Below are 72,089 nucleotides of genomic sequence, written 5' to 3' on the forward strand. Positions count from 1 at the left end.
AAGATCCACAATAAAATCAGTAGAAATGTGTTCCCAAGGACGTGCTGGCAAAGGTCCTTGTTGAAGGAGACCCAAAGGGCGATGCGTAGAGGGCTTACTGGAGGCGCAAATAGGACATGCAGCTACATAAGCCTTTACATCCTTGGCTAAAGTGGGCCACCAGAAATACCTTGATACCAAATTGGTCGTGGCTCCTTGCCCCTTGTGGCCAGCAGAAGGTAGATCGTGACACCAAGACATTGCTTGAATTTGAAGCTCTTTAGACGGAAGGAACAGGGTGTCCTTGTAGAAATACACTGTTCCTCTTTTCTCCAATGAAGACAGGCGGTCGTTGGGTATCTGGGTAGAACTAGTTGTATGTTCAACCTCTTGTAGAAATGAATTGACAGCCCCTAATATCCTTTTCCCCGAAAGAATCTCTTCAGGTTTGTGTCCGTCTACTGGGCATTCTTCTCCTAGGCTCCGGGATAAGGCATCAGCCAACACGTTCTCCTTCCCTGGAAGATACGTGATGTCAAAGTCAAATTGGGAGAAGAAATAGGCCCACCGGGCATGTCTGGAATTGCGACACTCCATTTGTTGGAGTACCTTAAGGTTCCTATGATCCGTTCTCACCAGAAATGGAGGGGCAGCTCCCTGTAACAGACGTCTCCACTCAACACAAGCCTGGCAGATGGCCAACAATTCCCGTTCCAACACCGAGTAGTTTCTTTCACTAGGGGTGAGAGTACGGGAGTAGTACGCCACCGGGTGTTCGATACCATCCTTACCAGACTGTAATAAGGTTGCTCCTATGGCACCTCCAGAGGCGGCCGTTTCAACCACAAAAGGAAGGGACTGATTGGGTTGAATGAGGATGGGCGCAGTAGTGAAGGCTTCTTTGAGTACCTGGAAAGCTTGTTCTGCCTTCGAGTCCCATACAAATTCCTGACCCTTCTTTAGTAGATTGGTAATGGGTAGCACGATCTCTGAAAAATTTGGGATAAAGCGTCTGTAAAAATTCGAGAGACCCAAGAACCTCTGTATATTTTTAGGACTGCTGGGAGTGGGCCATAGAAGTACCGCCTTTACCTTCTCGGGATCCATCTGGACACCTTCTTTGGAGAGAATAAAGCCTAGGTAGGGAACAGACGAGGATTCGAAGATGCACTTTTCTGGCTTTAACAATAGATGATTCTCTTGTAGTCTTCTTAACACCTGCTCAACGTGTCTGTGGTGTTCGGCCGGAGAAGAAGAGAAGACAAGAATGTCGTCAAGATAGACTACTACAAAAGAATAAAGCAGGTCTGAGAATATCTTGTCCACAAACCGTTGGAAAACCGCTGGGGCGTTTACCAGTCCGAAGGGCATCACTCGATATTCAAAGTGTCCCAGAGGAGTTCTGAAGGCGGTTTTCCACTCATCTCCCTCTTTGATTCTCAACAAATGATAGGCACCTCGAAGGTCGAGTTTAGTGAAAATGTTTGCCCCTTCAACTGCTTTCAGTACTTCCTTTATAAGAGGCATGGGATATCTGTCTCTTATAGTCATATAGTTCAAACCTCGGTAATCAATACACGGTCTCAATTCGGAGGTCCCTTTCTTGGGTACAAAGAACATAGATGCTCTGGCAGAAGAGCGTGACTCTCTGATGAGACCGTTCTGAAGGTTTGCGTCCAGATATTCCTTAAGGGCCCTTCTTTCTGGGAGAGACATGGGATACATTCGGTCGAAAGGAACGGAAGCACCTGGTTTTAACTCAATGGAGCAGTCTTCAGGCCGATGAGGAGGTAAAGAGCGTGGTAATTTGTCTTCAAAAAGTTCAGCGTATTGTTGGTAGCAGAGCGGCACCATCTGCACCACTGAGGCAGACTTCGGAGTAGGGATTCGCTTACCAGGTACCGGATTGGTCTGGAGAAGGCAGGAAGAAGTACAGAAAGATGATGAAAAGCATATAGTGTTGGCTGACCAGTCTATAGTAGGATTATGCTTACGTAGCCATGGTATACCCAGTATTATTGGGAAGTGTGCGGCTCTTATCACATCGAAAACAATCTGTTCTTGGTGTTGAAAAAGAAGCATAGTAGCGGGCATGGTTTCTTGTACAATGGGCCCAGAGGAGAGTGGAGTTCCATCCACTCCTTCTACGGGTAAGGAACAGCTCTTTTGTAGAAAAGGCACCCCCTGATCTTGAGCCCACTGGACATCGATGAAATTACCCGCAGCACCACAGTCCAACATAGCCAAGACCTCAACGGTGGGATTGGGTTCGAAAGTGAGATAAATGGTGAACACCAACAATCTGTTATCATCTTCTATAGCCTTCTGACAAGCAATGTTGCAGGGATTGATCGTCTCTGCCCGGTCCTTATTCCTGCTCAAGACCGAGGAGAAGCGTTTCCCGAACGTCTTGGAGGTACTTCGGGGCAGTTCCGGAGCAAATGCTTAGAAGATCCACAGTACATGCAGAGACCCAGATCTCTACGTCTCTTTGTCTCCTCTGGAGTCAGGGGGCCTCTAGTAGTTCCGATCTGCATCGGTTCTTCAGTCTGGCTCCGATTAGGAAGAGGAACTGGAGTAGAACTGGCAGAAGGAAGGTTTCGGAACCTCCTCCTTTCTTGTCTTCGCTCTTGAAGTCGGTATTCCAGCTGAAGAGTCAGAGTCACTAGTTCTTGGAAGGAGGTTGGACGAGCCACTCTGGCTAGCTCGTCTTTGAGATCGTCATGGAGTCCCCGGCGAAAGAGGGTTTGTTGAGCAGAGTCAGGCCATCCTGCATCCTTTGCCAGTCTGATGAAAGCAGAAGCAAAAGTTTGAACATCTTGATTCCCTTGGCGAATGTCCAAGAGGGCTTCATAAGAGGAAAACTGAACCTCAGGCCTGTCGAATCTGGCTCTCATTTGTTGGGTAAACAGGGAATAATCGTTGACTGCTGGATTGGATTGGGATATCAACGGGGTGGCCCAAGCCAAGGCGTTTCCGACGAGATTAGCAACAAGGAAACCAACCTTGGACCTGTCTAGTTCGTAGGCCTTCGGTCTAAAAGTGAAATAGACCATGCAGGCATCCAGGAATTCCTTCAAATGCTTTGGATTGCCATCATATTTTCCAAAAGAGAATGACTGTGGAGGCAAGTCGCCCCGAGTATCATCTCGTACTGCGATCTGTTGTCGTAGACTGACATTTTCGGTTCAGAGATTCTGTACTTCAGTCTGAAGGCCTTGGATTGCAGCTACCATCTCCTGGATCTGTTCTAGGGAGGCCATGTTGACTTGTGGGCGTTGCAAACTGTCAGAATCGGAAACTACCACCCCCGAGAGCTCCTCACCTGACTCCTTAGAGGAATCCTCCTGGGTAGATGTCTTTGGTCTTCTTCTCCCCTCCTTCTTGATCTCCTGCGGGTCTTCGTCCGTCTTGGTGCTCTTCCTTCCCTTTTTGTCCTTCTTGCGCTCGTAGAGATAGGGACGAGCTCCGCTTGAGGCCACCCTGGCAGTGGTAGGAACAAGCTGTCAGGTGGACCCAGGGGAGCCAGTCCCGTAACGCCAGGGAAAAAGGCAGTGATGGCAGAAAAAACCCTGTTAGATGGCGAGTCCTTGCTGGCAGGGAGTGTGTCAGAAGTGGAAGAGTCCGGTGAATGGTATACAGCAATGGTACTTGAATCCAAGTATTACCGGACGAGGTAGACTGATGTCGAAAAGGATTGGAAGAGAGTCCAAGGAAAGCAAAAGCGGAGGCTGCACAAGAGCAGTCAAGAGGGAAGGTAAGGCTATACTGCATGTAAGAGTGAGAGAGGGAGAGAGAGAAGGCTGGTGCAGGAGAGCGAGAGAGAGTGGAGAATGAGAGAGCGAACAGAAGCGGGAGCGAGCAAGGAAGGGAGAGAGAGAGAAATAGTAAGGGAGAGCGAGCGGGAGCAAAAGCGGGTGAACAAGAGTAAGGAATCAATCGCCAGGGAGAGAGTCCAAGGAAAGCAAAAGCGGAGGCTGCACACGAGCAGTCAGGAGGGAAGGTAAGGCTATACTGCAGGTAAGAGTGAGAGAGGGAGAGAGAGAGAGCTGGTTCAGGAGAGCGAGAGAGAGTGGAGAATGAGAGAGCGAACAGAAGCGGGAGCGAGCAAGGAAGGGAGAGAGAGAGAAATAGTAAGGGAGAGCGAGCAGGAGCAAAAGCGGGTGAACAAGAGTAAGGAATCAAGCGTCTGGGAGAGAGAGAGCTCAAGCCAGAGAGAAATCGCGAAGGGGCGCGAAGGATAGCTTTACAGTACGGAACCCCGTACAGAAGGAAAGAGCCGAGAAACAGGGAAAGTCGAAGCGGGCTGAGTACTAGGTAGATAAGTATCAAAGGACCAAGCTCAAGGAGCGGCACTGCAGGCGAAGTTAGCGAAAGGCTGACAATGCGAGTTGCAACGCACAGCGTTGTGGGCGTGGCTACCTTTTAAAGGAAAAGGACCAAAAAGACTAGAACGGTAAGGACCGCAAGATGCCTAAGTAAGCCTCCATCTTTTCCACAGTGTCCAGGGTCGCGTTGTGACAGTTATGCACAAGGTTGTTCTACCCCTTCAGAGTTCAGTTGTGCTAGCACAGCACCGATGACAAATGCCAAGTGTCTGTCTGAATGATAAACTCTTGCCCAAAATCTGGGTTCTTTAGAATTGGGGCCTGGCATAGGCATTCCTTAATGGTCTGAAAGGATGATTGGCAGACAGGTGTCCAGGTGACCTTCTTCGGCAACTTTTTCAATGCCACATTGTTTGCATCCAAACCAGATGACCCCTTTGTCATCTGGTTTGGATGCATTGGTCACTGCCTTTTTCTGCACACAAGTATCCACAAACCTATTGGCTGCCTTTGCAAGCTCCTGAGAAACTGTGATATTCTTGTCCACTAGACACTTGTGTTTCTCCACCTCACATTGTTTAAGGATGCTCTTGCATGCAATCAATTTAAATATGCCCGCAAACGTGTCAACTTTGTTACTGTGACCCAACCACTTCAATATTTCAGGGACTGCTGCATAAACACCTCAAAGGTTTGACTAATGTTTTTGGTGAGCTCTCTAAAGCTTGTGCGGTATTATTGTGGGGGTTTTCAGAACTTCCCGAGGACTGGGCCTTCATCTTGGAATAGCTAGGCCTCTCCTCAGGAGTTAACTGAATAATCACATCAGTTCCAAATGTCGGTTGGCAATTTATAAGGGCTGCATTCCACAACTTATCTTGCACATCCTGGAGGTGGAACGATAGCTCCAGCTTTTTGAACCAGTCGTAAATGTCCTTCCCCTCCTCTCGATGCCCCTTAATAAAAGGAAGGAAATAACCTGTGAGGCCTAGGAAGGATTAACTTGATTTTGAATGGTGGTGATGTCCCAATCCATTCTGGAATTTGGCCAGGAGAGGCTGCTTCTTACCTCCACCTACTTGTTGTCCTAAGTAAGTTACAGTACTCTGCACTATCTGGCACCTGGAAGCCTTGATAGTCAAGCCAGTCTTCTGCATGTCTCGAAGCACATGTTCCAGATGGAATAGATGGTCTTCCCAGATGTGGCTAGGTAGCCACATGTAGGTAGGGAATGCTGAAGTCTATCAGCCCTTTCAGGACCTGGTTCACCATCCCCCGAAAGATGCAGAAGCATTGTTTAGTCCTAAGGGCACAATAATGGACTGAAACTGCCCCTCAGGGGTGGAGAATGTAGAACTCTCCTTTGCTTGATTGGTCAGACCTACCTGCCAGTACCATGCAATGAGGTTGAAGGTACTCATGAACTTGACAGTGCCCAGGGTCGGACTGGGACAAGAAATAGGCCCGGACACCCAAAATAAAGTAGCCCACCCCTCGCCTCAAAAAAGTGGCCCACCCCTTGCGACCCTTGACCTCTGATGACATCACCAGAAGTGATGTCCTTTTACCCCACCCCAAAGTGAAATCCCGGGAAGCGATAAAACATGACCTTTCACCCCTTGAGAAAACACTAACTTACATCAAATAGCATTGTTCCTAAGTACACTACGAAAAATATGGTTATGATTGATATACATTTCATACAAGAATGGATCACCATATGTATCATTAATATCTGTGTGTAGATCCATATTGTCAATTTACTGTGAATGCAAGCAGACATCCAAGGCCAAATGATAAAAATATTGTATAGCACTCACGCTTAAAGTTTTCTTTTTTATAGAAAAATATGCATACAATATCACCAAGCCTGTGTTGGTACTCATTTATCGACCTAAGAAGGATGAAAGGCTGAAATGGCCTTGCTGGGATTCAAACCTGCAGATCACAGGTTCCATGTGATATTTTCGCCGCAAAAATATCGCGATGCAAAAATATCGCCATATTTTTGCGGCGAAAATAACACATGGACCCTGCGGGGGACACCCCAGCAACCCCCGCATCATTTTGTTATGTGCGGGGACACCCCCGCAACCCCCACTCCTCATATTTTCGCCACCAAAAATATCACCTATGGCCGTTCCCGATGACCATATGTACGGCGATATTTTTGGTGGTGAAAATATTACCTGATACCAGATCACACACACATTGCAGCAGCGAGCTCTCAACCCACTGAGCTATCATATCAGCTATAGTAAAACGAGCAATTATTCTGTAGTGGATACCATTAAATTGGTAACTGAGATTTAACAGCAGACCAGTTAAGTTCATCTGCAGGTCTAGTGCAAAGTTGGCTGCATGTCAAGCCTGCATGCATCTACTTTCAGGCTTCAGAGGTTGGCAAAATAGGGAAAGCAGCGCACTCACAGGACATCCCATACTCTGACCACTTGTTACCTCATACATGCAAACAAACATCCTGAACAGCATGCCAGTGAGATGGGTAAAATAGACAAATTGCAACAAAGCATTCATTGTGGCACATTGAGGTCAATGGCCACTTGATGTGCTATGGTCAAATATTTCTACACTGTACAGAAGCTTTTAGGCACAATGATTTTGTCGAGTGACCGAGGACACCGAGATGGAATGTCTTGTGATGATCGTAACAGACAACGGCAGAAAAAAAACATGCTATTACTGCAACTTGCGAAAGGCAAAATACAAAGTCCGAAATGGATGCTTATTCTACTCTAAAATTGGTTGTTTATCACTAATATCACTGATACATATTTATCACTAATACAACAGCACAGAAACTCCAGGGGGAACCGTGTCCCCTGGAGTGGCGGCACGATGACAGCCACCGGCCCGGCCGCAGCCCCGGCCCCTCAACTTTCCATTCTGCAGCAGCATGTGAATGATGCATGCATCATAATTTATGAAGCACACATCATGCATGCAAATAAATCATCAAAGCAAGGTAAAATCTGTTACCCTGCTTTGATGAATTATGCCATTGCAGGTATTTTTTTTCTCCCAAAATATATTGTTTTTGTTCCGGAAAAAGAAATTTCACTTTTTTTTTGTCCAAACCGGCCCAGGCATGGCCAGAAACTGGCCCCCATTCCCCAGGGACGATTTCGGTCTGGCCACGGGCCAAAAGGCCGATGGGCATATCCAACCCTGGAAGTGCCTAACCGGTCAATCAGTTCGTCTGTCCTAGGGGTGGGGTGTGCATCTGTCTTGGTGACAGAGTTGAGCCCCCGGTAATACGTGCAAAAGCGAACCTTGGTTTTCCTGCTACTTACACTTTTAGGGGCCAGTACCACTGGCCTAGCCCAGAGGCAGCAGGAAAACTTGATAACCCAAAGGCCAACATCTAAGAGACTTCCTACATGATGGTGTCTTTGACCTTGTCAGACATTTGGTGAACCCTACCTTTCACCTGTTTACTGTCTGCAGTGTCGATATCATGGGCACACCAATCAATCTTCTCAGGAGTCAGTGAGAGCAGCCCTGCAAACTGATCCAGCAGCTACCGGAAGCCCTGCAATTACTGTTTTTTGAGTTCTGCAGAGATCTGAACTCCATCTAGCGAGTGGGCACAGCATGCAACAATTTGAGCAGAGGATCAGTCTCCTCCACAGTCTCATCATCCGTGACCAGAGCCATCACTAAGCCATCCTAGCTGCAATGGGATGTTAGCCGTTTGAAGTGGAAGACACAATGCATCTGCCTCGGGTCCTTGGTGTCAATGAGGTAGTTAACCTCACTGATCTTTGCCAGTACCACATGGTTCCCAGTCCACTTGTCATGCAAGTCACTGGGATTGATGGGTTCTATAATGCAGGCTATCTGTACTCCGTCCTTGTGGCCTTTTGGTCATCCCAGCCTTCATGAACTCCTGGCTCGCCTTCAGGTTCTGAGTGCTCTGCTTTCTCTACTTGGCTATCTTGGATCGGAGGCTGTGCACATAGTCCATTATGTCATGGGAAGGAGCTCGGGGATTGCTCTCCCATTCTTCCCACACCAGACTTAGTGAACCACTAATAGGATGGCCAAACAGAAGCTCAAAGGGGTTGAACGCAACACCATTCTTTGGCAACTCCTGGTAGGAGAACAGGAGGCATGGCAGGAGAATATCACACTTTCTTCAAGCCACTTATTATGCCCTTGAGGGTCTTGTTGAACTGTTCAACAAGAGCATTGGTTTGTGGGTAGAAGACTGTGGAGAGTTTGTAGGTTACTCCACATTCATCCCACATTGCTATATATAGGCTGATATGATGTTGGATCTCCTGTAAGAAATGACTTTCTTAGGGAATCCCACATTAACTAATATGCCAATGAGGGCCTTCACCACCACAGGGGCTTTGATGCTCCTCAAAGGTAAAGCCTCAGGGTACCGGGTGACGTGATCTACCACAACCAAGAAGAAACGGTTTCCTGAGGAGGTTTGAGGAGCCAAAGGACCCACAATGTCCATAGCTATTTTCCCGAAATGCCACCCAACCATGGGCAGTGGAATTATGGGGACCTTGGTGGCTCCTTGATTTCAGAAAACAAAAAAACACCAGTATTCAACACCTTTACATTGTATACTTGTTCCTCCCGGTCCAGGATGAATAATGCACGATAAACAGTAGGCCCCACTGCTGATCAATGCTGACCAACACCTATTGGTTTCTTAAAAACCAGTCATCCACTTAGTTTTTCTTTCCTCTTTGCACTTTTTCTCTTCCATCAATCTTCCTTTTCTTTTCTTTCCCCTGATACAGCTGCTAGTACTCTACATTCCTCTGAGCTGTCTGTGATTGACTCAACTTTTCCTTTTCACCCTTTTTCTCCAACTTGTAAACCTCCACATCCCTGGCTCTCTCCAGACCTTGTTTCACTTCGCCAGATCTTGCGCAAAGCTGAACCGCAATGGACAAATTCTAATTGCCTTGGCCTTGTCCCGCTCTCAACTTTGCACTCCTCCTTTGATTCTGCTTTACTAACTGCTAAAAAAATCATATTTTTCGCAACTCACACATTCTCTATCCCACCACCCTCTTTGCCTCTATCAGCTTCTTCACAATATTCTGTCTCCTAAAGCGCTGATCCATCTGCTTTCTTGTGTCTCTCTACTGACTTTCTGAACTATTTCACATCTAAAGTAGCAAACCTCCGCTTAGCTTTCATTCCTTCTGTTACCCCTACCTCCTCTCCCTGTCCAGTTCTACCGCTACATTATTTTTCATCATGCTCTCCTCTTGCTGACTCTGATACCTCTGCCCTTTTAGCTTGTGCTCACCCTACTGCTTCACCTTTTGATCCCCTTATTTTCTCTTATCTCTCATGTATATCCTCATCTTCTTCCTTATCCCATCTCTCTTAATAACTCCTCCTTTTCAAATTCTTGCTTTCCCACCCCTTTTAAGCATGCACTTATTCTTCCCATTCTGAGAAAACCTTCTCTTGACTCATCTATTCCTGCTAACTTCTGCCCTATTTCTCTTCTGCCCTTTCTTTCTAAAATTCTTGAGCGGTCTGACGATGCTCAGGTAACCCGCTATCTGAATCTTCATTCTTTCCTCCCCCCTCTTCAGTTTTGCATATCGCCCTTCTCACTCTACAGAGATTGCTCTTCTACACATCTCAAACTCTCTCCTCTCAGCTCGTCATTCTCCTCTATTCTTATTCTTCTTGACTTGTCCGCAGCGTTTGATACTGTTGACCACTCTGTTTTTATTCTTCCCTTTCTACCGTGGGTATTTCAGGACCTGCTCTTGAATGGTTCCATTCTTATCTCTCCCTTCACTCCATCTCCGTTACCTGGGCTGGGCACTCTTTTTCTTCACTCACTCTTTTATATGGTGTCCCTCAAGGTCTGGTACTTGGTCCTCTTCATTTTTCTCTTTATACTACTCCTCTTTATACTCTTATCTCCTCCTTTGATCTTTCTTTTGTCTGTACACCAATGACACCCAGATCTTTTTCTCTTTTTCATCCTTTGATTCGGCCTTCATCTTGGAATAGCTAGGCCTCTCCTCAGGAGTCAACTGAATAATCACATCAGTTCCTTTCATCCTTCAGTGACTTATAAGGACTGCACCTCACAACTTCTTTCCATCTGCTGGAGGCAGAAAGCTACAACTTTTCAAACCAGTCGAATATTCCCTTCCCCTTCTCATAAAGCTGGACTAAGTCCTTGAGGAGGTGGCGCCTAGGCTTTTCTTGGGAGCCAACACTGGAGACGCTTCCTTCCCCACTAGAGTTTGTGCTGGCTTCTCTGAGCATCAAACTCCATTTTGCACACCATCACATAGTCCATTTGTTTCTTTTCCACCAGGGCTTCGACAGACTGCTGTGTTCTGTTAGGGCCACTCTCCTTTCTTCCAGGAGATGGAGTTTATCAGGGTCGGGTAAAATGCAGTTCTCTCGGGCACGGCCGAAGCACGGGAACCCATGGATGAGTGCGACTTGTGTGACCTCTGGGATACCACAGTGCCTGCTGGGTGGAAGGAATGTTGGAAAGCGCTATCATTGTCGCTCTTCTCAATGATTTACACCCACGGTGCATGGGCAGCAGGGCTAGGGGGTCCAGCTCGCCGTGTTTCCCCTGGGAAACCTCCATACCAACCGGATTCTTTGAAAGCTTGGAGGCTGTTTAACAGTTCGGCTGTTCTAACCTTACTGCCATGTGGGAGGCCCCTCTCTCGACAGAGGTCTGGCAAGGCGATTGCGTTCAAGGTCTGCACTGTGCTTATGCTGAGTTCCATTGTAGTAAAAATACCTTTGCAGTGAACTGTGCACTTTTATTTTGGCTGGCTGAGCTGTAGGCATAGCCTATTCAAATTCCACCACTGCCACCAGCATGAAGAATTGGATTCTGCTCCTCAGGAGTACAAGGATGAGTAGGAGAAAAATTGATCACTCAAACTGCAAACATCTACTAACCAAAACCCAACACAATCATAAAGATAAAAACAGGGACAGTAAGAGATATATCTCCTTTGCCTTTTGTGGTAACATGGGCGGAGAGAAGGCTATGCTCTTAAGAGGGGTGTGAAGGTGAACCAGTAGTGACCCAAACAACACAGTAAAATAGTTCATAATAAAAGGAATGCCCAATCAAGGTTCTATACTTTACTTAAACACACCATCTGCAATACAACGAAATAGAAACAATGTACACAAACCCACCCCTGTGAAAGGCCAAGAGGAACCAACAGACTGGGGAAAGTAGCTCTCTGAGTGCGGGTAAAGGGGTGATAGGCAAATACCAACCAAGAAAATATATATCTTAGTTGAAAGAAGGTGCTGAGGTGACCGAACCAGTCGCTATGGTCCCAATGGACCGAGGGGGTAATTTGTGGTCAACAGTACCAGGTTTTGGTACTTGGGTGGGCTGACGGATGTCGAACCTTGTACCAAATGTAGATGTGAGTGGATCGAGAACATTTCGGGCACGTTGGATCGTGTGTGCCCAAGCAGAAAGCTGGCATTGAGTAGGGATGAATGCAGTTGCTCTGTGCCGTCGAAGGGGGGCTCTCAACGAAGCAGGTCATGGCGGTCCCAGGATCTCTTCACAGTTGGGCAGCTAGTGATGTTTGAGAGATAGCAGAGGTGAAGGATGGAAAGTAGAAGATGATGTTGGTGTTATCAGTAATGAGGTGATCTTGAAAGCCGAAACAGGAGACTGGCTTACCCAGGTGCGATAGATGGTCTATAGCATGAAGGGGAGTTGCCCGAGGGGGTGGGGGTTTTGAGGGCTAGAAGATTGCAAATAAATAGCTGGAGCGATAGTACGCAACCCACGTAAGTGCAGTGCTCTGAAAGCAAAGGGAGAAGCAGGATTGGGGGAGGGCGGGATGGTCTACAGCACCAAAGGCAGAGGAGAGAGTGAGTAGGATTAGAATGGAACAGAGAGGTGGGAGTGGTGGCCTGTGGTTAAAAAGCAGGAGACGTGGGTGTGGTGTTTCACTGGAAAGTTTACTCATCACCCAGATTTTAAGGGGTTGCAAAGAGAGTGGTCTTCAAGGTGGCTGAAAATGCGGTTGAAGAGAATTCGCTCAAGGATTTTGGATTAAGGGGCAGAAAAGAACCATTTATCTAGAAGAAGAGTTTGTTGGGGTCAACAGAGGGTTTCTTAAGAATATGTCTGGCAGTGGCGCTTTTATAGCCAGCAGAGAAAAGTCTAGTGTAGTTGGAGTGGTTGAAGCAACTATCAACACATCACACCTTGCGGTGTGATGGCGTTGATAGCTGCAAATCCGTTATTTGTCTGAGTTGCAAGGTGGGTGCTGCCATGTTGTGCTTTAAAGCTGGTTAATGGTGTAGGCAATTAGGCAATTCTGAGATTCAATAGAAAAAGAAATAACAATGCATGCTTTTTTACAGGACTCCTTTGTCTGAGGGGAGGAGGGGTAAACCTTTGCTTTACAATGTGAGGTTACTTTGCCTTGTTGGGAAATCTTTAGACAGTGGCAAGCTAGTTAATGATTTTCTTCGAACAATGGAAGTGTTTTGCTGTCTTCAAATTTAGGCATTTGGTCACAGCCTGTCTGTTCGCCTGTCTATCATTGTAGCTCCCCTGTTCCTAACTCTCTTTTTTATGACATGCACTATTATTTCACCATGAAGGCAATTGCATTTTTAACACATGCCATAGTGCAAACATCATTTGAATAGTTTAGTCAGATAGCCCACAGGTTAAGGACTTGTCTCTGACATGGCGCAAATCTGCCTTCACAAGCCTGAATCCTGGCTGTGCAGACTCAGTGTTTCCGCTATTGCAGCCAATACATTAAGACCCATTAAATTGGGTAATGACAGTTATTTTTACAGTACTTCCAAGTGGGGGGATTCTGCCTTCTTTATAAATAACCGATTATTATTACCATCAAAGGCTATTCAATTAATCCTTGTACCTGAATGCTGAGACTACACAAAAGGGACTATGTTTAGAGGAAAAGGTAATGGAATTGTTGCCTGAAGAGCAATACTTTGAGGAATGCCCTTCAGGCCTGCACCCTGACTCAGCATTCTGTGCAGACTTATTTAGTCTTCAAGGCCGTGGAGCCTGCCTGGAACAGTATTGGATTTCTTGGCATATTTAGTGCTGGCTACAGAGCTTCCCTCTGGAAAGGTGAGACGCTGCATTGCTTGACACGCTGACGATCAATAGAAGCCGTTCCAGTCTTAGCCTTTTATCTCTCACTGAAAAGCTGTTAACGGCTTCCGGGCCAAACACAAGAAAAGCCCATGCCAACCTATAGCCGGGCACTCCTGAAAATAGGTATTCTAGAATTTTAGTAATGAGGCGCTCAGGTGATCTGCTGATGATATACACTGCTGACTAAAAACAGAATTAGACAACCACCAACCCAAGGAGCTTGGGGACCTTTCCATGATACAGTGATACAGATAGTGGCTGGCGATGCTTCCCAGGCAGTGGCTGCTGTTATTTACTGGAAGAGCGTGCATTTTTTCCAGAAATATGTGGGCGTGATCGAGCATAGTGGAACCAAGCACATGAGATTCAGGGGTTATCCCTCAGAGAAAATGCTTTAAATAATGGATTCAAATGGTGCATTATTCAGTACACTGAGAAAAACTGGGTAAAAAAAACCATACCGTTTGGAATCGGTTTGCTAGGGTAACTCATGAAAATGTCCAATAGATGCAAGTCACCAAAAGTGCACAGGGGCAGTTTCCAACCCATTTGCATTTTCATTAAGCCTTTGCCCACAATATATGCCCGTATAAAAAAACATGTTCTTGCTAGCTCCCCATAAATTTCCATGCTGACTTCACCAATATATGCCAGCATTCTCATAAGAGAACATACTCATGTTTGCTTTGCTCTTAATGCCAGTAATGGTACTATAAGAGAAAACATGTCCATGATGACTCTGCTATTATATGCCAGTACCCCTACATGAGAATATAGTCCTGCTGGCTTTGCTAGTACAAATGCCATGCTACAATAAAGCACATGTTCAGACTGACTGCACCAATGTAGGCTAGTGTAGCCATGTAAGAACACTAATCATGTTTGCTTTAGCCTTGATGCCAGTGAAAAATGACATGACACAACAAGAACATATAGCCAGACTGACTGCACCAAAGAAAACCAGTCTAGCCACATAAAAACACGCACACACATTCACTTTCTCATTCACAGAAAGCCATACACCAGACAGTCTCTCATTCACACTCACACACACAAATCTACACATACATGCATTCACAAATACACTCATAGATCAAAAACATTGCTTACCTTCTGCTCTGGTCTGGGCTCTGTTCTTCAAGCCTCACTCCATGACAGCCCTCACAGCCCTTCAACTTCCGTGCATTACAAAACAGGAACCAGGAAGCAGGCAGAGCTTCCCTGTTCATGGATATCCGTGAAAGACTTGGAACAATCCCAGGTGAACGCCCTAATCAGCCTGAATGTGCAGGAAGAGACAAGAGTGTCCCCTATACCCATTCTGACATGTATTTACCCTGCCAGCCTGTATCCCCAATGAGCCATGCAAGGCTATGGAAGCAAAATGCCCCCGTCCTTGCATGGATTTTTGCCCATGCATACTGGGGAACTGAAACTATCCAAGGGAAACCACATTGCTCTTTCACAGTTAAAGCCAGCACGGGAGTGCTCCCTCGCCTGCTTACTGCAGCTGAGGGAGTGCTCAGTATTTTCAGTGAATGGATGTCGGTTATAAATATTTCCAGACCTGAGACCATTATATATGGAGGTGGGACAAGTATTTCACACTATCATTTGGTAAGACCTTGTAAAAATGGGTTTATAAGGGCACGTTTCCATCTGACACTATAAACACCAAAACATGATATATAGAAACTTTGAATTAATCCATAACCACCAAGAAGTCATCCAGGCAACTTCCATTGAACATTTATTTAGACTGAGTCTTTTCTTAAGTGGTGGTTAAACACATCAACCTGGTCTTGCCACCATTGGGATCAGTCAAGCCGGAGCTGATGGGCCACACCGTCTTTGTAGCGCAATGCACGAATTATCACGCAAAGTCCCATCACGTAGACCTGAGCAGGGGTTTCAGGAGGCATTGGGACCCAGGGAAACCAGACTCAACACAACGCAGTTCTTGCAGGTGGTGAGTTCAGGCTGTGAGACCCTGGAAGGTCAGTAGGAGGGTCGCAGAGTGCAGTGAATTAATCATCAAAAGTAATGAAGGCTTGGTGCGAATGGTCCGCAAGCCAGTCGACAGACCCACTTGCTCCGGCACCATTGTGTTCGGGTTTACAAACCATGATCTGAATACCTGGGGTGATGTAGGGAGATCAGCAGGTGCATCCAGAGAGGCAGCATGGCAAAGCCAGGCGGGCTCTAAATTCATAATTGCTTTACGAGTTCCACCTGTCACAGAGAGACAGGGGGCAGTGCAGCAATAACAAGTGCACAATCTAAAAAGGCCCCAGGTGACTCAATTTACTTGATTACAAAACCCTTTGACCCGACCCACACACTATAATAAGAGGGTCACAGATCGAGCACTGATGCTGTTAGAACAGCAGTTTGAAGAGCAACGTGAGCAAGAGGGAAGGAAGAGAAGAAAGGTGCAAGGGAGAGGTTGGAGGTGGAGAAGGGAAGGAGAGAGAAGTAAGGAGCGGGGATAATACAGGAGTAAGAAAGAGGCGAGAGAAGAGAACGCAGGGACTGAAAGGAATCGCACACAAGGTAAGATTCCATCAATTGCACAGAGGGGAACTAGTACATTTACACGCAAGTGCAAATCGGCCTCTACAGACAGTTGTCAAGTGCAAAAAGAATGTGGAAAAAAAGATGGGATCTCCTTTGCACTTTTTTATTTATGTCGTATTACAAATTATGCAAATGCTGCCTGTATGGCAGGCGGTGCTTACAATGGATACCTATGGAATTTGCCTGCTTTTAGCATTTGCAGCAGCATGAAAATATGCTGCTGCAAACGCTGAGCTGCCCGGAGTGGCAGAAACACCAATTATTTTCCAAGGCCCAGCTCCAGCATGAAAATAAATTGAACTATGGCGTAGACTGAAAAATGTTTGTGCATCCTCTACTCTGTAGAGGATGCATAAACATTTTTTACATGCCTTTTCTGCATGTTTTTACACAACCCATAATGCAAAGGACCTCCACATTCTTTGTGTTTGCCAGAAAGGGACAGCAGTTGAGAGAGGGAAGGAGTAATCAAGTCCTGCTGGTGATGAGATATCCATCGCCTGCGGCAGAGGGCCCAGTAATCCCCTGTAACTTGATACCACCCTCGGCTGGGGGCGGCATGACAACAATGTCTGCTGCCTAACAATCCACCCAGGACAGATGGGGGGGAAAAGTAGACTGCCAACTGTGCAACTCTGTACTACTAGCCGAGGAGGGCAACCCTTCATTCAACCCATAAAAGAAGGGCGCCTGAACCCTTTGAATTTCTTAGCACTGTGAGTGTATTTGTGTGAGCCAAGCAAGGCCTAGAATAGGGAACCCGGACTGAGGGTGGAGTTTCTATCTCTCGTGGTTATGTTTCACTTGGGTGTCTGGTCAAAGGATCGAATCCAAAGGGTCGAATGGTCAAAGGATCAACACCAAAGGATCGAAAACCAAAGGATCGAAACATTTTTTTTAATTATATATTTTTTGGGGGTTTTCGTTTAGTGAAAAAAAGTGGTTTTTACCACAAAAACAGGGGATGAGGGGGGACCCCCCCCCAAAAAAATATATATATTTGATCCTTTCGTTTTCGGTCCTTTGTTGTCGATCCTTTGACATTCGACCCTTTGGTTGTCGATCCTTTGACCTACAACCCTTCACTTGATGTGCTGCATGCAGCTACACTGAGACGCATTCCCTGTTTTGTTAGAGGGAATTCCTGTTTGATCGTGCCCGATTTTTCAAAACTCTGTGCTTTAGTTCAAATAAAGTAGAGTGATACCAGATTGCTTTGGTCTCAAGCCTGCCATGGATTCCTTGGCCTTTGCCATCCCACTCATTGAACATAGCTTTTTCGCTCCCCTCCCTTTTACCTGCCACTCCTCCCCCGACCCATAGTTAGAGGACCAGCAGACACTCACTTCAATAATTGCAAAGAGTTTCCAGGAAAAAGAGGAAGAGTTGATCACTCCCTCAAGAATTGCTATCAAGCAAGGAGTCTAAAAAAAGAGCCCAAGACGGGTGCAGCGGTGCCCCACACATTCCATGCAACACCTCTGAGCTAACAATTGATACAGTAGTGCAGCAGGAAGAACTTACTGAAATCTAGTAGTGCCAAGCAATATTTTAAATTAGCACCCAGCGCAGGTTTTTTCAATGAAACAAACACACCGATTGGTGCATTTGCGAGCCTTACCTCATGGCAAGCCCGCTTACGTCCCTGCGCGTCCCTCGGGCTGTCTTCATTATTCTTTTTTTTTCTGTCTGTCAGGCCACCATGGAAGGCGAGAAGGGTCTACATGTAGTCACTTCTCCCCTTCCAAGGCGGCCATTTTCTTTGTTTACTATGGCCACTGCAGAATGAGAAAAGGACAGTATTTTTCAGTCCGCAGAGGCCATTTCTTTTTTTCAGCTGCGAAATGCAACACCTCTCGCAGCCAAAAAAAAAATACATTAGTACCCCTGTCTTACGGGCCAGGTTACTAATGGCAATATGCCCCTCGACTGCGGGCCATTACCGCATAGGTAATGCCCCCAGGGCCTGTAACTATGGGTCCCAGTGTAATTACCTTATGCGGTAATGGCCCGCAGGCTCGGGCATATTGCCAGAATATACTTCAGCTCCCCCTGATTAATCACAACAGTTTGCACCCAGCCTCTCCCTTTGCTTTACTTTTTTTCTTGTCGTCCCTATTCAGATATGGGACTGTTAGACCCCTCTCCCCGTTGTTTGGAATTTCTTGTTGTTAGCCTTTCACATTTTGAGTCGCCTGCCGCCTCGTGGATCATCACTCACTTACCAGCCAAGCATCAGGGAAATTTACCGGGTTTGTGCATGTTATGCAACTTTAATATCCCTAGTTTTCATTGTGCTAATCGGTATCCTTTGATCCCCAAGTACCTTTCACTTCACATTGTCATGAAGTGCAGTATCATAGACATAGGTTTGATTTTAAATGGGTCTTTATTTATAACTTGCCAAAGAAAAGGGTTCAGCTCAAGTACAGAATGGGGCTTCTTCTCCTCAGGTTGATAAAGAGGTAACATAAAAGGGAGGTATGGCTTCTCCTCAGGAGGAAACAGTTGGAGTATAACTCACTCTCTTTAGAAACAGTATCAACATCTGGAATCCCTAGTCTAGCAATCCATATGGGATGGTTTTCTTTTCCCAGGCAGATAGTTTTAACACACTTTTAGCCAGCATTTTTGGCATCACCCCCTTCCTTATTGGCTCCATGTGAGAGGAATGCAAGGGTAGTTCCTGGTTCCTCTCCAGATCGTGGGGTAACCATGGTCAGGAGAACTATTTTCACCCAGGACAATCTTCCCTGCATCTGTCCTCTTTTAATAGGTTAGTTGGGTTGTCTGAGGGAGGGCTATTTGCCTCTGATTTTGGGGCTCTCAGACTACTTCTGAATCTTAACAGCCGGCTACCCTCCTCTGGTATACAGGGCAGGGTAGCCAGGTGGGTCACATGAGTAAACCATCCTCCTTCCAGGGCATGATTTTTCTTTCCTTTTGATGCTATCACCTTCCTCCTGTTCTTCTCACGGCACCGCCTCTGCACTCTGCACTGTGCATCCCCCTCTGGCTCCCTGAACTGGTCTGCCAAGTGTAGGCTACACTGGTGGGAGCATCCCCCTTTGTATCTGCCTCACTGAGTTTTCCCAGTGGCCCTTTCCATCTGCAATCCCTATGCGTATTCTCTTCTTAACCTCCAGGGTCTTCCTTTGTAAACCTTCGGGGGTCTTTGTCTTTCCAATAGTCACAGTATCTCTCTCTCAACAACCTTTGGGTTACCTCTCATCCCAACCTTTGAGGTATTGGTCACTTTAAGCTCTGGGCTAACTCTCTGGCCAACCTTTGGGCTATATCTCACCCCAGTAACTAGGGCATCTCTCTTCCCTGGGGTGTCTCAGTCCCTTTTATCCATGAGGACCGAAGCTTCTACTCGGTGGTTAACCAAGTTGGATCTTCAGTGCTTGGTTGTATCTGGAGGAAGTGTCTGGTGGTCGGCAGGAGCACAGCATTCTTATTCGCACCTTCCTGATGCTGCACAGCAAAGTATTGGCGAATGAAGCTCTTAGTTATTAGAGAGTCTACGCTTGTGAACAAGTTTGTTTGGGTGCCGGGATCAGGAGCTATCACCCAGAGATGGTGTCCTTGAGAAACCTTTTCCTGCAGGGTGAGTTTCTCCATGTGTATTCCTTCCCCTGTTCTTTGCAACTCCAGTAGTGGCCGTAATCCTCTTTAACAGGCCTTGTTGAATTCATGTTGACTGGTATCTAGACTTTCCATCAACAATCTATTCATCTAAGTCATTTCCATCGAATTTTATTCATTGAAAATACTTTCCATAGAAATGCCTTTTCATTGATTAAAATTCAGTGGATATTCGATGGATTTTTTTAAATTTAAGAATTAGGGTTAGGGTTAGTGTAAGGGGTAGGGCAAAGGTTAGATTTAGGGTTAGTGTAAGAAGTTAGATTTAGGGTTAGTGTAAGAGGTAGGGCAGGGGTTAGAGTTGGGTTAGGGGGTGCCTTGGGAGTTGGGGGGGTTGGAGGGGTTTGAGGGGGAACCCTCCCCCAAAAAAACAAAAAGAAATTAAATGTTACATGAAGCTAGCAGGTGCTGAAATACTTTGAAGATTTCAGCACAGCTCGATGCAACGTTTTATTCTGAAAAATAAATGCATCGAAATGCTATCTTTTACATTTAAAAGTACATATCCATTGAAACTTGCCCATTCCTATATTCGATGGACAAGTTTCGATTGATATGTACCTTTACATTTTAAAGATAGCATTTAGATGGATTTACATTTGATGCATTTCCATTGATGGATTTGCTTTTCGATGCATTTCCATCATTGGAAAGACTATAAACCATGTTGACAGTCATGTTTCTGCCATGTTTGGCCTTATAAGCGAGATATGGGTTAGTTTGCTGGGCATTGAGTGAAAGGCCCTTATGTGGGCATACCATCTCCTAGATGGCAGGTCTCATTACATACACCAAAGTGATGGATGGGAAGATTGTAATTAATCCTTCTTCAATTTTCACAGGACGGCTTAGTTCCCATTCCATAATTGTTATCCTATCTGCATAAATGCAGAACGGGGCAAGCTTTTTAAATATCTGGCTTGATGGAGCCACCAGTAGGCACAGTCGGTACCAACCTACTAGGTAACATTCCCTCAGCATGAGAAAACCAGAAACCCAAGATATGCTTCAGCCTTGACCCAAACAGTGTTGGCTAAACCTGAACACTTTGGCTCATATTTTGACAATAACCAATCCCACAATTGTCAGTAAACAATAATATGTGCTGATTATCATCTTTTCAGTTAAAATTCATAGCGCTTTCATGACACTCTGCTAAACACAGATGCAAAAAAGGCCAGACACAGAGTGTGTACACACGGAAGCTGTAATAAATGTGTAGGGAATGTGTATTCAGGATTATAGTGGTCTGTTTGTTATGAAGGGGTATTACAAATGGGTATCTATTCAATCCATAGAATGCCATACTATGGAATTATAAGCATCGAAAAGCATTTCCATCGAAATGCCTTTCCATTGACTATAATTCGATGGTATATTCGAAACTAGGGTTAGGGTTAGGGGTGAGGGTTAGGGTTGGGGCTAGGGCTAGATTAGGGGTTAGATTAGGGTTACGGTTAGGATTGGGGGTTAGGGTTAGATTAAGGGTTAGATTAGGGTTAGGGTTGGTGCTAGGGTTAGATTAAGGGTTAGATTAGGGTTAGGGTTTAGGGTTAGATTAAGGGATAGATTAGGGGTTAGGGTTAAGGTGGGGGTGGGCATGGAGGTTGGGGGAGGTCTGGGGGAACCCCCCCAATATACAAAAAAACATTAAAACGTTACAAGGAGCTGGCTAGTGCCGAAATTTCAATGCTGGACAGCGCCATGTAACGTTTTCACATTACAAAAAATGCATTGAAATGCTATCTTTTACGTATGAAAGTGCATTTCCATTGAAACCAATCCATTTATATTTTCGATGGACTCGTTTCGATGGAAATGCACTTTTACATGTAGAAGATAGCCTGTCGATGCTTTGGGAAACAATGTTTTTTTCGATGGTGTGGCATTTCAATGCTTTTTTTTTCAATGAAATGACTAGGAATCTACAAATGTAATACTGCCTACTGAAACAACAATCCCCACGATCTGGGACAAGAAGCCGCCTGCTGTATTAGAATATTTTCTTTTTATTTAAAATCATATATCATGGAATTACGGTTGGTCCTTCTACTCACAACGATGAGAAATTCACCTCAAAATACAACAAATTAATTCAGACTACATTGACAATTAACAAACTGTGGCCTGCATACTTATCTTTCCCTATCATTTTCATATACCATAAATTATTCAGTTTATTTTACATATTCTCAGTAATATCCATATATAGAAAAGCTGAGATGAATGGCTATTCTAGAAAATGTGCTCAGGCAGTTTACTGTAGGAGCCACATCTGAAGGCTGTTTCTAAAATAGGAAATGGCATTTATACAAAAGAAACATTTGGCAGTTATGATTTCAAGAAAGCAGTTGAAAATATGAATTCAATATTATCTTAGAAGAAATTCTATCAAAACATCATTGTATTGGAAAAAGAATTACATAAAATTCCTGGGGTGTTCGTTTTTCTGGTAGGCTCAGAAAGCTTTATATTTAAAACACAAGGACAAAGAAATTATAATTGATTTGGATTTGTAAGTTTTTAATATATAAATTGCATTAAATTAATCACTTTGAACATCAGGTTTCCAAAACTGAATTTCCTATCAAAATCCCCGGCAAACTATTTTGTATTCTTTGAGAATGATTCTACTTCAGTACATATAATTACCAAAAGGGCAATTTCATACAGGCCTGTTTAATTCCTTTGGGGAATCAGTGAAATCGGATCAAGAAAGCACATATTCCAAGAGGCCCTGCACTTTCTGAAAACGAGCTCAGTAAATTCATTATTTTAATTAGTTTTGTGAGAGAAACACTCCCCTCTTTTCAGACTTCTGTTTCAAAGGGAATCATATTTAAATACACTAAAGCAGCATTTCACGTAAGTTTTGGTTTGTTGAATTAAATCGAATGGATAAGATATGAGGTGTCTTGCATGGCGTTGCACCTCTCTTTGGTTCGCCTCTGTTCACTGGTTGAAATTCGAGAGGTACTAGGAATCCAGCTCACCTGAATCCCCTGATCCCCTTTGGATCCAGATAGGAAGAAGTCTTCTGCTCTGGTCCCCTTGTGGCTCACATGGAAATGAAGTCTGTTTCGGCCAAGTCCTCTTCCCATTCTGCAAGTTATCATATACGCTTCTTCAGACACATTGGGTGTATATTATCAAGCAGTGACATAAATAATCCAGTTCCTTTTTTTCTTATGGAAACCTCACTTTTTTATACCAGGATAAACCCCATCCAAGTTGCATAATTTGACACTACATTTCAGATTAAATGAGTTCTGTGATTGGCTTCCTCCTGCTCACACCCACACCTGCTCTCCTCCTTACTTCCATTGGCTCACTGAATGATGTGTCATAAGAGATATGTGTCAGCTGCACACAAGCCCCACCCCAGGAGTAAGGACTGATACTGAGCTGAAATAATATATTTTTAGTATACGTCATTACATGAACATGTGATATCGTGGGGAAAGTGCATATTCGATACATAAGAATTTTCTGAATGCAGGGATATAATTTGTGTTTCTGTCACATTTTAAATAGGAGATGTATGGATATATACAGGTCATGCACAAAGTTTACATTTGATTATCCTTTTTTGGCTGCATTCCGATCTGTATTCAGTTCTTCAGAGGGAAACACATTACAAAAATGACAACTGATTATCTATTTCCAAATGTCGTTTGTAAAATGCCCATTTTGGTCTATTGCACGTTTTGCTTTGTTTCATATGGGCTGGCTTATCATGATCAGTCAGAGCCATTGGTGCTTAGAAGACCATTTCACTTGACACAAACATGATTTAATAATCTATTCTGCATTACCTACCCAAATGGAACAGGTGCGCCCTCTTTGTGGACTTTATGTGTTCCAAGGGTGAGGATTAATGGACCACTCTGGGCATGTGTTTCTGAAAAAATGCCCTAAACCTGCCATTGAAATGTTAAATTTTCAACTTAATAATTTTCTGGTGATTAGCTTACAAACACAGATCTGTATTTTGGGCTGGATTTCATTTTTATAAAACTTGCATTTTTAAGTACATTTTTTGTGTTTGAAACCAAGAAATATTTTATCTTCAATAAAAACAGCTGTTTGGTTTGGTTTGGTTAATCTAACTGGTAGGTTAACAGTGTTTTTTCAGATTTTGTTTTAGCTCACTAATGTTTTTTAGACAAGCATATGAGTAGGATATCAATGATGCACACTGGGCTTTCTGTCACATTTAAAGGTGAACATGTTACATTTAATTCTCCATAATATTATCACTGATGTCTGGTAGGAAGGTGTTCGTTTTTTCACATAATAATTACATTCAATTTATCACTCTTTTACTGCATGTTTGATACTGCAGAGCATCATTCTTTTGTGGAGTGGGTATTTTAATACCGGAGGTTATAGCATTTTTATTAATAGAACATTCCTTTATCAACAGGTTTGTTGATTACCCAATAGACACATGCATGCTTACAATTGCAATTTCCACAATAGTTTGCATCTTATATCTTCAAATTGTTTGATCAGCAGGTTGACTTCATTAATCATAGACATGTATGTAGACACATGACCAATTTTCTTAGAATTGCAGATCCTACTTTCAGGCATGTATATCTATGTGAGTTCTACTAGCCATTGTATATTGCAATATGCATTTCTAGCTAAACCCCTTTATGGTTTCATTGGGAGGACTGTAGTGCATGACGTCTTATTCCTTCTATATTCACTTGAATGTTATATAGCATATTTCATGGGACTGGAGATAGTAGCGCTTTGGTTAGAACAGGATGAGCATTTACTTTATGAAGGTTTCTTGTTAGTGTTACTATTACACAATATGTGTCACCAGTAATCTCACAATATAAATCCAGGTACGCACACCTACATTACATCTATAATGAATGTTACATATATAATGATTCTCCTTATTGGCACACCTTCACCATCCTTTGCCCTCACTCTCTGGTCGGCCTCTCTTGGCCCCCCTCCTACCACTAACTGCGAGGCTAAGAACCTCAGGGTCATCCCTGACTCCACACTTTCCTTGTCCGCCCACATCTCTGATGTCTCTAAAAAGTCAAACGTCCTACTGCACCTCCTCAGAGGTGCTCTGCCTTTCCTCTCCTTCCCCCAGAAGCTCACTGTCTCCAGAGCTCTGGTTCTCTCTAGATTGGACTATTGTAACAGCCTCTTTCTAAATCTACCTGCCTCTACTCTCCGCTCTCTGCAATTAATCCAGAACAGGACTGCAAAACTTGTCCTTGGCCTCAAGCCCTGGGATCGTATCTTTACAGCTCTGAAATCTCTCCATTGGCTCCCAGTGGTTGCAAGGATTACATTCAAAACCCTCTGCATTGTCCACAAGGCTTTCTGGGGCCTGGGTCCAAAATACCTTCAGCTATCTCTCCGCAAATACCTACCGTCTTGAGCTCTTTGCTCCTCTACCTCTAACTCCCTCAGTGTCAGTCATTTTTCAAAGAAACGAGCTGGGGGTAGATCTCTGTCTTCGGCTGGGGCCTCCCTCTGGAACAGCCTCCCTGCCACTCTAAAACTTGAGGATAACCACCTCTGGTTCCGGAAGCACCTCAAGACCTTCCTCTTAGCTTCTGCCTTCGCTCCCCCTCTCCCCTGCTGATCTGTTCTCTCTTGGCACCGTGCACCTGGCCACGCTCTGTCCTCCGGGCCTAGGTACCTGCTCACCCTGCCACCCTCCCTCACTGCCTCCGGGCCACCCCTTGCACTGGCGTCTCTATCTGTACCCATACAGTCCCCCCCTTTTTCTTCCTGCTCTTATCAGACCTACCCTGTCTGAAGCATTAAACCCAGCACTTGCCACTTGCTGGCTGCACTACCACTGTTGCCTTTATAATGTATTATTATTTATCTGTCTCTCATTTGCTCTGCACTTTCCACTTCTCCCCCCTTCCATCCAACCCCCCCCATGCACTTGCGCGTTCTCAATGTCACTGGGTCTAGTAAGATTGTTGTTTTGTTCTCCCCTGTTCCCCTCCCTTGCCTTGCCGCGCTCTGAAAAACTTGTGTACGAGCGCAATAGAAATAAAATATCAATATCAATAATGTCTTGTGGAAATTAGAATTATCTTCCGTTGTGGGGTACAGATTTCCGTATGTATGGTGTACATTTTTCTGTACAGAACATTGTGCTTGCTTTTAAGGAATGTGGGCTTTTGTCAATGTCGTCCTGCGTTCTGTTATCTTTTGAGAGCAGAAATCCGCTCAGTGCGTTGGACAATTGTGACTTACTTCTGGAAGTCTCTACACATCAAGAAATGTTATTTATTAAGGGATTGCAATGCTTCAATATGTGTCCATTTGCTCATGGTGTGTATGTATTAATTTATATCTATCATCTTTGTGTTTTTATCAAATGATTATATTCTGAAATAAACTTCACCTGACCTGTGTATATTGTGCCTCCATGTGAAGGTTTATTTTTACTATTGTTTGAGGTATTCAGACTGCATATTCTATTATTCAATGTTTTGTTATATTGTTATGCTATTGAGAAATACAAACTGGGACATACATTTTTTAGTGCAATAAAGCGTCATGGATGCTAACGTATTTAATTGTTCACGTTTAAATGAAACTTCATTGTCATTCCGTTTGCATATATTAGCTTCCATTTTGTTAATTATTACTAAATTGCTTGAGGCACTACATGTAGTTATAGGCATAATTAACACATGACTACATGCCCTTCCTCATGTTCACCCCCTCGTGGTGCACACTGTCTTGGGTGTGTCCTCTTTTCCTGATGGTGCCCTTGAATCCTTTCCTATTCTAGTATGTTTTCTGCAATGAGATGCTTGGTGCATGGTGACTGTGATCGATCACCTTCAGCTTCGTGTTAATGAGTTGCTGAGTGAGTAGTGTGAGTGGTTACATTCTAGCTACTATGCCTACCTACCTCAATGGTGAATAACTCTCCTTATAGTGCATGTTACTGTTATTGTGACAATATGTAGGCTTCATCCGGTTTAGCAGGTGTTGTCACTTGAGGTTGGTTGCATTATGGAGTGAGCCCTAGAAGTTTGTTGTTGGTTTTTAGGAACAGTGGTGTGTGGATTCCTGCATGCCTCGGTTAGGCATGTGCTGTGGACCTAGGTGTGCTGAGTGTTGGTGGAATGCAGCGTGCAGTGAAGAATGTGTGTATGTGAAGGTTCTGAGACTGACGGAGGGCAGACAGGATGTGATCATGTGCATGGTGGATGCCTCCTGTAAAGTCCCTTATCTTGCTACCTGCTGTTTCCCATAACAAACATACATGATTGTTTCATATCCCTGTCTCTTGCCTTGTTCCTGGTTTGCTTGTCATCATCCAGTCCAGGACAGTCCATTACACAGAGCTCAGCTGAGAATAGCACCAATGTTGTGATGTGTTCAGTATACTCCATGTTGTGCTGCCCTGTAGAATGAACATCATGCATGTACTATGAAGTAATGGCCCTTCCCCTTATAAGAGGGAACGTGTGTTTAATGTTTGCAATACGCCATAGAACTGGCAGGGACAAACATTACACAGCAATAAACAAAACAACTGATGAGCACAATTATCAGGGATTCCAGAACCTCATTCATTCCAGGTTCCTAGACAACCCACTCCTGCCACCCACCTTCTATCAAGCCCCAACTCAAGATCCAGAACTATGCGCAGTCCACCATACTTGAGAACAGATTTAAACTGCATATGTCGCAGTAACAAAAACAGACCAATAACATGAGGTGATTACCTCACCTCAAAATAAATGTGAAGGCTAAATAGTAAACCTTTACGCATTGAGGCGGGTTTGGCTCTAGCCACAAACTCCGCATGAGCACTACTGCATGAGCTTGTTCAACTCAGAGCCAAACAAAGCCACTGTCCCTCAGTGTCAATTAGCATCAAACCAAGGTACTCTGCCTCACACTCATTAGCAATAGACACGTTATCAGCTTTGAGCGTTGCTGTGATATGACACAGAACCTTCACCCGGATTCCAAGCTACATCACATAAGAATGTGGGCTGAAGGAGATTCCAAGGGTGTCAGTTGTGTTTTAGATGCTGCTTGGTGGGGCTGTGTGGAGTTATTTGCTCACCTATTCATCATGGTACTTATTCTTGAGGGCAATGAGCGTGTTATGCTGAGGGCGACACCGGCAACCTCATCACCACTCTCAGCCTTCCTGCCTGTTTTGCACCGGTTGATTTCAGGCGCTGCTTTTGCCTGCCGCAGTACCTGCCCACGACACCTACTTCTCTGAAGCCTACCTGCAGCAGTAGAGACCATATCCTGGCCCACAAGGCAGTGTCTCACCCGCCACCACTTGTCTGGTCCCACGGTAACAGCGGCGCTACACTCAGAGAGAGCTCCTCCCAGCGTTCACTCTGCCAAGAGCGCTAATGACGGCATGTTCTTGACATGCAGGTCACCGATCCTGAAAGGAACCATACCACAAGCCTTCAGTTACCTGTCAGCAAAAGCACAAAGGGGCACATACCACACCGCGGAAAAAAGCTTAGCACCACTAATGACAGGGTCAGTACAGTATTGTAGCTTTTAATAAGTGTCCTGCAATAAGCAAGTAGTGCCAAGCAGCCTCGCAGTGCACTGAACACAGAGGTTACAGTGTGTGTGCAGCGCAACTAGATACAGTAATAACAACAGCTGCATTGCAAAAAGTAGCCATCTCCACGGGTGCGCAGACATATAAGATTCCTCTGCGAGATCAGACCATAGGACTCACCACTGCATGTCATAATTTCATACTCTCCCCCGGGCCGATGGCTGCTTTGAACAGGGTTCCGCCCTGGATTTCCTGTCTGGCTCAGGCACGCCCCCTTTCTTACGGAAGAAATGAAAGGGCATGTTACACGCACCTGTGGCAATAGGGCTGAGAAATTCCCGAATGCGCTACCCATTGGTAAATCGAGTCCAAACCCGTGACAGCTTTGCATTGCACTTGTTATTTAAATAGTGCCTTTTACCATTATTATAGTCTCAATGCGCTTGTGGTGGGAACGCCCTCGGGAACCGAAGTCCAGAGGGTTGGCGGTTACAGAGTAGGATTAGAATGCGTGCGTGCATTTGGCCAAATAAGGTTTATCAGGGCTGGCCGGCCTCCGGTTGAAAGCAACCCATGAGGTCAGGCATGTGGATGGGTGCTGAGAGGTGTCAGGAGATGGCTTGAGTGCTAGAGACTTGCTATGTGTCCAGCATGCCCAAAATTTATCATAGATCTTCGCTGCACACTGTTGTCAGTGGTGTTGAGGCGTAGTCAGGTGTGAGTAGGTGGAGAATTATGTTACCAGCACAACCAAATTTGTCATAGTCCTTGCTTTATTCTGTTGTGTTTGGGTGGCCATGCCTGCAGCCATTGTCCATCGGAGTGGTGCGCTATACGTACCTAGCAGATTCAGTGGTGATTTAATTCATTCATTTTGCCATTTGTATAGCACCTTTCATAATTATGGTCTCAATGCGCTGTTGGTTCAACGCCATTTGCTGCAGTGAGTTAGTCCAAATTATTGGTGTACCTATTATAGAATGACTCTTATTGCTGTGCGTCATTAGCTCAGGTTCTTTGCATATTGCAGGTACATCTCTCGCAGGAATACTTTTGGGGTTCTACATACTTCCTTGGACATTAAACAGGGTGTCTTAAACCGTGATAATCAATTGATCTTTCCCAGTTCCCCTTTGACATGTTTTACCCCGGGATCCTTCTCAGCTTTCTCTCTGGATATCCAGAAAAAATTCTTGTGTCAAGTCTGCCCTGCCTTTTAGCCCAAATGGAGAGCCTTAAATCATCAGATTTAGCCTTACAGACCCTTGCCAGGCGGCTTTGTGTCAGTTCTTTGCTGGCTAAGTAGATTTGTGCTGTGTTAAGTAACACCAGCATCCTCTTAAAGTGTTTGCATCAATGTGATCATGATCCACAATCCCATATATCCACATCCAGCCTGTAGCCACTGATGTCCTTGATACATTTGGAGCATGGTCTCAGTTCGCTGCTTTCCAAACCTGCTTGCAAACATTTAATTTAATATTGCCGCATTTCCATGCCACATTTTAGGTTTTCCGTGGTTCTTTCGTCATGTCTATCAGGCCTCTTATGTTCTCGGTAAGGCTTATTCTCAAATAATAAACTCCTTGCCCTGTTTTAGGCGACAGTCATTCATAAAGAAGGCTGACAATGTTTTCTTCTTCTGACCCACTATCAAAATGTGGGACTGCAATGGATTCTCTGATAAAGCCCTGTCACTTATCTGCACCAATTACAGTTTTAGAGACCCTTGGTGGGCTTACGATAAGCAGCATATCATCCATGTAGCTTAAAAGTAGCACTTGTTCTCTACCTAAACCAGTGGCGTGATACAAAATGTGGGGACTCCCCCCCCCCCCCCTGCAAGCCCAAAACTTGGTGTGGCTGGTGTGATGGGCCTTTTGTGTATAGATTTAATAGTGAGGGGGCTAAAAGACACCCTTGGTGCACTACTACTGATTCCAGAAAGGCATCTGTGCACTCACCCTCACTAGCAAAATGAACATAGCCTTTTGGCCAACACATATCTGCATAAATAGGTGGAGTAGATGTTTAATAGCACACATCTCCCAAGCATGTCCATAGCTGAACCATGTTTACCCTATCCAAAGCGGTATTCCTCACTTTTCCTGTCTGCTCCTTTGTAGATTTTTTTGGCAGATTTTGTTACCACTTTTTTACCACCAGAGTATAGATGGTAAGTTTGGGCTTCGTATGTAGAAGGGTGGAAGATGGAAGTGGGGGCACTAGGGGGTTCCCCCACTTTTGTGCTAACAAAAGAAAGTGGTAAAACCGACCAAAAGAAATTCGGCCAAGTTGTTTTTGGTGAAAAGAAAGTCGAGGATTCCTCATAGATGCTCATAAGCCATAGGGAGGACTTTAATCAATGGGTGAATGGATCCCAAAGGGACCACTGCAGGTGGATGCAAGTCAGACACTGATTGCAGGAGGATGCAAGTCACAGGCTAAGCCTATGAAGGACAGTGTACCTAGAGGGACTGAGCCTGTAACCAAAAGTGAGGACGGAGGAGGAGAGACCAGAAAAAAAGGGGCAATGTGAGTCCTTGCTGGCAGAACATGTGAGCAAGGGAGGGAGAAGAACTGCTGTAAACTGCAAGGGAGGGAGGAGAACTGCTGTAAGCTGCAAGAGAGGGAGGAGAACTGCTGTAAGCTGCAAGGGAGGGAGGAGAACTGCTGTAAGCTGCAAGAGAGGGAGGAGAACTGCTGTAAGCTGCAAGGGAGGGAGGAGAACTGCTGTAAGCTGCATCTTCTGAGTGCGACTGAGTTGGAGAGGCAATGAGGCTGCAAACTAGGGAAGGAGGAGGAGGCGACTGACAGAGGCATGCAGAGCTGCAGTCAGACAAGGCAGGCTCTCAGATGGAACAGCGCGTTTTGCGACAGAGACGGGAGACACTTTCCGGAATGCTGGACAATGATGTTGAACCAAAAGCAATGGAAGGGAACTGGCAGAGGGAAAGGATCAAGAGACATTTGGGTGACCGGGAGGGAAGGCTGAGGCAAGCAAATTGGTGGCATCGTTAAAAAAGGATGCTTGATAGAAAGCACTGCCTCCTGGAACTTACAGGGATAGAGATACTAGAGGTGCTAAAGAAAATGAACAATAAGGAAATAAGTGTCTATGTCAAGTGCTATATTTAGGGAAACATGGAAGTGAGGTCCTAGAACCCCTGAGAAAATGGCTAAAATGTTGCTTTAACTGAGACGAGATGTAGAGTTCCTGACCATCTGGCACGATTGCTAATAAAGCTGTTGAATCCTATTATTGGGCTCCGTCATTCTAACTCACCAAATATTGTGGCAATAAGACCCGAGGCGGCGGGCCAATACCGCTCCAGGTAATGCCCCCGGGGCCTTGGCGAAGCCCCGGGCGCATTACTGTGGGCGGTATTGGCCCGCCGCCAAGGGTCTTATAGTCATTAGTACCCCTGCCCGTTAGACCGGGGTACTAATGTTTTTTTTTCTGTTTTGAAACGCTGCTACGTTTCGAAACAGAAAAACATTTTTTTTTAAAATGGCCGCCAGGAAAGGGAAAACGTAGTCCGTTTTCCCTTTCCATGGCGGCCATCGGGAGCGGACGCACTGGGAACAGAAGTGTTTCCAGCGTGTTCGCTCCCAAGAAAATAAGAAAAAATAAAGGTAAGTGGGGTTGGGAGGGAGGTGAGGGGATAGTTTGCAGGGCGTGGGGGTGGAGGGAGAAAAAAAACTTGCCTGAGTGCCCTGCGGGGGACGAAGGCAGCCTCTAGCCATGTGGAGGCTTGGAGCGGGGATTGCCCCATTTCGAGCCTCCTCATTGGCTAAGGGGCCGCCAAGCCCCCCCCGCCGGGAACCAAAGGCACGTACAGCATGCATGGGATTCCTGGCCGGGTAATGCCCCGGTGAGAGCCAATCGGAATGCATGTTGCATTCTGGTTGAGCCTCGCTGGGTACTAATGTACATAAGTTAGCGGCGCCACACCAATTGGTGAATTTGCAAGCCTTACCTGATCAGTAATCCCTCTTCTGATGTTCCGTCGCGCGCCTGACTTTGCACAACGCTCTTTCCATGACCCACACGCCACCACTCACCGTGGCAGCCCCGGAGTTCCTTCCCCGACTTGCTGCCATGGAAAGGGTGAAGGGAGTACATGTAATCCCTTCTCTCCTTTCCATGGTGGCCCTTTTCTTTTTTTTCTATGGCCACCATCGAAAGGGAGAAGAGTCCCTTCTCCCTTTCCATGGCAGGCATTTTTGGTTTGTTTACTTTTTCTTTTTTTCAATGGGCGCTGTGGAAAGAGAGAAGGGACTATATATAGTCCCTTCTCCGAGTTATGTGGTGGCCATTACTTTTCTTTTTTTCAGTTGCGAAACATCGATGGAGTCTCGCAACTGAAAGAAACACTATTAGTACTCCAGTCTTACGGGCCAGAGTACTAATAGCAACAAGCCACTCGCAGGAAGGGCATTACTGCTTCAAGTAATGCCAGGGCCTGCTTTAAGGCCTTCGCTTCACTCAGGCCTGTAACTATGAGCCCCGGGGCATTACCTGAAGCGGTAATGCCACCCATGCTTGTGGCTTATTGCATAAATGTTCACCTGCAGAACTCTTACTAGACATCTGAAATACCCAATTTCAGTACAATACCACCTCCTTCTTGACAGACCACTTGGCTCTCTGTGATGGGGCCAGCGAGACATGGAATAATTCTCATGATAAAGCCACCCCTGCAGCCCTATATCACACAGACGGTGACACACTATTTCATAGCCTAACTAAAAAAAAGTGAGTAATGATGAACAAAGCTCCCCATCCACTCCTCCTGATGTTAAACCTACTTCTTTCAAATAATGATCACTCCTGATCTTAACCTCCTCAGGTCACTACCAAGTCTGGTACCTACCATACTCCTGGACTACTGCAAACTTCTAAATATGTCCACTTTCCACCAAAAAGTGAGTAATGATGATCAAAGCTCCCCATCCACTCCTCCTGATGTTAAACCTACTTCTTTCAAATAATGATCACTCCTGATCTTAACCTCCTCAGGTCACTACCAAGTCTGGTACCTTCCATACTCCTGGACTACTGCAAACTTCTAAATATGTCCACTTTCCACCATAGGCATCTGGGCCCCACCCAATCTGAGCACTCCTTATAGTCACCCGACACAATCCACCAACACACTTCTGAGGAAACTCTCTTGACCTAGTATTTTTCTATTCCTTCATTAACTATTCTGCCAAATCCATGTATCCCTCTACCTACGGATAGTCCTTTTTGCACTAGTGATTTTGTTCCCCTATATCTCTCTAATCATTAAATTCAAATTTTACCCTGTTCCCCGTTTCCTTGTCAAGCATAAAGTATTCCGCCCAAGCTGTTCAACCCCACGTAATAGGTCTATTGAGCAGACCTTTCTTGCTTTGATCTGAGCACTTGATTCCCCCTTTGAAAACCACTGTGCCTATCGCCTATCACTCCATCACTCCTTCTCACTCACAGCTCAGGATATCCACTCTAATCCAGATACTTATGTATTTGGAGTGGGATCCGCTGTCTGTCTCTCCTAGCCTAATACAAGGAATTACTTCTTGCCCTGTACCTTGCCAAACCTACATGTAATATTAACCTTATATCCTCTCATCACCCTCACCCTCTATAGCTCTCCACTGCCCCCCAGGGAACGCTGGTCCTGTCTCGACCACACCCATTCTAATACAAAAATGGCTAACACCCTTCCAATCTTAAAGAAAAGCTGCTGACCCCCCTAGAAACCCAATTTACTGTTGGCTAATGGCAATCCTTCCTCTTTACAAAAATGTAGAATGTGTGGTGTTGAATCACATCACTGCCTGCCTCGAGCTCAATGAACTCTGTGCCTCCCCCAATGGGGGTTACACAGACGTCACTCAACCACAACCTCCAACTTCTTCAATCTCGCTGCTGCTTTCAACTTTTCATCATCCTTATCGCTCTCTCTGAGACCTTCTAAGACACTGCCCTTGTCTGGATCACCTCCCTCTCCGACCTCCTCCTTCTGCGTCTTTTGGAACACTGGCGCTGTCTGCCGTTCTCTCTCAGTAGCGATGTATCAAAATTCAATTCTGGGTCCTCTGATCTTCACGTTTTAGACCTCCTTTCTCAGCAACCTCATCTTCTACTGCTGCTTCGCCTACAATTTGTTCACTGAGGACCCTCAAATCTTCTTCTCTTTTCCTTCTTTCACACCTTAAATATCCTCTTGTGTGCCCATCACTCTGTCACTACCTGGCTTTCTATTAAGTCTTCAAAAGCAGAGTTGACTTATTTCAAAACTTGTGATGCCACCCACCTTGTCCCCTCTCACGTGTCCTTTCCCCCTGAATCCACCCTGGTCCCCCTGGCCCCATCCTGTAATAACATCAGGGTCCTTTTGGGCAGCTTTCTCAAACTCAACGTGTTCATTAATGAAAGCTTGCCTGGATTTCAAAGTCCTATAAACCACTAGGAGGGCCGTCTGAACCCGGGCCATATACTGTATTTCTAAATGCCTGACAATACCATAGACCATTCAGTGACCATAAAAACCAGTACAGTTAGGAAGCTAACCCAGGCATCCCAAAGAAAGAAAAGGCAGGAACGGAGAACCCTAACAACCATACAACCCATCTTACAGGATGCCATGCCATATGACTTGAACACAATCACATATCACTTAGGAAAACACTAATGACCATGCTTTTCTTCAACTTGTTCTAACCAGATTCTAGACCATAGCAGACCCCCATAAACAGCACATGTAATCCCCATCACTTGTCTACTAATGTACAAGGCAGGATTAGGCTGTTCATTCAACTCTGCAAAATCATGGTTACCAAACCCTCTGGTTCTATCCGCACACTTCCTCCTTCTTCCCCTCACCCATCTATGTTTTCATTTGGTGCTATGAATTACTTGCCATTCATGCTGGTGCTTCATTAAACACTAAAAACAAAATAAAATAACTCCACAGTCAACAACTCTTTAAATCGCTGCCAAATCCAGCCAATCGATCCACCGAGAAACTTGGAACCACATTTGTCCTCCGTAGGCTGGACTACTGCTCCATCGGCCTGTCACTCTAAGATATGATATGATATGATATGATATGGCATTTGTAACGCGCCTATACACAAGTGTTTCAAGGCGCGACGAGGTAGGGAGGGGGGAAACAAAGGGAGGACAGACAACGATCCTACTAGGCCAGGTGTCATTCAGATTGTGCAAGTGCAGGGGTAGGTGGAAGGGAGAAGTGCAAGGGGAAGGGGAGGGGGGAAGTGCAGTACAAGAAAAGGGCCAGCTGGTGGCAAGTGCTGGCTAAGTGCAGACAAGTGCTGGGAAGGGGGGGCTGTAGGGATACAGAGACAGTCCTGCAGTGCAGGGGTTGCCAGGGAGGCAGTGCAAGTGGACAGTGGCTGGGCCCAGGACCGAGGTCGGTGAGAGTGGCCCAGTTGCAGATTCAGTGCAGTTTCAGTGAAGAATTAGCAGGGGAGAGGGAGAGAGAAAGCAGAAGCAAAGAGGAAGGTTTTGAGGTGCTTCTTTAAGATGCATGCTTTAACACGCACACAGGGTAATGCTGTCGTCAATCACTGAACATTGTAATTGAATTTATTTATGCATAGGTTACAAAATTTAGCGTGGAATACAAATTCCTTCAGCAGAGAAACACGAGTTTTCTTTAGTTGATTTGCATTCATAATAATAACCCATATTCGGGTTCCTTCCTCCATAAACTCAAAGGAAGATTTCTTGTGTCTGCTGTTTGTGGCACCCCTGCTGGCCCAGTGCAAAATTAAATAAATAAATAAGGGGCCTCACCCCAGCATGTAACAACCCTGGTCTTCACCCTGCTAAGTGTACTCCAATTGTTCGCCAGATGTGCGTGGACGTGTAGAAGCACATTACAAAAATGTGGCGATATATTAACAAAACATTCAACAAGCTAACATTTAGAATTTGATAGAACACGCGACAAAAGGGGAAACGAAGCAGGCTGCATAACATCGTGCTTAAAGCAGTAAACATGGATTGGTTTGTCCCGATGTTGTTCTGATTTTACCATTTTTTGTTAACTTTAAGGTCTGACATTTTGCTTCAAGGTCGTGGAAGTACTCAGTGCTTTGACTCAATGCTAAACACAAAGAAAGGTCCCGAGAGGGTTTATCCTGCAGCAAGCCCTGAGCTAACAATGCTGGAATGCGCCTTTGCTTGTTGAGAACGCTGCTGACGTGAGGATGAAAAGATCTGCTGCCGGTGCGTCTTGTCTAATGTCCTGACTAATGCTGAAGCGTCTTCTTTCAAGGACTTCCCACCATTTCCCTGTCCAATTCCTTGCTTGGCCACCGGGCCGGCACAGTCCGGTGCTCGAGGCGACCCTGTCCTCTGGCGCGCTTCAAGGTTGCAGTCTAAATGCGCCATTACCCAGGAGGCGCCAAAGCCACATCGGTTGACCATATCCTGTTTTTGAGTAAAGTACATTAGAGGAATTAACCTTACTGCGTCTGCGTGTCTACGTAATCTAGAAGGAGCTTAATTTACAGTATGACCGGTCCTTTAATTAAGAGGGTAATTAAGTGACAGGATGCTAACAATTTATTGTAACTTAGGTGTTTTTGGACCTTCAAAATGCAATATCCAGAGAGTGTGGGCTATAGCGAATTGGCCAATGCAGACCGTGTAGCATAAGGCTAGTTAGTATGACATGAACAGTGATTGCATGTGCACTGTCAGTGTAGTCCTTATGAGTATGCAGGTGGTAAACCGTATTTTTTTTAAATAACACATACCTTTGAGTTGGGATTAGATGGGATATGCAAGGGCTGGTGTACATGAGAAGTACTCAGTGGAGCGCACACATCCATAGTTACCATATAATGTGCTTTCTATCAGTGGCAGCTGGTGATTCTTTTTTACGAGCAACCGAGCATAGCCAGGGAGCCCCTCCAGCACCCACCCCCACAGGAAGGTTTAGAGGCTCTCCATCAGATCAGAAACAATTTACAGTGCAAACATTGAAACATTTTACATTAAAGATTTTGAGAAAAGAGTGCAAAAAGCCCTACAATTTGTATGGTAACACATGAAAAAATCCCAAAGATTCCAGATGCCCAACAGTACACTGCCTCTGCAAGTTCATGCTTGCGCTGGCTTTGCTCAATAACGCTCAGGGGCAACGCGCTCGCCTTGGAAGCAAGACGACACCGAGCAACACAGGTTCGATCCCGGGTCCGCCCTTAGAAACCTCTGGAAATTAAGTGTGTTATAAATAGCCTATCATATCAAAGTTGCCACTTTGTGAAGACATTTTAATGCTGGCTTTGCCAATATATGTCACTACTGCCACTGAAAATATTGTCACAAAGTCGCGCATTTTAGGCTCATTGGTGGGGCTGGCGTGACCATGGGGCCAGGTGTCACTTTCCCCTCCATGATGTAGGGGTATGCAGTGATAAAATCGTGGCAGAAATGTCACCTGTACAAAAAATCGCTGCAAAAATGCAGTGGTTTGACCCGTTAAAGGTGTACCCCATTTCACCATTTAAAGGAAGCGGGGGTTGCAGGGTTGTCCCCCGCTCTCCTTATATGGTATAATGGGTACGGTGGTTGCGGGGGTGTCTCTGCATCCTTTACATGGATTGCGGCTGCAAAACCACTGCCTTTTTGCCACAATATTTTGTGTCCACAGCCATTTTTGACACAATTTTAACACATGGAACCGATGTAGGACACAGAAGAGGTAAACAGAGCACCCCCCCCCCCCCCCCCAGACTCGCCAGTCCATCACAAGCCTCAAGAATGTAACCATCCATTGAACTACAGGGGAGCCCCGAACCTGAAAGTACAGGACCCCCACAAGGTGCTGGGATGATGGAGCAAAGGACACTTCAGGTAGGTGCGTGGGGCTAAGGGTTTAGCTGAGGCACGCCACATGGTAGGCAGTGAGGTGAGACTGATTTTAGCAGGGAGACAAACGTCTAAGGGTAGACAAGCATCTAATTACCCTCTGGTGATACCGCCTTCTCCCCTCTAGAGAGACCTTGCACGACCTACCCCGCTTAATGATTCTAATGGCCAAAATATATATACAATCGATTCACTAACACAAAGCTGTTTGTCAGCCTTAAAGTACCTTTACAGCCTTTTCAGAGCTGTGTTAATCATGTCTCCAATAACTATGGCAAGGTGAAGGTTCTACGCTATGACTTGGGTCACTAGAACCCAAAAGACATAAACCTGCACAAGACGCTTCGTTCAGGAAACAAGACACAAACCAGTACAATAGTCTTAGGCAGCATCAAATATGGGGTCACACTGCAGTCTAACATGTAACTTTTCACCGTGGTTTCACAAAAGGTGCTGGCAAGCAGATAAGGCCGTGCACGTCCACAACTGCAAGCATGGAGCTCTGGTAGTCCCTGGCAACACAATCTTTTCGGCAGAGCATCAGGAGTTGATGGAATGGTCTACAGTGACAGCGGCGCAAAACTGAAAACCAAGATGGTGGCTGGCCCTGATGAGGGATTAGTCTGTGGCTCTGCCTGTGGCTGTGGGAACCCAATGCCATCAGCTGAGCTAACAGGTTCAAAACACAGGAACCGAACCCCATGCTCAGCTCAGGGAAAGAAGCAGCTGACCATAGTTCTTCCATTATAGGCCCAGTGTGTAAAAACTCCAGCATACCTGAGATGATGTGGGAGTTAGAGTTTGGAACTGGAGCGAGAGAGGTGGTGGTTTGTTGCAAACAGGGTAGTGTTAGAGGAGAGTGAGGAGGCCAAGCAGGAGCATGGAAGGAGTGGAGGAGCAGTAAAAGAAAGATGGCGAAAAAAGGGGAAAGACGATATGTGGGGGCTGTTGGTAAGATAAGATGGTAGAAGAGAAGAAGGTGAAGGAGAAGAATAGAAAGAGAGAAAGAGCAAGGGTGGTGGGAAAGAAGGTGCTGAAGAAGAACAAGGAGGTTGCATGGATTCAAGAGGAGAGGGAGAGCAAGAAAGTAGAGGATGTTAGAGATATGGTTCTGTCGATTAAGGAGGAGGGTAAACAAGAGATAGGAGATGGGAGGAGGTTGTGCAAGTGGTGCTGGAGAAGAGCAAGGTGGAGGAGAAGAACCAGAAGAAAAAAAAGTGAGGTGGAAAGTAGCATGATAAGGGAGATGGTGGAGTACAGCTGTCTGAAGAGGAGAAAGGGGGAAGTAGGAAAGATCAAGCGGTACCTGTTAACGCTGGTTGCAGAGGAAAGATGACCGCTGGTGAAGAGCGCCCAACCTTTGCAGGGCATTGAAGAGGAAAGAGAAGGAAGTAAAATAGTAGAGGAGTGGGGAGAGAGCAAAGGAGATCATCAGAAGGAGAAAGTGCCCAAGCCAAGGGGCATCCAAATGGTAGGGCAACTACCACTCCGATCAGGCATTGTAAAATCCTGGAGGTTTGGCCCATGACCCAGGGTCCCCAAAATCTGAAGGTGGTGGTAGTTATTTTCAAGGAGAGCAATATTGTGAGATGTGTAGCAGTGGATCAACCAGTCATCCAAGCCAAAAGGTAAGCGAAGGAGCACTTAAAAGTCCCAAAGAATCTGAGGGGCTACTCTTGGCCTCCTAGTGGCACAGCCCAAGCGGCAAGAAGGTTAGACCAACAGACTATGGTCCTTAAGCAAGATCGAATTGCTCACCGTTATTTTCTATACTTGTCCCTCATCCTTATTTTAACTTTACTTTAAGTCCTTGGCATATTTTGTTTTTAAAATAAACCCCCTTGAACACAGTATCAGGGTATTCAAGCTATCTGTTGATGCCTCAGCTGTGACTGCATACAATCGTTTTGACTTTGACCAATAATGTCAATATTGTTACTCTAAGAAGACTTTTTCATGCAGGATGTGCTAATATATGCCACTACTGCCACTGTAAGAATATACTGGTGTTGGCATTGGCCAATAATGTTAGTACTGCTATTGTAAGTACTAAGGATAGGCAAAGCTTTTGTTCCAGCTGCCTGATTTTGTAAAGTGTCTGACTTTATAACTACACCTAGTTGCAAAGCTTTTTTTTTTTTGCATTTACACTAACAGGATATTTTTTAGCCACCACCCTTGGATCAGCAAATGAAATTTCCAGCCAATACTTTGTGCTGCGTAAAATAGTTGTACACCTGAATGTGCATGAAATGGCATACAAAAACAATGTTGTACTGAATGAGAACTTAGAAAAATAACCCCATCATTGAAGTCTATTTCTTTGTAAAAAATTAAATTGAGCAGAAAATTAAAAATGCATAAAACGTTTGCAAGGGTCTACTCGCTAATGTAGACTTAGAAGAAAACAAAACATGCAATTCAAGTTAAATCACATATTTGTGTGGCCCAATTAACTAATTAGTCCTAATAAATGTAATTTATAAGAAGCTATTTGTTAATATGAGAATAATTCAAGGATCACACAGCAGACCAATGGAGGCATCTGGTTCTTCCAGTCATGTGAATGTATTCAACAGGAAGTGTTTTACTGCCTGTCCTGCTTGATACCTGCCGCATATGGCATGCTTATCTGTATAATCCTATATAATTATGAAATACTTTATTTCGGTACTAACCTTAAAAAGTCTGTGGGCCTGATTCTCAGAGCGTATTCTTATGGGATTGCGCCATTATTAAACACTTCTGTGAATCAGGCCCTGTGTATATACACACACACACGATGTATACAACAACAGGCACATTATCATTTCACACCAAATAATTCCCTACAAAATCTACCTAAGTCACATCTAATTCACTTGTAAATTGATCAATCATCGTTCACAACCATAGAGTCTTCCATTATTGTTCCGAGAATGTCTGAATCTTTCATTCCACAAAGGCCTTCCAGGGATGTCATTTGGATGTTGCCAGGGGTCGCAGCAGTGACCCCTAGGGCCCACAGTTGCAACCCCTGTGGATTCCGATGCAACCCCAACCTTTTTTTAAAAAAAAAACTAAATGTTTTCTTTTTTTGTTGTTGAAAACAAAAACAGAAAATCCTGGTGTATTGGGGGCCGCTGTGGTGCGGTGGGGTCGCCACACCAGTGTTGGTGGGTCCCCGGCCCAGTCCTCACCCATTAGGGTCAAGGCTGGGCTGGGGAGGCATTCAGTAGGGGTTGGAGCTGACCGTGGTATGTGGCACATGTCACATGCCACGTTCAGCTCCAACCCCTTCTCCCTCTGCTTCCTTGCAGCTCACATACATGAACCAGGAAACTCTCATAGCTTTCTGGTTCCTGTTTGTGAGCAGCACGGAGGAGAAAAGGGTTGCCTGGAAGGATGGGCCGAAGCTGCAAGATAAATGTAAGAAGGCTTTTTAGAAAGAAATATGATGTGTATCTTACATGTGTGAAGTGTGTGTCAGATGTATGTGTGTGAATGGTGGGTGAATGAGAAGTGACGTGATGTGTGTTTTTGAATGTTATGGGGGTGTGGGTGTGTGCATGTGTGGAGAACGCAATGAGTGGATGTAAGAGAAGGTGTGAGTTACTGGTGGGTGAATGAGAAGTGATGTGATGTAATGTGTGTTTTTGAATGTTCTGGGTGGGTGCCTGCCTGTGTAGCGAATGCAGTGAGTGGATGCAAGAGAAGGTGTGAGTGACTGGTGGGTTAATGAGAAGTGATGTGATGTTCGGTTTTGAATGTTGTGGGTGGGTGGGTGTGTGACTTTGTAGAGAATGCAATGATTGGATGTGAGAGAAGGTATGAATGAGTGACTGGTGGGTGAATGAGGATGAATGTGATGGTGTGTTTTTGAATGTTCTGGGTGGGTGTGTGCCTGTGTAGAGAATGCAATGGTTGGAGGTAAGACAATGGTATGAGTGAGTGACTGGTGGGTGAGTTAGTATGAATGTGATGTTGTCTTTTTGAATGTTCTGGGTGGGTGGGTGTGTGCCTGTGTAGAGAATGCAATGATTGGATGTAAGAGAAGGTATGAGTGAGTGACTGGTGGGTGAATGAGTATGAATGTGGTAGTGTGTGTTTGAATGTGGTGAATCCAGTGTGAGTGAAGGTGAGAGGGGATGTATGGGTGAGTGACCGGTGGGTCAAAGGGGATGCCTGTGTGTGTGTGTAAGGCCCTGGTAGACTGGGAATCATTGGAGCATTTTTGCCACATCCTTTATTGACTTTGCATGTTTTACTGGTATTTCGGGCAAAACCAAGTTCATGTGTGTTATTACCTGGCTAGACTGGCATTTTGGTGCAGTCAGTCTAGCCTTTGCTAACTGTGGCATGACATTTATTACTCAGCATCTTTAAAAAAGCAAGCATTATAAGTAGTGTTACCTCGTTAGACTGCTGTTTTGGTATAGCACCCTGTATATTTTTTCCTGTATCATGACATTTTAGAAAATGAGCATCTATGGTGAATCAAGCATGATAAGACAAAGACTGATATGCAAATGGTTATTTCTCCTTCGTGAAAAGTACAGTGAGCAAAATGTGATGAAACCAATAAGAGTCGGAAGCGACTGCTAACGGAAGCTGAATCTCGTTGTTTCCTCTAATCCAACCCAGTCGGAGACAGCAAGAGAGAATGCCATACTGATATATCGAGAGCCTCATCGAAGGTTGGAAAGAGGCGCTGGTAGGCGCAAACGAGGCAGATTTGGACGTCGCATCAGCAAAGCAGTGGTGAAGCAGGCACAGATAATTTGACGGTGCAGATTATGGCCTGTGAGCAGTAAGCCCTGAGCTGTTTGGCAAGCTTGTGCATGGTGGGCATTCTGCTAATAGCTTACACCCTGCCGCCTGTTCAGGGTGTCTAGCGGGGCCAGGCTAGTACGAAAAATTCCTTTTTGGTTTTTGCTCTCAGTTCTCACTTCTTCCATCAGGGACTGTGGGGTTATAACCCTATGACCTGGGTAAGAACTAAGGGCAGTTATACATTACTTATCTGGGCCATGAAAGGAAAGATTAAACCTAGCAAAGCATGTTCCAAACGCTACCATTTTAGGAGCTCTGATCAACACACTCTTCATTCCCAAGCACCGATTACTGAATCTGCTGCAGTGGGGGAAGGCTCATTAGGTGGTAATGTTCTCAAATGGAAGATCACAAAGTTCTTCCCAGTGAGGGTGGGTACACTCTATAGTAAAGTCCTTAGGCCAGATCTCGGGCCCATGGACAAGAGCATCCTGAAAGAAGCAGAGGGTACAATGATCGACCTGGATATCTCAGGCGCAGTCTTATCCCAGGTGAATTGGAGGCGAGTTTGCCACTGATGGAAGTGTGCGAAAGACTGGAAGAGGAAATAAGAATGGCTGAAAGGGTATATGAGCGCCTGAGTATGTCACTTGGCCTGTTTAAAACACAAGAGGTGGAGGTGATTGGAACCTCGACCTCACCATGCACACCATCTGGACCACTCCTTATAGGATCAAGCATCTTCAGCTGGCCAAACTAATGCACCACAGGACTCAGATCCTACAGATGCATAGACATCTTCATTGGCAGCCTTGAACATCGTCCTATAAGCATTTATCAGATTGTATGGCACAATTGCACTAGAACTTAAGGATAACACGATTGCACTAACCCACATCAGTAAACAACTTGGGGAGGGGCACTGCCATCATCCTCATAACGTGTGACAGGACTTAATCAGGGGGGCAATCTTAACCCCCAGGTCCAAACCCCTACTCTGTCTGACATCTTGATTCAGGAATCCACGCACTCATTGATTGCACCTGTGTCCCTGCCAATAGTAACTCAGTGTGAGAACCTCGGCCCACTGCAGGCTTAAGTCTCGGAGGAACTTAAAAAAATCAAAGAATGTAAAGAATCGGAGTCAAGACAACTGGAGAGGGTCCAGAAAATTCCTGAGGTCTATGCTCTGACTCGCCACCAACAAAAAGGGGCCAGATGATCGGCAGAATAAGGTAGATAACAAGACAGAGGATAAGAATAAACTACCGCCAGGACTGGGTAGAAGTAACCGCACCCGTTTGAGGCGAGAAGAGGAGCCGGCTAAAGCCTTTTCTGGGGCCAGTAAGGCAGCCAGAACTCTGGGTCTAGATTTGGGATAAAAGCTTTGTTTCAAATGACTACCCCCAAAACCTGGAAAAAAAAGAAGACACTGTGCAATTACGAAGGGTGTCCGCACTCGCAGCCAGAGTCAATAAGGGCAGAGGGTTGCTCGATACTTCAGGCGCATAATTCACCAAAACCTCTGGCTGCCGAAGCCCTAAGGACTCGGAGGTCACCAACAGAGTGTGATGAGACAAGGAGGGAGAATATAGGTGCCAGGGCTCGTGGAGGCACAGTCCTAAAATTAGTCATTCGGCCCATCAATGTGTAATCTGTCTTCGACGAGGAAAAAAAAATCCATTGAACAGATGCTGCATCTTGACCATACTTGCTTCAATTTCTGCATTAAAATACATCCCAGCAGACATTCAATTTGTCCATCTGTACGATTGCGAGTCACTCAGTAAAAGTGCGGTCTTCTTTCACTCAAGGCTAGTCGAAAATCTTGTAAGTGACTGTCAAGAAGAGCTGTTGATAAATGGGTTTGAGACCTACTATCAGAAAGGGAATGAGGAACCTCACCACTGAGAGAGAAGAAAAGACTGACCATTCACTGCCACTTTGAACAGGACTGACGGAGGCAGACCAAATAGAATAGGGACACAGCAGGATGGTGGTTGTTATCTAGCTCCTTTCCAATCTGCTCAAGAAAATGTCTGGGCTTCTAATAATATCCCCCTCGTTATTTGCAGTTGGAATTCGAGAGGCCACATCTCCTTTTTAAAAACAGACCTTAACGTTCTCTTTAAGGTGGCGGATGTTATTTTTATACAGGAAACCAGGTTAAGGAAGGACCCCTCTTTGGACGGCCATAGGTCTATTGCCAGTATCGCCAAGAAGGGGCAGAAAGGGAGACTGGCAGGAGGGTTACTAGTGGCAGTAGAAATGGAAAAATGTAGGTCCTTATATTTAGTGGAACCGAATACCGAAGGTGTGCTGATCACCAAAGTTATTGATATGTGGCAGGGTCTCAAAAACCGGTCTCTCCTAATCAACATCCATTTTAATCCCAGGTCGAGCGTGTTTGAGAGAGTTAGTAATGAAATTGAAAATGCTCTGCTCGATTGGGACAAAGAGGGCGAAGGAGGGCCCATTGTCTTGGGAGGAGACTTTAATTGCAATTGCTTGGTGACAGCAGGAGACCACTTGGAGTTGGACGAGAGGGCAACGGAAAGTGTCAGTGCTAACAGTTCTAGAAGGGCTAATATAGTGTGGAAGAGTTAACTCTTTCTTTCCAGATGGGATTTTACTCAAACAACTTTAATGGGTGACGGGAAGATAAAGGATATCTCTACCTCGGCCAATGTATTCACCTCTGCAACCATTGATTTTATATTCACAAGAAATACAGATTGCACTAGGCTCCAACATCTAGAGATAGTTCACATCACTTGGAGCGATCACTCCCTCCTTATGCTTATGGTTCTAATGCCCACCTCGGTGGATAAGAAGGAAACTATGGGAGATACAAATATTCTCATGGAGAGAGCAGGGGGAAGATTGACCCAGCGCAGCTCCAATGCTAGTTTGGTAAATAAAAAGTTGGCATCCTGATGCCAGATTACAGAAACTTTGCACCGGTGCAAGTGCAAAGTTTGCACGGTATTAGCACGAGGGCAAAGTTTGCGCTATTTTTAAAAACACTGGCACATGATAGAAAACTATTGCACCTTGAGAAATGTAGTTTGGCATGGTATAAGCACCAGTGCAAAAATTGCCCCAGTGCAAAAAAGATACATTTTTTTTTACCAGGGCAAAGTTTGCCCTAGTGCTAATACCATTCCGTATTAGCACTAGGGCAAACCATGCCTTGTTGCAATAATGCAGTTAAAATGTATGTTTTTGCCTAAGGGCAATTCTTGACCTGATGCTTATACCATTCCAAACTTCCCTTATCATTGTGCAATAGTTTTCTAAAGTGTCCCATTGTTTGTAAAAAAATCGGCCAAACTTTGCCCTAGTGCTAATACCGTGCAAACTTTGCACTTGAACCGGTGCAAAGTTTCTGTAATATGGCCCCTGGTGGGAGGGGCATAGCTTAGAGGACAGGGGGGGCATGTGCTCACCGGTATTGTTCCCGACCCTCCTGGCAAAACTAGGTAAAGTGGCTGAATTGGTCCAGGGACGCCCTCTAAAGTTAATCTTAAAGGTCATCGACACACTTTGATAGGGAGGTGAGTGAAAAGAAGCGACTGCTAACTACAGAAATCAGGCGTGTGAAAGAGCTCAAGGGCCAGAATATGTTACAGGAGGCTATAGCCATAACTGCACTAAAGCAGAAATAAACATCACAAGGCCAGGAAATATATCCACAACTATCAGGCCATACTGTTAAAACTGGTACAAAAAGACACACAGGGAATATGATGGATCCTAAATCAAAAGCACAGACTCCAATCAGTATCACAAACATCAGGGGTGGCAGAGGAAGACTAGGTACATTTTTCCAAGTCAGAGTTTCGTGACGATCCCGCTCAACTAACTCAAGGGAGGGAGAAGGAGGTTCAACTGCACGTGTGGGATGCTACATTTGAGAAGGAGGACCTGGAACTAATCATTATGAATCGTAATAATTCTAGGGCAAGCGGCTCGGATCTTGTGAGAAAATAATCTGCAATTATGGGCTGACATCTTGGGCAATCTATTTTGGCAGAGAGCATCTAAAGGGGCGTGCCCCGATTCCTGGCATAGTTCTATATTCATCCCCATTTTCAAAAACGGTGATAGGGGGTCCCTGGGAAGCTACTGACCTATCTCGCTTTTAGATACCTCCTCTAAGGTGTTTGCAAGAATGGTCCTCAGAGAATTCAGAACATACCGATTACACCCACTACAGATAGGGTTCAGGAGAGGGTTGGGAACCTTCCACAGTGGAATGGCTCTACATGCCTGCCTCTGTGAGGTCAGGGCTGGCACGCAGGCAAATTCGTACGTAGCCAGTTTCGACCTCGCGGCAGCCTTTGATAATGTCGACCTTCGATCAGGGATGTCATTTAGGGGTCAACAGGGGTCGCACCTGCGACCCCTGAGGTCTCCCTTGCTACTCCTGTGGTCTCCCTTGCCAGCAGCATGTGGCTATGTGTTTCTTGAGTGGCTCATTTTCTAATAGTTATAGCTGGTAAGATAGCTCAGTGGGTTGAGCGCTTTCTGCTGCAATGTGCGTGTGCTCTGCTGGTTGCGGATTTGGCATCGGAAGTCAAGGGTCGTTTGAAGTCACTTCTGCTACCCCTGGCATTTTGGTGAAAGGACGTCCCTGCCTCTGATGCCTGTGGAAGAAGCTCTCAAAATGAGGCATGGACCCAGGTGTGCTGCCCATGATTCAGATGATATACTCTGGCAGCAAATCTAAAGTTAGGCTGAATCAGAAGGGAGACTTGCCCAGAGACATTACGGTTTCAAGGGGCGTCAGACAAGAGTGTGTAGTAGCCCCGACTCTTTTCAATTTGTACATGGCTGATTTATGTTAGGAAGCCATGACCTGGGGGAGTTGCACCCAGATGGGGAGAGCTGCAGGTAGGTTGTTTCACCTATGCACACATCATGATCCTGTTGGACCACAGCAGGGCTGCAGAACTGCTTAAATGGGCTTGGGAATTACCTCCAAAAGAACCATCTCACGGTAAATCCAGCTGAGTCCCTAGTAATGACATGCACTAAGCGGAGGAAGCACATCAGTTATACATGGGCCATTAATGTTTCACCGCTAAGGAAAGTGGAATGTCTGCAATACTTAGGATTCCCTGTGTGCTTTAAAAGGAAAAGTAGAACTGAGGAAGGGAGGATGGAGGAAAGGGTAGGGGTCGGCCTGCCATTGGCCAGGAGAGTGAGAGGAACACTATGTGAATTTTCTTTACTCCTGCTCATATAATTCTACCCAGCTAAGAGTTCTGTGGTAGTCTTATATGGGTGTGAGCTAACTACCAGCAGGAATAGGAAGTTCTACGATGTTATGGAAGGAAGGATCCTGAAGAGGGCCCTAGGGCTCCCTAATTTGGTGCCTGCAAGCGTAATCAGATTGGAATTGGAGTTGATTTTGTGGTGGGCTCAACTCATGAAGCGCAGTCTCACTGCACTTTTTAAGATGACACAAGCAGAATCACCTCACATAGGCTACTTCCTGAACCTTACAATGGTGTAAAGTCTGAATCCCTTCCTCTCCAAATTCCAAAAAAGGTGCGAAACATGTATGGCAGAGTTGGAGCCACAGGGTCCGGTCTCTAATGCTATATTAAAGACCCGATAAAAAGATGGGATAAAATAGCAGACATCAGCGATGTTAGCAGATTGAAAAGATATAAGGGCTCTGAAGCGGTGCTCTTACCCACAAATGATCTCAGACAAATTCCCATCTGCTAAGCTCTGACTCTGGTACCTGAAGTTCAGGCTCAACTGCCTTTTGTCGTTGGAAGTAATGGGGCCCAAATGTGGTATCCCCCCAGAGTTAAAGTTTGCAGACTGTGTGGGTGTACAACTGAATCACTCCAAAATTTAGTATTGGACTGTCAAAGCCTATGGGACAGAAGGATTCTCAAGTTGGGGCCCTTTGTTAATTCACCAGCAGAATTCATAGCAGTGGACTTGTGGCAAAGGCTGCAGTCTACGGCCCACCTTTCACTTAAGCTTGCCCTGGTAACATTTCTGATTGTGATTTTTTAAAACATCGATTAAGTTATGATGTTAGCTAAGGCTGAAGCTGAGAAATTGGGAGCGGTTCAACTGGTTTAGGTTTCAACTATTTCGATTGTGGGAGGTAAACGTTTGTGGATTCTGTGCAAAGTGTGACCGGTACGGCAAGGGAATTTGTTAGATCTGGGCAAGTGCATGCATTGAATAGTACTGCTTGCTTGGTTTTGTTTTGTTTCTTTTTTTTGATTCAACTTAATGTGCTCTATTATAATTAAAGGAACATGGTTTTCTTATTTCTTTTTCTCTTTTCTCTTTCTTCTTTTTAATATTGACTTTTACAATGTATACGTCTGTATATGTACTGGAATTCGCCAATGTGAGGCTGTTGCAACCTAATGTAAGAAGTACCACGCATACTGAAAAAGATGTTCTTATTAAAATAAAATAGAATAAAAAAGCGATGGCTGCTGACTCTCAAAGTAGGTAAAAACCACAAAACAAGTTATCATGCCATGTTCTTTCTAGAGAGGGGCGCCTGCTACTTTTTTGTATTTTCGCAAGGAACTTGGGGTTGCTCCCTCTAAGTTACCTGGGAGGACCCAGACATGGACCCCTTGCTCACTGTGCTCAGAGAGGCACAGCTCCACCTCACTGATGAGGCCTGACTAAGCCGAAACACGTGTCTGGGGTTGCTGTTGGCACTCTTGTTGAAAGGAGGTTTGCCAGCCATTTCGGTGCTAGGCCTGCCCTTGTGGGCGGGACAAAGACTGATGTGCAAATGGATTTTCCTCGTTTGTGAAAAGTATAGTGAGCAAAAAGCAATGGCTGTAGACTCTCAAAGTGGTTAAAAACCACAGAACAGGTTATCATGCCATGTTCCTTCTAGAGAGGGGCACCTGCTACCTTTTTTGTATTGCAGCATCATAATTGTTCTTATGCGTCAATTTTAATGGTGAAAGCAGCGGGATTATGTTCTTACACAGGAGTATTGTCATATATTGGGCGAGAAAGTTTTGTGCCCAGCGCCAGTAATCATACTATAAAAAAACCCATCTTAAAGCGAACATGAGTATGGTCTTATATGGGAATACTAGCATGTGTTGGTGGCACCAGCATGGAAATGTATGGGCACATATTGCAGGGACCGGCATGATAATGCATTGGGAAATGTCCTCCACTTTTGGTGACTTGCATCTATTGTACTTTTTCATGATTTACCCTACAACCTACAAAACCGATTGTTTGCCTTTTACCCAAATTGTTGGCCTTTTACCCACATTTTCACAGAAAGTCTGCTGTGCAATGCACCATTTTAACCCATTATTCAAAACATTTTCTCAGGGGAGGGAGAAGAATTCCCCTGATGCCCCCAAACCCAGTTTCGTTAGTTTGGGCTCCCTCGCAACGCTTGGTTGCAATCACATAGTTGTAGCAAATATTTACACCGTCCAAAAAAACAACTCACCAGCCACCACTGACGGCTGGTATATTTGTGGACCAGGCATCGCCCCCTTCTTTCTATGTTATGTTAAACATTTAAGCTTTGATTAAAAAACATATTTACTTCTTTCACTTGCAGTAGTGCATGCCCCTGCAGCATAATCATCAAGGGGTGTGGTGTGCCCTGTGCTTTGTTAAGGGGGATGGGTGGCCCCCACAGGGTGGTTGGCAGGGAAGCCGCTGAATTTTGGGCTAAGCCATTGGGCACCACTGGGTCTGACAAAGGGGTAGTGTGCAGTGCGCACCTTGAAGTCTGCCAGTGAGTCCTCGGATGAGGAGCAACTCGTGGGTGTTCTCAATTTAAAATAAATGCATGGTGCCATGGATTTATGTGTGCAGCAACGATATTACATTAAATGGTGTTTTTTTAAAGTCCTCTGGCACCCAGTCTTACGCTTAGATATTAAAATGTATGGGGGATCTTGGGTATATTGAAAGAACCTTTCTGAGGTATTATACTCCAGCGAAGATAACATTATCAGGTGCACTCCCCTGTGTGCCCGCATACCAGTCTAAATAGGTTTCTTCTATCGTAGAGATAGCTGACTCATAGATACATTTATAACCAGGACATTTTGTTGATACTAAATCCTGGTCAATGATTTAATTTTCAGGCTTTGTTTGTGCAGCCTTTTGCTCCTGGGTAAACAGCAGTGCGTGTCTCCCCGGGTCAGTGCTTTTTTGGCTTGTTTAACACAGCAATGGCACAGAACGCGTACTTCTGTGACCATTTATCTATAGATGTTTCATACACTAGCTGTAGCCTGCGTTCGAGATTTCGGTTACCCTGTTACGTATTATGTATGTTTCACATATAGACCCCATGTTGAACTGGAAAATGACATTCCCCAAATGTGTGATCGTGGACAAATCATGCCTCCCTCTGTGACTATATCTGGCTGAAATGAGAACGCTTGGAAACACGGGTGCTAGACGCATCTGAAAAATCAGAAAGGTTGTTTGCCATCACTTCCCGTGTTGTCACTTGAGGGGGGGGAATTACATCCCTTTCTGTGATGTCATCAGGGGGTCAAGGTTTGCGTGATGTCACTTCTGCTACCCCATACATTCTGGTGAAATGACGTCCCTGAGGCCTTCTTTTTATCTAATAAAGTGCAAGTGCGCTCTCAATCCCCAGATCATTTTACATTCTTGCTAACATATACTATCACAAACAACCCACGTCATCCATGTTCAACAGCAACTGTTCACCACTGTACCATCATCAGCGTGGTAATTTCCTCAGTACCAGCTAAATTCTTGCATCCCCTATACACACTCTCCTATCCTGAAAAATTAAAATGTTTCCATAATCTGTATGGCATAATATTCTTACTGCCTATCTTATTCATACATGGCCCATCCTTCCAAATCTCTTATATATCTGAAGTGTCATATTTAGGTATGATATTAAACCACTTTAAAATCCTACAATGCACCCAAATATACCTTTCTATTTTAAATGTCATAGTGGCCTATGTTAAAATAGCTGTACTCAATCTCGATATTCTAACTCATTACAGTTGTATCAAATATTATTTTAGATATAATAGATATATTATTTCTTGATGTAATTCTGGTCTTTCCTCTATTACTAGAAGATACATTGTCTTGGTTATGCTGACAATAATTTTATTCAAATGTTTATAGTAAACATTTCAGACATTATTTGAGTGTATCGCCTTCTGTCCGATCAGTGATTTTAAATTACGCTAAAAGCTTTTCTTGCCTTATTGGCCAGGGTTGGCTCAGCTAACATCCTTGGTAGTGATGGTGGGGTTGTCTGATGATCTGCAAATGAACCCTGCCATTTCCAAATATCTAATACCTGCCATCCAAAGTACAGAGTTCAAGAGATTTTTCCAGATTTTATTGTGAATTGGACAGAGGAACATATAATGCTGAATATTCTCCAGGGAGTCTGGACAGAACGGACAACTTGGGTCATTAATCGAATTCCATCTATTTAACATGCTTCCTACTAGCAGTGTCCCAAATCTGAATTTCAGATACACTGATCTTGTTTACACAGTGTCGATGATATCAAAAAAAATAACTCATCGAAAGGAACCCAGGGTAACCCAGACATGGACTCCTTGCTCACTGTGCCCTAGAGAATCTCAGCTACACCTCACTGAGGAAGCCCAACAAGGCCAAAACACATGTCTGGGGTTGCTGCTGGTACCCTTGTTCAGAGGAGAATTGCCTAGCTTTTCAGTGCTGGACTGGGTTTGTGGTTCAGACCAGAATGATATGCAAATGGATATTTCTCCTCTGTGAAGCGTGCAGTGAGCTAAAACGTGGTTCTAGACCTTCCTGAGTGGAAGAAATTCCATAGAACAGGTTATTTTAACCATGTTCGTTCTCAGTAGAGGGCCTCCCACATCCTGGCTTAATTTGTTAGCTAAATAGGTTTCAAAATCTCCTGTAGATTTTATAGACAGATGTAAGCATCCATTTGTGCTTGTACAAGCCTTGTTCATGTAAACGCTCCAGCTTGCCATCTTCCAAGAGTCCGTAACCAGATGTTAAGCATCTTTAGTGATCCGATCTGGATTAGACCAAACCTCCTGTAGACCAATTCGCCATTAACTTTTTCTGTTCAACTGAAAGTGTCTATGCTCCCACTGTCAAGTGGGTCTATAAGCTTGTCTTTATGTACCTGTAGCGATGGGGATGTCCAGAGTCGTGTTCAGTAAAACAATGGCCTGCTGCTGATCTTTTTCTCTAAATCTGTATGACCTAATTCCAGGTAAGTTTGTGCATTTGATGTATTTTTGGAATACCTATACCTCTTATAAGGAAAATAATTTTGGAAATAATCAGTTTGTCATTTGATTTGTTGTCCCATAACTCTGCACGATAGATGGCACTTGTTTCTGTCTGTTTGTTATACATACACTTAAGATAAATCTTTTCTCCATTCTTGCCCCAAATTTGGTAACCATTTGTGCAGATCTTACAAGTGCAATGTTACGTTTATCTTTCGGTGCTCTCCATCCCCCCGTGTGATTCAGTCTGAGCCCCAAGTAATCAAACTTATTATCTTCCTCTATCCATACTCTAGATAGCTCTAGATTCAGTTGTTTAATTTTCTTGTTTTCTGGCGGGCAGACCATGGCGCAAGTTTTGGTCACAATGATCCCAAGTCCCTTCTTATTGCTAAGTCTCTGGAAGTTCTCTAATTGTTTCCAAAGCCCCATTGTAGTTTTAGAAATTAAAAGAGCATGGTCAGCATATTGTAAAATGCCTATTTTCTTACCTTTGATTCTCGTGGCTTCCGCCTTCAGATTCCAGATTTTATCCGCTATTTCATTGATTTATAAGAAGATTATTGTGGGGGCCAGGATGCAGATTTAAGGTAATCCCTTTCAACACCTCCCCCTTAGTACCGAATCAAACCCATGCCGTGTTATCGTACAAATGTCTGAAGTTACCCAAGAGATCCAGCGGTAGACCATGGGAGATCAAACATTTCTAGAAGTTTAATCTGGGTACATTATCAAAGCATCTTTCAGGTCTAAGAAGAGGAGATAAATGCAGCATTTGTTCGGCTACAACTATTTTTGTATAATTAAAATTCTCCTGAACACGTGGTCCATGGAGCTAATCACTTTTTGAAACCCTGTTTGCTAGGGGCGCATGACTTTGTTTTCCTCAAATCACGTTTCTAATCTAAGTTGTAGTACTTGACCGTATATTGTATCTGCTGGATCCAGTTGCGAGATGCAGTAGTTTGCTGGATTCAGATTACCACCTTTCTTTTATGGAGGGATTGTCTCAGCCTTGGTACTCAGGTACTTTTTTGGAGTTATTCTCTGTGTTTCATGAAGTAGGGAAATAACTGCTCCAGAATTTGAGGATGTCTTGATAAAACTCAAGTGGAATTCTGTGTAGCCCTGGTGCACGCCCCCTATTTTGGAGTTCAAATGGCTTTAGCTAGTTCATGGATTTGGAAAGGATCTTCCCTATGGTTCGAGCGAAATGATTCTATCCTTGTCCTTGGGCTCGTTATATATAGTACTTAAGTGTTCATAGGACTTCTCATTTGTCACCCAACTCTCTGGGCTGACCCTGGTCTGAGACGTGGAATTGTTTACTATCCTCCAGAACACTTTGGAATCTTTGTTATTACCTGCAAATAAAATTAATTTCCACTTTGTATCTTCCAACATTCGCATTCTGTATTTGGTCGCTGTTCTATAATCTCTTCTTGCTTTACTAAGCACATCTTTATTCCCACTTTATTTATTCTGAGCACTAACATCAAGTGCTTATCAGCTCTTTTACAATCTTTATCATATCCTGTGTCACAGGTACTGACACTCCATTTACAAGTACTTTTCGGAATAGAAAAGTATGGGTATAGTTCTTTACCCATCGCTTCATGCTTCTTGATGATTGAACCAATCTTCTAATTCAGCATTATATTCTCTGCATGCCTGTTATGGGGTAGATACTAGGGACTTTTCATTTCTCCTAGGCTATTCCTTTCCTGTGTTTTGAGTAATTATTTCCATTTCGGTCTTCAACTATTCCCTTCTGTGCACAAACATCTAACCAAACAATGCCGGGGTAATGGTCACTTTCCTCTCTCTCCTCTATGACAAATGTATTCATACATACCTATGTGTTTAAACTGACCAAGATGTAGTCAGGGCTGGACTGGGAACTAAAAGAGGCCCTGGAAATAATTACTGGGGACCAAAAGAGGCCCTGGAAATAAAGTTCAAAGTGGCCCTATATGACACATTTTCAGCAAGCCCAATGCTTTTCCTATGAGAAAATTTGGAAATACCACAGAAAAGAGGCCCAGGGTGCAGAGGCCCACCGGGAAATCTCCAGAGTTCCCTAAAGGCCAGTCCACCCCTGGATGTAGTCAATAAGGGATAAACACTCTCCTCTCCTAAAGGTCTTTTTAGACCTCTGGGTTCCATGAGGTCGAGCAGGAGCTCCCTCGACCACCAGCTGCAGGAGCAGCCCCATGCTGCCTTGAGCCCTGCCTGATGCTAGGTAAGCCAGGAGGCTACAGCTTTTTGCTTTTAGGCATCTCTACCGTACCATGCTGAAAATCGCCTGAATTTATTTTTAATTTAAGGCCCCCCTTCTGTGCAGTTCTCCAAGCACAGAAGCCCTCTCTGCTTAATGGGCACTGAAAACGAAGCCCACACTTTCTAGAATTGCTAATGCAAAAACACAAGGTTTTTGCAATTTAAAGATGGCCGCCACCGCTTCCTTCTACCTATCCTGCTTCTCTGCCAAGCCTCAGAAGCCTGTTGCCCTTTGATTGGTCGCCTGCTGCCTCTTATCCAATCGGGATGCACCGGCAGGCGAAGCCGGCCCCCGACGAAGGCAACAGACAAAGGCTCCTCCTGACTGAGCCTGGTTGTCTTTCCTGGGTTCCATGAGGCGAGCAGGAGCTCCCTCGACCACCAGCTGCAGGAGCAGCCCCATGCTGCCTCGAGCCCTGCCTGATGCTAGGTAAGCCAGGAGGCTACACCTTTTTGCTTTTAGGCATCTCTGCCTCACCATGCTGAAAATCGCCTGAATTTATTTTTAATTTAAGGCCCCCCTTCTGTGCAGTTCTGCCAAGCACAGCAGCCGTCTCTGCTTCATGGGCACTGAAAACGAAGCCCACACCTTCTAGAATTGCTAATGCAAAAACACAAGGTTTTTGCAATTTAAAGATGGCCGCCGCGGCGTACTTCTACCTATTCTGTTTCTCTGCCAAGCCTCAGAAGCCTGCTGCCCTGTGATTGGTCGCCTGCTGCCTCTTATCCAATCGGGGTGCACCTGCAGGCGAAGGCGGCCCCCGACGAAGGCAACAGACAAAGGCTCCTCCTGACTGAGCCTGACCGAGCATTGGCCGTGCTCGCCGTGCTATGGTGCTCGCGTCAACCAGGTGAGATGCTCATCTACTCATACGCCCTCCTGTTAACCTCCCGCCTCCTTACAGCAAGTCAACACATTGTGCGCGTTGCTTGTGGCCTGATCCACACCGCTACAGCACAGCCCCGCTCCCTCAAGTGACTTTCTTCACTGCCAAATAGCACGCAAGCCAACTACATGGCTGCAGGCGCGTCTCCCCTCTAAAAAAAAAACAAAAAAACTCCTCCCTCATCAACCCCATGCATGCACGCAAAACGAAACTGTATCCCGTGCTCCACCAATGCTCGGTACTCCAAAGGTACCATATGCTATCGTGAACAGATCTAAATGACATTTTGCACTTTGGACATGCTAACTTGCCCATCATATGCGCATTGTATGTATAACTCTTCATGCCATGCCTTGCCTCCTCGTCGATGTTGAAGTGTTTTACCTGTTCCATTGTGCCACCTTACCCCAAAAAGTGCATTTAGGTATTCTGTCAGCTTACTTTGTACTCCAAATCTAGGCATTGTGTCAGCTTACTCTAAAAAGTGCATTTAGGTATTGTGTCAGCTTACGCTGTATTCCAAATCTAGGCATTGTGTCAGCTTACTCTAAAAATTGAATGTAGGCATTGTGTCAGCTTACTTTGTACTCCAAATCTAGGCATTGTGTCAGTTTACTCTAAAAATTGAATCTAGGCATTGTGTCAGCTTACTTTGTTCTCCAAATCTAGGCATTGTGTCAGCTTACTCTAAAAAGTGCATTTAGGTATTGTGTCAGCTTACGCTGTACTTCAAATCTAGGCATCGTGTCAGCTCTCTTTAAAAAGCCTTCCGTGTACATCCCAGCCACATATGCAGCATCTGCTGATTGCCATCCTCCACCAACAAAATGTTCCTAACAGGCATCTTCACAATGCTGCTGAGAACTATTCTCTACCTCATTAATTCCTCTTGTCCGCCTAGTTCCACCCTGAGCTTGGCCACCGTAGGCACCACTCCACCACCTTCCGTAGAGTCCCATGCCACAACCATGTCGTTCCAATTCACCCTACCATGCAGCCTCTCAGAAAGAAATACCAGATTACGGTCCAGATTACCTAAACTGTACGAGCCTCGAGCCAGGGACTCTATCCAGTCCAAACTGAATAACCGCTCCACTACCATTAGCACCTGCACCAACCTCACATTGGTAAGACCTAAAACCAGCCCACCTAATACTACACCCAAACACAAAACCTACAACACAGCCACCATCTCAACCCCCACCAAAACCACTGCCGCACTCATAAAAGGCGCCCTTATCAACGCACGTTCTATAATAGCCCACGCTACAGACATAGCAACCTCATCCTAGCAGAAGATCTAGATTTCTTAGCCGTAACCAAGTCCTGGCTCCACGCAGCCACAGGACCAGCCCTCTCACTAGCCATCCTCAACGACTACATCATCCTCCGAGCGGATAGAACACAATCTAGAGGCGGTGGCCTGGCCGTAATTGCCAAAACACACCTCAACATTAGACTTGACTCCTCTACCCACTTACCATCTTGTGAAACACTCACTGCTAAGCTGCCTACTACTAATTCCCAAACGATATCCATTTACTTACTCTACAGGCCTCCCGGACCCTTAAGATCCTTCGAGGAAGACCTTAGCACCATCCTCACCAATAAGCTGAAAAACACCTCCCAAAGCCACCTCCTAGGGGACTTCAACCTAGGCTTTAAAGACTCCAAAGATCACCAGGCTACCCTCATCAATAATACACTTTCTCAATTAGGCTTTACCCAAAAAGTATCTGGCCCCACCCACAACAAACGGAGAACCCTCGACTGAAACTCCCCTCAATCAGGGTCCGACCACCATCTCCTCTCCTTTACCCTCGAAGCCTCGAGCCCCATCACCAACAATGTGCTAGCCTCAGCCATCCCCACGAGAAGTAAAAAAAATATCACAGTGGAAAAACTGATACCTCTCATCCTCCCTACGCTTAACCAACTCCCTGCTTCCTCCAACCCTCACGACCTGGTAGAAGGCTACAACAAAATTAAGCGCACCGCCTTAGACTCCATTGCACCATTAAAACTAAGAAAATGTAAACCGAAAAAGCATCTCAACCACTGGTTCTCCAATCACCTCAAAACCCTTAGACTAGAAAAACGCAAAATGGAACAAGCTTGGAGACATTCTCCCACAGACCACAACAAAATATTGCTCAATAAAATAACGTCCAATTACAAAAAAGAAATCATAGCCGCCAAACAAGAATCGTACAACCTGAGAATAGCTCAATCCAAGTCCAGCACCAAAGAGTTGTTTACGATCAATAAAGAACTGGAAACACCTGTGCTAACCCCAGACACCTGTGTGAAGGACAAACAATGGTGCACCAGTGTCCAAAATGCCCTCAACAACAAAGTCACAAGCCTTCAAACTAAAATCAAAAATAAGAAAGACTCCCAGGCCAAACCATCCAACCCCACCAACACGACCCCACGCCCAAACACCCTCTGCCCAACCCCTCCCGCTTTAGCTTCTCCAAAGTCTCCACTCTCGAAGTGGAAAAAATCATTCTCAGCCTAAAACCATCTAACTGTCAGGGCGACCTTTGCCCCCCACAAATTATTAAAGATGCGGCAAGAGACCTCTCGCCATTCATCACAAGACTCATCAACGCCTCCTTCTCCTCAGGTACTGTCCCCAGCAACCTCAAAGAGGCCTGGCTCCTCCTCCTTCTCAAAAAGCCTTCTCTGGACCCCTCCATTCCCACCAACTACAGACCCATTACCCCCGTCCCCTTCCTGCTCAAGATATTAGACAAGACAGCCTACCAACAAATCCAAAAATGCCTTGAACTAAACCACATCCTTGGTATCTGACAATCAGGCTTCAGACCCCAACACGGGACAGAAACAGCCCTCATCGACCTGAAGGCTCAAATTGACACTCTCAGAGACAACGGGAAAACGACTTTACTGCTTCTCCTCGACCTCTCTGCGGCATTTGATCTAGTTGATCACAAAATCTTATGCAATCACCTGGACTCAGCTGCCCACTTTTCCCAAGAAGCCACCGGCTGGATCGAGTTATTCCTTAGCAACAGATCCATGCGTGTCTTCTCTACCACAGCTGCCGCTGACCCCATCCCCATCACATGTGGAGTCCCCCAGGGCTCATGCGTCTCCCCTACACTGTACAACGTGTTCACAAAGCCCCTGTTTGATGATCAAGATGGTCTGGGTATCACCTACACTAATTATGCCGATTATACCCAGATCCTCATCCCGTTGACAGGAGAGTACAACCATGATTTGGCCTTGGTGAACAGGGTGTACCTCATCATCCAGGCATGGATGGCATCTCACAGTCTATGCCTGAATGATGACAAGACTGAACTCATTATACTTGGTTCCACCTCAAACCTAACCAAATTGGACCACAACTACACCAGCTTCATTATAGACGGGAATCCGATCAAAGTAGCTAAGGAAGTAAAAACCTTAGGAATATACATTGACTCCTCCCTCTCCTTCCACAATCAGGTTAGCTCTATGGCATCCTCCAAGGCCTACACATGTAAGCTTATAAGAGCAGCCAAACCCTTCTTATCCACCCAGAGCTGCATTACCCTAGCCAGAGCCCTGTATTATCAGAACTGGACTATTGCAATGCCCTCTACGTAGGAGCCAGCAAACAGGTTACTAACAAAATACAGACGCTACAAAACAACGCTCTCAGAGCAGCGCTCAGCATCCCCAAGATTGAACACATCTCCAACATTAGGAGAGCCCATACCTGGCTCAACACAACAGATAAAATCCTGCTCAAAGTAGCCTCACTAACACACAAATGCCTCAACAACGCTGCCCCCGCTACTTAGTCGACAGAATAAGTACACACACCTCCAACAGACCTACTAGAACCTCCAACGCTAATCTTCTCACAGTTCCCAGATTCAAACGCACCAAAATGGGTGGCAACAGCTTCCAGGTGAAAGCAGCCCAACACTGGAACTTCCTACCACCTTCTCTAAGAAAACCCCAAACCTACACACACTTTAGACGCAACTACATACACTGGATAAAGAACAATGACCGCTAATTCCATTCATCCCACCTCACTCCTACCTACTTGTAAATATGTATATTTGTAAATCCGTAAACTTTTGCCTTTTTCATGACTGCTTCAATCATCTATTATCTATTGTATCTACTGCACTGTATCCATAAAACCATTGTAATTACTGCACTGCATTGTAACATGTAACCAAGCTGCGAATTAACTTGTTGCTCCTGCGCCCTCATACCCTCGGGTCTGGTGCGCAATACAAATGAATAAACTAAACTAAACTAAACTTAGCAGGTAAATCATTGTCAATCATTTTGTTGCAGACCCTCAAACCCATCTTAAGTATTTTTATAATCCTATATATAAGTGATGAATGTCTCTCCTTCCAAGCCTACAGCAACTTTGTAAAACCTCATGAAACTATTAACCAAAGTGTGGACAAGTCCTTTTCTGGAGGCCCGTACCACGTTACAAGGTGTTTATGGTACACAGGGCCTCTTGCCTCGGCAAACATTTTTTTAAACTAGGAGAATACATGTTGATGTGTACCTTGCTTCATTGCTCTATTCACTTTAACATCTGTATTACGTTTGATTAAAATGTAACATTTTCTGAGAAAAGTCTTTAATGTTTCATGGAAATATAAAGAAAACATGACCTTATGTGGGTTAGAGAAGAGTACTTGAGGTCTGTGGTCAACAGAAACAAATGCCATATACATGACCTGCAAGCCCAGAATTTACAGCTGGCAAGCAGCCATTTGCAAGTTCAAAATCTGCTTTTGTCAGTTTTCAGGAGATAGGAAGGTTGCACGTATGACCAAGGACAGGATGGTCCATTTTAAGTTAGGCTGAGAAAATAAGAGGCAGATAGCGTGAAAGCAACCTGCCTCCTCCCACCATGAAATCCCCCCAAGTCTTATATATGATATGATAAGTCATTTATAGCACGCCTGTACACATGTGTTCCTAGGCGCAAAAAGACAAGAGAGGGTACGGAGGGAGGAGAAGACAAAAAAATCTTACTAGGCCTTGTGTCATTCAGATCGTGCAAGTGCAGTAACACAAAGTGCAGGGGAAGGGAGAAGGTGAAGTGCAAGGGAAGAGGGGAAAGTGCAATCAGGACAGCATTGTTCCGAGTAAGTGCAGCCAGAACAGCGCGGCTCTGGGTAAGTGCAAGAAGGCGGGGGACAGTAGAGATTACAGTTACAGCCACTAATGCGCGACAGGCACGGAGGCAGTGCGGGGGATACCGGTCAAGAGGAGCCAGGTACACATTGACACTCTAAGGGTAACCAAGCAACCAGTCTGTGCAGCAGACAGGTAGGTCAGCAGCGGAGGGAGGTAGAGAAAGCAGAGGAGAAATGGAAGGGTTTGAGCTGCTTTCGGACCTTCAGATTGTCTGACTCAAGTTTGGGAGAGGCAGGGAAGCCATTCAAGAGGGAGGCACCTGAAGAGGAAAGTGCTCTGCCCCCTACATTCCACCCGGAGAAGCGTCTGACCCTCAGACAGTTGGAGGCTGTTGGAGTGAAGGGCTCGAGAAGGAAGGTATTCTGGAAGAGAGTGTTGAATGTAGTGCAGTCCCTGGCCCCAGAAGGCCTTGTGGATGATACAGAGGGTCTTGAACTTGATCCTTGCAGCCACCGGGAGCCAGTGGAGAGATTTCAGGACTGGAGAGATACGGCCCCTGAGCTTGAGGCCAAGGATAAGTCTTGCAGCACTGTTCTAAATTAGTTGCAGAGAGTAGAGGAAGGCCGATTGGGAAAGAGGCTGTTACAGTAGTCCAACCTAGAGAGAACAAGGGCTCTGGAGACAATGAGCTTCTGGGGCAAGGTGAGAAAAGGAAGAGTACCTCTGAGAAGGTGCAGCTGGTAGTGGGCCTTCTTGGAAAGGTCCGTGATGTGAGGTTAGAAGGAGAGAGTTGAGTTTAAGATGACACCAATGTTTATTGCCCCATAGGAAGGCGAAGGAAGAGGGCCCATCTCCCAGGCAATCACTCTCTCAGTGCCCAGGTGAAGATGATAAATTCAGGGGCCCATTTACAGTATGTGTTATTAGGAATTATGGGTGAGGTTGAGGAGGAAACCCTGCACAGGGTAAAAGGCACGGCACTGTGATGTTTGTAATGTTCAAAATGCAGAATAAGGGTCTAAATGAATATGTTTTGCTAAAAATCAAAAGCTCTTCAGCAATGCCTTCTAGTGGTGAACAGCTCTGATTCCTCACCTTGTTTGCAACATAAAACCTCTGGATCTACTGTTTGCCCAAGATCATAAGGTTGTTCTGTAATGAATCCCTCCAAACTGAATATTAACAGCTTTGCTGCTGGCCTTCTACCCTAGGACTGGAACACAAGAGTTCAGAATAAAGATTACAAGGCTGCACTGTACACCTTCATCTCCATATGCTGGTGCGCTTTCATTCCTTGCCATGGCATAGAGATGTCAAAATATACTTTTGGACCATGATCACTAGGCTATATTAAGGAATCCTTCAGTTTACCAGTACTGGTTGCTTTTCTTCCCTCCTCTCGTTGCACACAGCTGCTCACAATATGCTTCTTGCCAAATATCACAAGGTTGCACTGTTCAAGGCTGCACTGTTAAAAATGTCTGTTTCTCCCAGATGTTGTTTAGGTCCTCATCATTTATTTATTTATTTATTTATTTGTTTATTTATTTATTTATTTTCACATTTGTAAAGTGCACCGAACTTGGTGGCATCTGGGCGCTGGTTACATGAAGGCTTGGTTACAGCAAGTTTTCGGGCATAGGTAGTACATTAGTTACAGGTAGCGGTTACACACATTATTAGCATAAGTGGTACATACATGTTGTCTGCAGCAATATTTCTAGTCAGGGTCAGCGTGGAGACAGTGGTGTCAAAGGTTAGATATGTTAAGTTAAGTTTAAGTTTAGTGGTTTTGTGAGCCGGGTTTTGAGGCCTTTGTGAAAGGACAAGAAGGAGTCATCCGATCTTAAGGCTAGAGGGAGGGCATTCCAAAGTTTGGCAGCGATCACTGGGAAGCTGGAATCATGGAATGCAATTAAGTTAATAGCGCCTTCTCCAAGTGCTGAATTCTTCTATTTCCTCCTAATGAATAAAAGCGCTCTGAATATATATGATTTTCCTAAGTCACTTGCTACAGTGAACAACAAACCACTTTTATTGTGTTGCCCCTCATACTGTACTTCATGCAAAATACAAAATGGAACGCTTAGTTGTATAAATAAGATTGGTTGTGAAATAAGAGTGCTGTTTCACTGTCTAACTCATTATTTGTTCATATGTTAAACATCAAAGGTCCTTTCTAATTTGTTGGAGGATTTGGTATGCAGGGAATTGGTTAATCTCCCTTAAAGTCACATTTGTGACCCTTATTTATTTAATGGCAACATTTAAGCACTACCTAATTTTAAAGGCAAGTTTGGAAGGTGTTGGCTTTCTGAGTTTGTTCCTCTTCCATGTATGAAAAATAACACCTGAAGGAATGACAATGTGTCAACCTCTTCTAATTGCAGTGTTTTCTCTCTAAAATGTTGAAATCAAGCAACCAGCAGCAGGCCGTGCATCATTTTAGAAAATGAGACACATTCAAGTGGCACAAAAGTGGTAGCGTGCAGCTGCTGCACTTGTCTAATATTGCACAGGGCTTCTAGGTTGTATACTGGTTAGAGAAAACTTACTATGTCCTCAGTATAGGGGTTGAAGAATCCAGGCACACATTTCCTTTAGAAATATTTTTGGTAGACGTTTTTCAACATACATATTTCAGCAGTTCTGAGATATTTTGTATTGAGCTATTGGGCCGCCTTATGAGTTCAGTAGTGTGGTAAAAAAGTGGTGGTAATTCTGTTACTGCCACTTTTTTTTTAGCATTAATGGAATTACCACTGTTTTTACCACGCCAGCAAATTTCGAGTTTGGAGGAAAAGTGGAGGATTTACCTTCAGCAAAAAGCTTGAGGAAAATCCGACACCGTTCCTCCAAAAATCACTGGAATAACTGCAGCGGAATTACCACCTGTGGTAATTCCGCCAAAATCCCCTTGGAGTCCTATGGACTCCAGAAATTGTGATTTACACTGTCCTTCCACCTCTCGCAATCCCATGGCAAGCACATGGACCCAAGTGGCAGTAACAGTAAGTTTGATGGTTATTCCTGCAGATTTTCAGCCAAATTTCCGCCAAACTCGTGATGAGGCATATTGTGCCAGATTCTCAAAGTTGTGCACAAACTATGTAATGTGCTTGTGCATCACATACTTTCTGTCAAAGAAATGCTGTGCCCCATTTTCAAAGGGAAGCTGCATTTTCCCATCACACACTCCTGATGCATTTTCCCACCCCCCTGCACATTTGTGCAAATAAGGGTCAATTTCTGTATATTTCAATGCACACCCCAAAATCACTTATGGGATGCGCCCTGAAATACAAGGAAATCAGACAAATTCCTTTTCAGCTCTTGGGAACAGGCACATTGAGACGTGCAAAGCATGACAGACATTCTCTGCATTCACTTCAAGACTCTGGAACCTTCTCCTTGTTAACATCAGACTTTCCCCATCACTTCTACAGTTCAGGAAAGAGCTCAAGGCCTTCCTCTTCAAGGAATGTCTCCTCCTTAACACATAGGTCCACACGCTCTACACTCCCCACCCTACCTGAGACTCAGTGATCTGCTCCCCAATGTCTTGCCCCCATGCTGCCAATTGCCCACCCTCTCCTGTGAGCACCCCGTTCCTTTTTTCTCTGCTTAACTCACTATGCTCTTCCCCCTATGATTGTAAGGCGCTCCGCTGCTTCCCAAAGCTAGGTATGCACTCAATAAATACCCTACTAGTAATAATGAGAAGGTTATTTTTAGTTTGGGCTATTAGGTGTCACGTGCGGCCTCTATAAGCCTAAACTATTGCATAAGAGTACAGATAGGGAGAAATGGCATATGAGGAGGGACACACATCCTGTAGGTGTTGTTTGGTTATTTGCCCACCCATTGACTGCCCATGGCCATGCTAATCCATATGGCCAATCCCACCCAGTTCCTGCACCTCCCTGCCCAAAACACCTCCTCATGGGAACTCTTTGAGCTTACTTTAATAAAGCCTTCCCATCAAATGTTGCACTCAAAATGCCTGATAGTGTTTTTTCAAAGCAGTCATCTGAGAGTTAATGACTTAATTGGAGTTGTAAACCCGCTACTGGTGATATGATACAATATTATCGTTTATTTATATAGCGCCTATACACAATGTGTTTCAAAGCGCTTCACGACAAGGGAGGTAACAAGGGAAAATACAAAACATTCTTACAAGCCATGAACAACAAGAATGTGAAATTTAACTATCGTACTCAGCCTGGCGACATTTCAGATAGTACAAGTGCTAAAACACAGATACGAAAGAAATGAGAACAGACAGGTGACTACCGTACTACGCCTGGCGGCATTTCTGGTAGAGCTGGAGAATTACACGAGGTGAGGGAAAGGGGAGGAGAGAGAAGGGAGAGGAACAAAACAAGCAATTATCGTACTATCCCTGATGAGGAGGGGGAGGGGGGAAAAACAAGTAAGGGGTGGGGGAGGAGACCAACATTGTTACTATCATACTAGGTCCAGGGACATTTCAGATGAAGTAAGTGCACAGAAACAAGTAGGGGAGGGAGGAGGAGAGAGAGAGAAGGGGAAGGGAGAGGAGAAGAGGATATAATAAAAATAGTAAAAACAGTGAAAAGTGTAATAAAAATGTCTTAGGCAGGTTGACACTCGATTTATAAGCACACTGTGTGTTCTTCAATCAAGTCCTGTTAAAAACAAGCATTGGCAAAGCTAACAGTTTTGGCTTGTGCATAAATATTAGGACTTTGCCAGGCACTGCCATTAAATGCCCAGGCACTCGCATCCTTTTGCACCTGCTACCATCAAAGGCCAGTTAATACCACTATGGCTATGCTGGCAAGTGCCTTTCCCATGCCTAAACACAAGCCCAAACTGTTGGCATTCCTAATTCTTGTTTTCCCTGTCATGCATTTTTCTTTAAGTGTGACAGCAGTGGTTTAAACTTCTGTTGTTACGCTTGCATTTCTATCCCCCAAACAGCAATAGAATGCTTTCTATTTTTTGGTTAACATTTCTCAATGATGGGTCTTTTAATGGCATGTTACTGACCTCTCTGCACCCATCTGGATTCTGGATGCCTGTCATACATTAGTGTTGGGAGCACACTGACAATAATATATTCGCAGGGGCTAGCTCTACAGCCCCCCAAATATGTGCAGGTCACTTTTGTGTATTCGGTAATCTGCACAGTTGTTACAGTGGCTCAAGTCTAAAAAGGGCATCCTTTGCGTTATTTTTACTTGCGCAACATTTTGAGAATCTGGACCATTGTATTCATACTTTGGTTCCTATCACCATGTTACATAAAAAGTGCTCAGACCAATTGTACACTCAACTTAAAACTTTAAGTACATACAATACACAGCACAATACAGCTGGCAAATGTTTCTCTCAACTGCGCTTTCTCAAGAGTTGGGTTTTGGTAGCTTGTGATAGTCTCGCTTATTGTAGAATAGTGATACGTGCCCTGTAATACTGAGTTGTTAACATCGTTTTGATGAGTGCCCTTATCATACCTGGAAGGTGCCAAATTTCAGGAGGCTTAATTACCTATTGTTTCTTTCAATAACATATGTGTTAAATTCCTCTTAATGTGGTGGAGCTATTCCTGCTTACGGTGGAGAGAACAGTAATCTTGTAGGTCAACTGTTTTAATGTGACATGGCTTACAAAGTACTAAACTTAACCTATTATTCATATGAGCAGGTTTACAATATGTAATTTTATATTATCACCAAAGACACGACAGCAGGTGGCAGGCATAAAGACAGACATGAAATAATGAGATTGGTGGAGTTACTGTAGAGGGGTCAGTAGACCAATATGATTCTCTCAGAAAGAATTACCATTCTCACTCAGGGAAGGGTGCTTGGCCAATCAGGTGGCTGGAACAGCGAGCGAGAATACACATTCTCCTCCTGCTGCTTACAGCCACATGATGCCCTTCCCTGGGTGGCGCATTTATTTTATGTGGGGAGGCGACAGGGTGCCTCTCTGTTTTGCCTCACCCCCCACCCCTCCAAAACAATCCTTGCCCCTTCCCCACCCCCTTCCTCCTTCCCCGCTTACCTGCTAGACAAGAGCTTTGTGCTCCTGTCCTGGCACTTCTCCCATCTCCCGGTCACCACAGAAATGGAAAAGGGACTTAGTCCCTTCTCCCTATGGCAGCAGGCATCTTTTTTTTCCTTTTTTCCCCTCAGTAGATCAGCTGCAGTTATTTAAATGGGCCGGGGCCAGCTGTGCCGGGCCCCGGAAGTCTCCAAAAAGTGGGGCTGAGCCGGGGCCCTGCCGGGGACACTGGTCCCACCACACCATGGCGGGACACATTATCCCGCCACGGCCGTAGCCACGATGGGAGATGTGCCCACCATTTTAATGTCAGGCAAGCTGACAGAAGTGCCAGCCAGCCACAGCATCGTTGAAAGTTGCAGTTTCAGCAACGCTGTGGCTGGCTGGCACTTCTGTCAGGCACTATAACATCCTCTTGTGACCCCTCGTGTGAGGGGTCACAAGAGGAGGTTATGGTCCCTCTGCCCTCCCCAGGTCACTGACCCTCAGCGAACCCGGGGGGGGGCTTGTGATCTAACCTATAGATTAGATCATGGAGTTGGTTCGCAGAGGATCAAAGATGGCTCGGGCTCTGTGATCTGTGCTCTGCTTTGCCGAGCACAGATCACTGAGCCAGAGGCGTCTTTGTCCGTTGGCAAAGCTTTATAAAAGATGCCTTGAATTGTGTACTTTTCAAGACATCTTTTATAAACATAGAAATATATAACACATTTCTATGTTTATAAAAGATGGCTTGAAAAGTACACAAATTGACAAGGGGGGTCCTGGGAGTCCCTCTGCCAGACATTAGTCCTGGTTACGAGAGACTTACCAAGAGTCTTTAGCTCACTATCTTTCACAGAGAAGAAATATCCCAAACATATCAGTCTTTGTCCTGCCCTGGGGCAGTCCAGCACCGAAATGCTAGGCAATTCTCCTCTGAACAAGAGTGCCAACAGCATCCCCAAACACGTGTTTCGGTCTGGTTGGACCTCATCAGTAGGGAGGAGCTGTGCCTCTCTAAGAATAGTGAGCAAGGGGTCCATGTCTGTATTCCCCTAGTAACACTAATACCATGAGATATTGATTAGGAAATAATCTGTTTGTTTTGGCCATCGCGGTTCTGTAATAGATTTTAAGTAAAGCGGGCTCTTTAGCAGAGCAAACTTATTATTTGTACTGCTCAGAAGCTCAATGCATTCCAAGATTCAAACCTGCCAAAGCAGGTGGCTCCAGCTTCCCTGCCACCACAGCCATTCGCTGGAACTCCCTCCCCACTGCCTTGAGATCCGAGCCTTCCTACAACTTGTTCCCGAAAAAAACAGAAAACCCACGAGTTTCATTAGTAGCTCACAGCTTTCTAACTGTTATTTTTTAACTGTGTAAACTGTAACGAGCGCCTGGACGCCCACGGGTTAAGTGCACTCTACAATTGTGTAACTAACTAACTAACTAAATAAATAAGGACTGGTTATTTGTAGCATCTGTTATCCAGTAGGCTTTGAAGCAGCAAAATTTCAGTAATGAGCAGTAAACAAAAGAAAATTATTATTGAAGAGTGCCAAATTAAGTTTGTTCTGTCACGTGATGGGTGTACAATGGGCAGTATGGCTGAAGCTAGGCTCATAAAGGTGTTGCTGACATGTATGTTGACTCCGAAGGTATACAGTCTTTTCATTGAAAAATGTTTCATTGAAAGATTTTTAATCGAAAATGTTTCATTGAAAACTTTTTTCATCGAGAAAATCTTTCAATGTATTTTTTTCATATTTAAAATATATGTATGTATTTTTGGGTGGGGTAAAAGTTTACATTTGGAAAACAAGGGTTTGGGGGGGCCCCCGAATAAAACTTGGGAACACTTGGGGTGTTTTAAAGGGCAGAAAACTGGAGTTTGGGGGGCGAGGCACAATTAAAAAAGAGAAATCGGTAAATTCGATATACACATTTTCACTGAAAAATTTCAATAATCTACATTAGATGAAAAATGTTTCAATGAAACATTTTTTGATGAAACATCTTTCGCTGAAACATTTTTCTGTGAAAAGACATGTAACCGACTCTGAATATTAAGGTATACCAGCAAATATGGTGGTACATGGGAATGCTCTCATTACTTTTGTGATCTTCATAAATTCTAGTCCTACTCTTCCTCGACACTGTACTTAATATATGTTATGTTATCCTGCATAGTTATGGCATCTTGTTCAGACTTCAATTGCCTAGCATTTTGGTGCTGGACTGCCCCTGGGCAGGACAAAGACTGATATGTTTGGGATATTTCTCATCTGTGAAAGATAGTGAGCTAAAGACTCTGGGTAAGTCTCTCGTAACCGGGACTAATGTCCGGCAGAGAGATTCCTAGGACCCCACTTGTTTTTTGCATAGTTATGGCATCGAGGCACTTTTGCCTGTCAGAGAGGCAAAGGAGCAGTATGATAGAACATTCAGTATTGGTAGGGAGAAGCAAAGTCGGCTAGATATTTGGGATAAAGTGCTCAGGAAGGCAGGAAAAGATGGAAGAGGTATGTGTACAATTGATCGAATTCATCGTGGGGCTCAACTTTATTCTATGGGGCGCCACGCCGAAAGGAGACATAGCTGGAGAAAAGATGTTTGCATTTATTTATGTCATGGTTACCCAAGCCCTAGGCTTTCGTGCAAAGTGAGTAAGAACATCAAGCCTGTCTATGGCTTGGCAGTGGTCACACTTCTGGGCCTTCCACAGTGTCATGGTAAGCCACGGCATGTAGATACCTTTCTCAAGAAAACACTGTGTGCAAAGCTCCTCTATGCACTCCCCTGTGCTCTGAATGGGCACGAACAGGAAGGCTCTATAGACGGGAAAGCTGGAAGGAAATATGGGCACTTTTAACTGAGGGTTGGATTTCAAACACAGCTTTCTTGGGAGCACAGGCCCCAGTCCGGCCTTCCTGCAGGTCCTAAATCATTCTAAGGACTTTAAGGTAATGGTTATATTGGTGTATGAGGCAGCAATCCTATTAGGCAGAGGGGAGGTGCTAGTGGGAGTTAATTTACATAATCCCACCCTGTGCTGAAGTTACTGTGTCCTGTTAACAGAAGGCATCATGCAAAAGTTAGGTCAAAACAGGGGAGTATGCTCTAGTTAATAGATTAGATTTCCTCGTCTACTCTTCTGTTTTTTCGTTCTATTTTGCGTGAACAAGATATTACACAACATGTTTCAACATCTTAAAACACGACATGGCATAGCATAGATTAGTGTAGTATATCCAATATAATTGAGTGCAGCACTTCAAAACCAGGCATGGCATAGACAATGTAGCTCAGTGCAACAATATAGCAAATCATGCCATTGTTAGGCATCCCAAACACATAATGATGCAACCTAGCAGAAGCAGCACTGCAAAGGAAGAGTGTCACGCACTCCAACGCCCACAACACACACAGAAATGCGAACACACACACAGAAACACACACGCACGCACTCTGCTCCAGACACATTTAAGTTTTATGCTGCTCTTGGGATCAACTGATTTGAAGATGTAAAGGGCTGCACTTTTGTAGGCCATGGCCTTGGCTCTTCAAAAGCAAGGTATTCAACCTCTTGCACCCTTCATTCACTCTGCCGTGGGGCAAATTGCGGTTTCCTTGCATTGAGAGGGGCCATTCCTTCATTAACTAAGACGTGTTAACTCTGTTGGCCAGAGGAAGGAACATGTGGGTCCTATTTGTTGGGGGAGTGAAGGCTCATCCTTTGGAGCAAATGGTGGCTTCCAATGAATGGAGTTTCTTTTTTCAATTTATTTTATTTATTTTACTTGACCAAATATAAATACTGTTGTGAATAACTTGTAAAATGTTGTAAAGTGTAAATTTAAATGTGGTTCTTTGTATAATGCTTGTAACCTTTAAACTGTACTGCACCCAGATACCTCAGGGTCAGGAGCGCCATATAAATGAATAAACAATACAATACAAATATTAGACTTCTACTTCTGTGCAAAGTGTTTAAGGACACAAACTTGTAAGCCTGCCGCAGTGTCATGGTGTGCCTGGGCATGGTGTAGCCCTACCAGGGAAATACAGGTGCCAAAGCCCTTCTGTTTACTTTGCTAAGTCCCTGACAACATTTGAGAGGGGTTGCTTGCCAGAAATATGAAATGTACAATTTTTGAAACAGCTCCTGGAAAAGCAAGCAAAAGAACTGCCATTTTGTTTAGGGGGATTTATCAGGAAGGCCATGGTTACTGAAAGGGTTTTTATTTTTGGACCAAAACCCTAGGTAGGCGTGTGCTTCCTGGCAGAGTGCTTAAAGGCACAAAGCCTGTAATTGTCTCCTCATTGGTCACACTTGTGAGTCTGCCATGGTGCCATGCTATGGTAAGTTATTTTGAATTTGTATTGCACCTTATGCCATAGTTTATGGGATCAAAGCATGTTTGCCTGTCAGAGAGGCAAAGGAGGAGTATGATAGAACATTCAGTCATGCTAGGGAGGAGCAAAGTCGGGTAGAGAGTTGGGATGAGGGCCAGGGTTAGATAAGGTACCCAGGAAGGCATGAGAAGAAAATGGTGGAAGAGTTA

The sequence above is a fragment of the Ambystoma mexicanum genome, chromosome 14, assembly GCF_040938575.1.
Source record: "Ambystoma mexicanum isolate Mex_15411 chromosome 14, UKY_AmexF1_1, whole genome shotgun sequence".
NCBI classification, from domain to species: Eukaryota; Metazoa; Chordata; class Amphibia; order Caudata; family Ambystomatidae; genus Ambystoma; species Ambystoma mexicanum.